General features: G+C 49.0%; 1 protein-coding gene across 1 annotated transcript; it reads right to left on the bottom strand.

Annotated features, from left to right (window-relative positions):
* Positions 1-14,128: 14,128 nt before the first annotated feature.
* Positions 14,129-57,255, bottom strand: LOC120842590 (UPF0462 protein C4orf33 homolog). Its single transcript, XM_042290033.1, has 7 exons — positions 57,179-57,255; positions 42,205-42,264; positions 24,215-24,399; positions 22,059-22,116; positions 20,140-20,191; positions 18,309-18,499; positions 14,129-14,312 (listed from the first exon to the last, which is right to left on the bottom strand). Exons 2-7 carry the CDS (start codon positions 42,261-42,263, stop codon positions 14,204-14,206), a joined length of 654 nt encoding a protein of 217 aa, XP_042145967.1. The 5' UTR covers position 42,264; positions 57,179-57,255; the 3' UTR covers positions 14,129-14,203.
* Between the last annotated feature and the right edge of the window lie 6,665 nt (positions 57,256-63,920).

The raw sequence follows: 63,920 nt of genomic DNA, 5'->3' as shown, positions 1-63,920 counted from the left end.
TGAGCACTTACCGACAACACCGCTGAATTCGCATCGCTGAACTTCTTGGTCGTCGTCTTTCCGTCTTCACTTGGCGCGCGAAGCCCACCCACCTTCAGCCCCGGGTTATCGATTATCGCCTCTGTAGCATCCAAAGAATGCGACTCGCAGCACACCGACGCACGGTGACGTCTTCGTCGCAGCAAAACGTGCCGCCAGCAACGCTCAAAGAGAGCACTTGCTGCTCGGCGGTCACCATATGGGGCCCCTCGCGACGCCGCCAAAGCTTCCACGGCAAATGTCAGCACCAGCGAGTGTCGGGCAGTATTCCCCGATTACGTCCCTGACGAACCTCGAACGGCGAACACATAAAAACGTAGCGATAGTCCGCTTTGGTCCGCCCCGTCCGCGGGCATGAACGTCGCCATCTTCATTGACTTTGGCAACTTTTGCTGCCCGACTACTACAAAGTTATCTCCATCGCCAAACTCAATCGTGACGACATTTTGACGTCACCGCGAACTTCATTATTTCAACAGCATAGCTCGAACTTCATCGGAATCCGTAGGGAAAAACTCAATCGCAACGTCACATCACGTGACCAAAAGGGCGGCCAATCAGCGACCGATTGAGTTAACTTCATCGTTGAGTTTGCGATCTAGCATAGACAGACTGCTATCGCCGTCTGCTCTTGTCGTCTGCTTCTGCACGGACGCTGAACCGAGTCCGGAGCCGGTGCAAGATTTTGAGGAACTGGGTCTGAACTCGTTCAGAACTGGGATGAATCGAACGCGCCAGTGCAGCGGTCGTGCAACTTCCGGTTGAATCGAATGCACCAGTTCCTGAACAGCCGAACTAGTTCAGCCAGTTCAGGCGAATCGAACAGACCTAAATTGACTGATCCGATTTGGGCGAGGAGTGGGTGGGCGTACTTTAACATTGTTGGCACAGCGTCACACCTCAGCTTACAAGCCTTCTGTCCGCTGACAGCTCAGCTCGTAGCTTTCTTCTGTGAGATGATTGCTGCATAAGCAGGATATTGATCTGGACGGGAACCCAGTCCCTACGCACGACGGCGATCCACTTTGCTCGTCACTGCACGTCTCACGGAAAAGTGTGGAACGGTATGTCTTGGCTCGCATGTGCTGCCCGGTGGTTGTGGCACCCAACCGCGCAACAAAAATCTCACCCAACCACGAAACAAGTTGCGCACAACAACAAAAACGAAGCACGCTCTGGCGTTCACTCGCAGGCAAACAACGAGACAAAAATGCTCGCTTTGTGTTTTGTGACGTCAGAGCTTCAATGTTGCCTACGAAAGCTGCATTTACGCTAGAATGCGATTGGAGCAGTATAAATTCAATTACTCACGCAGAGGGGCATATAAAATTTGGATATTGCACGTGCGATGCTTCTCGAGGCAATAACAATGATATTCAATTGTTTTCTCGAATACAAAATTTGACCGGACAATCCCTTTAAAGGGACCATGAAATGACTTTTTTACTTTTTCCAGATAACTTTTACATTAAACCGTCAATGTTCACTGAATGCCGAACAGGCATCCGTTTTCGTCTCGGTTTATTAACTTCTACACAAAAAATTAATGAAATATTGACTTTTTCTTGACCGCAAAACAAGCCGTGACGTACGCTATTTCCGGAACCGGAACTTCTCTCGGCAGTAGGAGATGGGAGCATTAGCGGCGACGAGTTGGGGTGCGCCGGTAGGTTTTACTGCACCGATGTCACCGATGTATTTTCTGAATCGGCGCCTCTCATCGCCGCATCGCAGCTGAGCGAAATTCAACGAGATATGTTGCGCTACAGCGACAGCATGGGACTAGTCCCATACACCGGTATGCCTGTTGGGAAGTGCAGCGAGTCTTCCGGTGAAGACTCCAGAAGTCAACCCAACTGTCATTGTTGGCAAAAGGCGGCCAGTGTCAGTCGTTTGCAAAGCGACGTAGATGGAAACAAATTGCCTCGGCGTTTTTCGCGGTCTCGGAGATGCAGGAGCGAGCCGACGTTAAAAAAGATACGTTTGAACTACGAGTGTCAGCAAGAGCCACGTAAATACCTGTTAACACTCGGAGCGGACGCGCGCGTTTCATGGAAGTGCTGTATTCGCGCTGTTGGTAAGCGCTTCGGGACCGATCTTTTACGATTGCAACTCGATACTGACGCGACACTTGGCAAAGAAAGGTTGGACCGGTATTGCACGTATACCTCTCACGAACTGTTACAGCTCGACAGTGACGTGCAGTCTGTCAGGATAAAAATGGCATACCAATAACAAAGTGTACATACCGTGTTACGAAGGTAATCCATACAGCGTTTATTTCAGCTCTATATCACACAAAACAAGAAGAGAGAATCGACGAGGGTCCCTTTTCGACGAGTGTTCGTCAACACTGCCTCGGAAAACAAGGGGAAGAGATTGACCTCACCTCTTAACGTAAAATTGAGGTCAGCGATCAAACTATTATACGGGAAGGGTCCACAAGGGTACCCCACAAGGGTAGCGCGGGCATATTTCATTCAGCACGCCAGCCGGTCGCAGGCAGACAGACGGTCTTGCGACGAAGCAACGCTGCGCCGAGTCGGAGTGCCTGCTAGGCCTATATTCTGAGAGCTTCGTCGGAGCGCGATTCGCGGCTGTTGTCGCTCTTCTCGGGTGTTTGTGGATCCAGCGTTCTTGTTCGTCGTGGTCGGTTTTAAGTAAATTTTTTTCTTGCTGCTTGAAGGCGGCACGCGCGAGATGAACACGTAGAAAAGTAAACGTTCAGTCAGTCAGAGTTTTGAGTCGGCCCCATCGGCCCTGCCAGCCCTGCCCTACTGCGCACGCGCAGTAGTTGCTTCGTTTACCACACGATGGATGGCGCTTGGCTCTCAGCATTATCAAATTTGGCAATTTTCGCCACACATCTCTAATTATGCTACAAAATGTGGGTCTGAATATTATTTAACAAAACTTTTAGGAAACATTCGCCGGCTATTTATTGTTTACGATCGCGGTGCTGGTGAGGTAGGCTCTTACCCAATAGGCGACGTGGATTCGGCTGACGTGCTCCATTTCTGCGGATGCATCGTAGTGAAAAGGCAGAGCTTTCGAAGGAAAGAAGTCGCAAAAGAGTCCAGTTTTCTTTTAAAAGTTCTATAGCAAATAATTTTTTTTGGCTCCCTATTTTTGTGCTTTTGTGTTTCTTTTCACACCTTTTACGACGTGCGGTGGATGAAATTAGATTTTAAAATCATTTCATGGTCCCTTTAAGTACATCTGACTGGCGATTTCAGCTTTTCTTTGTTTACGGGATGCGACGACCACATAGGTCGTCTTCTCCGGGGATGCGGTGAGGCCGACCCTATTGAGATGGGTTTGCGCTTCGTCCAATCCGGCTTGAAGAGTCCGTTGTTGGGTTCGGGTGTCGCCTGTCACTGTCCATAGGGAGATATCGTCCGCATATAGACCCTTTCAGGCAACATTTCATGGGCGCCGCCATCTTGACGTCACGTGACCCTGCCGCCATAGCCGCCCTTCAGTTTCTCGCCGTTCCTTCACGTTGTGTGCTGCACCGGCCACTACCGAAGCTTTGTTTTCGCGTTCTTTTACATTCCGCGTTGAAATAGTGTGTTTTCTTTAGGTCTTTTCGATATTTTGGGCTTTCATTTAATCATTTGATATCTATATTTCAACATAGCTCTTGTATTTTCTTATTTATGAAATGGAGTCGGACAGCTAATGGATCGACGATACAAGGTTATGGCTTCAGAAACCATGTAAGTTCATCCCATGCTAACGTTGTTCTCGCTAATAAAGGGCAGCCCACACCACAACGACATATGCAAATTTCAACTGACGCAGCAAGGCTATCGCAGTCGTGCTTCTCGCTGCATGTGCGCGCTCGTTTCCGTAAAGCCGACCCGCATGTAAGCGATTTAGCGTGCGACGAGACGAGCGACGGAGACAACGACGAGAGTCAGCGACGAATATTTCTCACTGTCGCCTGTTGCATCGCTCGGTTTTTTGGGTTTCTAGAAAACGTCGCTCACCGTCTTGGTCGCTTGCTCCCGTCGCTTCCATGCGGTTCGCCTCGTCGCGCGACTGCGCGAGCGACAGCGAAGCGGGTCACCGTCGCTTGTCTCGTTGCTCGCCGAATCGCTTGCATGCGGTGTATACTTAATATCGAGGCGCCAGTTGTTCAATGGTGTGTGCATGGAAATTAATTGAGTGTAAACCGCATGTAAGTGATTTGGCAAGCGACCAGATAAGCGACGGCGACCCGCTTCGCTGTCGCTCAGTTATTCGCGCCGCGATGCAAACCGCATGGAAGCGACGGAGCAAGCGACCAAGACAGTGAGCGACGTTTTCTAGAAATCCCAAAACCGAGCGATGCGACGGGCGACAGTGAGAAATCTCCGTCGCTCGTCTCGTCGCGCGCTAAATCGCTTACATGCGGGTCGGCTTTACGGAAACGAGCGCGCACATGCAGCGGGAAGCAAGACTGTGATAGCCTTACGGCGTCAGATGCAATTTACATATGTCGCAATAGTGTTGACTCTCCTTTATTAGCGACAAAAACGTAAGAATGGGATGAACTTACATGGTCATTGAAGCCTCATAATGTTGTATCGTCGACCCATTCGCTGTCCGCTTCCATTCCATAAATAAGAAAATACAAGAGCTATGTCAAAATATAAATATCAAATGATTAAATGAAAGTCCTAAATATCGAAAAGACCTAAAGAAAATACAAGATCTCAACGCGCAACGTAAAAGAACACGAAAACGAAGCTCCGGTAGTGGCCTGTGCAGCACACAACGCGGAGCAACGGCGAGGAACTGAAGGTCGGCTATGGCGGCCCGGAAAGCGCGCGAAGGGCGCGGCGACTGGTGGCAGCTCGAGTAACTGACTCGCTGAAAGCGTCTATATGGTGAACTTGAGGCTTGGGATCCTCGATAGGCGGTGTGGGAGATCGGCCATTGCCATGTTAAACAGTAAAGGCGAGAGTACAGAGCCTTGTGGTACGCCGACCCTGTTAGGTCGTGGGTCGCTCATGTGGTCCCCTATTCTTATCGAATATGTCCGATCCCTAAGAAAAGCTTTAATAAAGTTAAGCGCCCTGCCCTGTATCCCTAAGCGTTCCGCCTCCTGAATGACAGCCCAGTGGGGGACGGAGTCGAAAGCCTTTCTAACGTCAATGGCGACAATTGAGCGGATGGTTTTGCCCCTTGGCGCCCTTTTCTTGGTGATGTCGTGTGACATCAAGAGGAGGCTTTCCTCTGTGCTTAAACAGGGGAAAGAATCCTGTCTGGGCTGGATGAAAAGCGCCGGATCTCTCTAGTGTCCAGTTAAGTCGATCTAGAACCATTCGCTCCATCAGCTTGCATACACATGAAGTGAGTGATATCGGTCTGAAGTTGATAAGCGTGTCCTTGTCCTTATAATTATAATGCAAATAAATGCAAAGGTGCAAGCGAGCTGGACAAGAATGATGAAAATAGTCCCTGGAGAAGGGGAACAAGAGGGACAAAGGACAAACATAAATCTCCAAAGACAGCTAGGTGACTGGTGAGCAACCGAAAAAATCCGCCTGGTCCGGGTATCGAACCCGGGACCTCTCCATTACAAGTGGAGCGCTCTACCAACTGAGCTAACCAGGGGTTAGACGTCAGTAGAGCAAACGGGTTTTATCAGCTGCCACCAGTCGGTGAAGCTTGCAATTTAAGGTTATAATTATAATGCAAAAAAAATTATAATTATAACCTTAAATTGTAAGCTTCACCCTTGTTGGTGTTCGACTGGTGGCAGCTGATAAAACCCGTTTGCTCTACTGACGTCTAACCCCTGGTTAGCTCAGTTGGTAGAGCGCTCCACTTGTAACGGAGAGGTCCCGTGTTCGATACCCGGACCAGGCGGATTTTTTCGGTTGCTCACCAGTCACCTAGCTGTCTTTGGAGATTTATGTTTGTCCTTTGTCCCTCTTGTTCCCCTTCTCCAGGGATTATTTTCATCATCATCCTTGTCCTTGTCAGGTTTGGGGATTGGGACGACGGTCGAATGCTTCCATATTGGTGGTAACTGTCCTTGTTCCCATACCGCGTTAATTCCTTCGATGAGCTGGTGTTTAGCATCTTGTGGGAGGTTGCGCAGCATGGGAATGGTAATTTTGTCCGGGCCCGGAGCGCTGTGTGCCTTCCCGTTGTGGAGTGCCGTTTCCAATTCGCCCAGGGTAAAGGGTTGGTCCATTGGATCCGCTGAGTTAGCCAGCACTGGAGTATACGGGTTCGGTATTGAGTTTGTTGTCGTAGCAATGGGCTGCGGGAAGAATTGGTCTCCGGCCGCATCTGCGAGGTCTTCTACCGAAGTGTCAGTTTTTAGCGCCAGGGTTAGAGGGGCCTTCTGTTCCCTCTTTTGTCCCAGCATGGATCTGCTGGTTGCCCACAGTTTCTTTATTGAAGTTTTCTCCGACAAGGACGCACTGTAATCCAGCCATCGTTTCCTGTCCAAATATATCGCGTGTTTGCGTGCCGCGATGGTGTGTCTGGTGACCTCTCTGAGTTCCGCTAATTTCTTTGGGCCCCTCCTATATCGCTGCAGCGCTCGGAGTCTCCTAGCCGAGAGATTCAAGAGGTGAATATCCGGGGTAGGTGCATCGGCAGGTATGTTGGATCTTGTTGTAGCCGCTTTCAATGCATCGAGCATTGCTGTCGCAAAGGATTCCTCTTGGTTGTTTTCCAGGTGTCTTCTATAAAGGTCCCAATTGACTGTATGAGCAAAGCGCCGGTTCTTTTCGGACTTCTTGGAGTTCACCTCGATGTTTATTGGGAGGTGGTCACTCCCCCATGTGTCGATGTTTACATTCCAAAAGAGGTTTTCAGTCTTTCCGTATATCCATGTAAGATCTGGACTGGTATGCTGTTGTCTGCTTGTCAAGCCGAGTCTCGTTGTTGAGCCCGGCGTGTTTAGTAGTGTGTACTTGAACCGTGTCATGTCCTCCAGGAGTTTCTGGCCATTTATGGTGTCTACTTTGTAGCGCCAGCTGGTATGAGGCAAGTTGAAGTCTCCTCCTATAATCTTTCGTTCTTTTGGGTAAAGGATGTGTAGTTGTTCTATCCACCCGTTGTCTCTTGGTGATTTGCTGCTAACCCCTGGCCTGTAGTATACAGATGCGATGATTACGGGTGTTCCTTGATGCGTTGCACGGACTGCGACGACTTCGTGTCTGTCTGTGCACCATCGCATCAAGTCAAATTGATGTTGTGGCCAGTCCGATCGCAAATACACCATGGCTTGCCCCTTGGGCACGTCTTGATTGGGCTTGCGGCCTGATGGGATCGACGGGCTGGAGTATGAAGTGTAACTTGTTAGGTTGATGGAGGTTGTCTTTACTACTTGTAATAGAATTGCATCTGGACGTTTTGATGGTCTGTTCAAGTGTCTTGCGTTGAGTTCTGCGGCCCGTAGCCCCAGTCCTCTGCAGTTCCATTGAACAATGCTAATCCCTATTTTTATCGACCAAGGTTGAAAGCGATAACAGTGAGCTGTTGGCTTAGCGCTGAGAGTTGTTTTTCCAGCCTTGTAAACCGGACTTCGTAGCTGTCTCTCTCAAAAGTGGGGGTACCCCGGACTAAATCAGCGTAAGTCCTTTCGTGCATCGGTGGGGGTTGGATCGGATTAAATGGAGGTGGCGGCGGCGGCGGTGGTGGTGGTACGTGCCCCCTTCTTACTCCGGGACTCTTGATTGGATTTCGCGTGCTTCCTTTCCCTTTCCCTCGGTAGCTTTCCGATCTCTGTCTTCTTCGGGCAGACATTGCTTGTCGCCAAGTGTCCATTTTTTTTCAGATCTGGCAGTACAGGGTCGGATTTGGGCACGGGTTGGTATTACCTTGGTCATCTTGCGTTTCCTCGTGGTGTTTGCCGCACAAAGAGCAGACCGTCTCTTTGTGGCAGATGCCTTTCTTGTGACCCGCGCCGTGGCAGTTTGTGCATGTCACCGCCTTGGCTCTATATGGGTACACTTAAAGTCCCTAGATAAGACCTTCCTACAAGTAGCGACATTCTTTGAAGCGCCGACTGCGTGACGGTGCAGGTTTTAGGAAGCGAATGGCGACGCACAGCAGAGGTTTGAACTGAATGCCGCCATTCGCTTCCAGTGGAATCTGCTTTGTCATTTGTATGGGTTGTCGTTACTTGTATAAGAAGTATCAAGGGACTTTAGGTACACTGGGGTGATGCAAAGTGCGTATCTAACGAACCTTGGCAATCGATTACCCTCGAACGTTATCATCGCAGTGCGTCCTTCCCTTCCCAGAAGTCGGGCCGTGACGATGTCGTGGGTGTCACATCGGAGCCTGTCCCGGAGAGAGCTGTTGTCCTCACCCTCGTCTACTTCATATATGACCCCTCGAATTTGGTTATCCTGCAGTGTTTTGTAAGCTTGTACGGGAATCTCTTCTTTGTTAGCGACTGGAATTCCAGTGATCTCCAGTAACGCCTTGGCGATAGGCTCAGATGATGTTTGTGCGGAGATAGTATTGCTCTCCTTCTGTAGCTTTACTGATATCTCCTGTCATTGTGTGCCTAGCGTTTTTGTGAAGGCTTCCTCCAGGGTTCTTCTCGGTATGGTGGTAAGATCTGTCTTCGTTCGTGGTCGAAGTATGACAGTGAAGCGCTGGCGTGGGGCTTGTGCCTTGCCTTCGCTTTCAGTGGTCTTCTTGCGAGTGTATCGTGCCCGCTTGGTGGTCGTTTTGGATTGGACCAAAGACCATGCTGGGCCGTCGTCCTCCTCTGTGATTAAGCTTTGCGTTGCGGCGGTGCTGACGAGAGTGTCCGCTGTCGCCGCCTGTGTTGAGAGTGACGTCCCAGGCGCCATGGCCGCATGCCGCTTGCGGCTTTCGCTGTCGTCTTGTCGGGAGTTTTTCTCCGGTGTACTCGCCGACGAGGTGGCCGACTCTTTTTCATTAGATTTAGAAATCGGCGTATTCTTGAACCGTGGCTCTAAGGTAGTCTGCTTGTTTCCTGGCGCTTCTGGCCGAGAAAGGTTGTCTAGAGCTTGCAGGAACATTTCCGTGATTTCCTCTTTTGAGGCCTTCCCTAGCAGAGCGACTAGGAGCGATTTGATTTCGTTCGCGGTACTTTGAGTTACCGGAGCTGGATTTGGTAGGCCCGGTGGTGGTTCCGAGTTGATGGCCGGCAGGGATGGCCAGTTGATCGTTGTTTCCGGTTTCGGAGGATTCAGAGTTGGCGTCGTAAATCGGAACACCGCATTGGGGTTGGCGGTCACAGCTGCGGTGTCCATCGTCTCCATCGCAGCGGTTAGGTCTAGCAATGCACCGGCTCAGATCGCTTTAGTGCTGGCTCTTTGGGTGCGGAAATTCGGCATGTTGGCCCCCGGTATGATATACCCTGGTCACATACCCGCCGAAATCTACACTTTGAAGCAATGGTCGGTATACTTCTGTCTTAAAACGGAGTCAAGAAATTCGAAAATTTCCAGAGCGGTCGAAAGAGCAGGTCGTCTCAGTCGGGCTTCGCCAAAGTTAATTCATCAAAACTGGCTTTTCGATAACTCTGGCGCGAGGAACTCCAGCTCTTTTGACGATAACACCAGAGAAGGCTCAGAAACATTGTTCGCGGCGTATTTGATTTTAAACGCCTCAATGATTTTTCGCCCACACTTATTTCTGTGTGTTTCAAACACAGTGGTGTTTTCAAAGTTTGGGGTGCAATCGTGGTAGGTACGGGCATGCACGACTATGGCGTGAAATGAGTCCGATGATGGCTTGGTGACTTCTTAATGGTTCACCCTGAGGCGAACATTTAGGCATCTCCCAGTTTGGCCGATGTATTGGCCTCCGCAGCTCAGTAGAATTGAATAGATTGGCTTCTCTTTACATTTAACATACTTGTTGGAGTGCTTGATAACGCATTCGGGTGGTCGACTCTCGTTGTTCACCCTCTTGCACATTTGTTTTAACCTCCTTCTGCAAGTGAAGACCACCTTCGTGTCAAACCTAGCTGCAAGAGTCTTCAGGCGGTGGGCGGTGTTCTGCACGTATGGAACGCAAACCGGACGCGAATGACTATTTTGTTTCAATGGAGGACGGATGGGGCCCTTGACGAGACGCTGAAGGGTTGTACGAAGGAGGTCGGCTGGATAACTGCTTGGAGCAGGCGGTTATGCTGTCGCAGGACATTTTCAGATGAGAGGTGTGAACAGGATTTCGAGCGAGAAGAGGCAAACAAGGTTCGAATGATTCTAAGCTTTACCGACTTGGAATGGTTACTGCAAAACGGAAGAACGTTTTTTTTTTTTTTTTTTTTTTTTTGATCGTTGCTGGAAGCTTTAGCATAGACCTTGAGGATGAAGATGAAGTTTTAAATCCAGGTACTGTGTGAAGACAAGTTTTTCATCTACAGAGTGGTGTCTGGTGTGAAAGGTGAGCTATCAATTGGTCTAAAAAGCACGTAGTTTTCACTTGTAGAGTTGAAAAGCCTGTCTTTATTCTCCTTTGGCCCGAAGCCCATGCTTCACTGTCCTCTTAAGCACGAATGGAGGTCTTTGACGTCATTTTCGTTGCGTGTGCTCGCGCACACCGGGGGCTGCTGGCTCGTGGAAAGAACATGCGCCACTTATTATGGACGCTATAATCTTGGGTTCAGTATCCCTTTAAGCGCCAAGTGTTTGTTAGCACGACTACGCCCAGAGCCGCATATGTAGAGAGTTTGTCCATTCGTCGGAAAGTATAGGAGACAAATGAGGACGTGCCATTGGCCGAAAGCGGGCTGGGGTGTTCCAGGGCGTCCAGAAATTCGAGTGTGACCAACCAGAAGCCGGGAAAAATACCCTGGCGGTGGCCGCGAGAAACAAACCTGATAAGAGCATCGGAGTAACTCTCGGTGACTGAAAATATGGTACACGTGATGTTTCAATCACGGTCATCCAAAATGATGGAGGAAGAGTGCGACTAGCGGAACGATCGACATAATCCTTACGCCAAGCGCCGAGGGCCGGGAATCTGCCGTCCGAGCGGTCACACTCTGTCTGAGCAAAACAGAGCTGAGCGTCGCATTCGTTTCTTACATCTTTCTGCATGATTATGATCGAAACATCACGTGCACCCTATTTTCAGCAACAAAGAGTAACTACACTTCACACTTACGCGCTTATTAAAGCCATATACGAACATACACCTTTGATCAGACTGTTTCTCGCTACCACCGCTAGGGGATTCTTTTCGGCTTCTGGTTGGTCAAGAGAGCGTGCCAAGCCCTCTTTCCGAGTCTAGTGCACGCCCTGGCTCTGCCCGTGCCTCCCATTGACCAAACTCTCTCAATACACGGCTCTGAAGTTACTGGCTATATCCTTTATACTGGGTGGTAGCTTGCACCACCTAGTCGAAGAAAGAGAAATGTTTGATCATAACCTCCGAGATCCCGAAGCGCGCGAACGCTTCTCCTGCCGTCCCATTCGTGCGGAGAGGGCGTAATCGGAAAAAGAGAAGGAAGTGGCGTGTCTCTGCGGGGAGGCGCTCCCAACCCAGTCATCGATAGCAAGGCGCGAGGCAGAAGAGTTCAAGTAAAGGTCTTGTTACGTCGAGTTACTGTAAGTCCTACTTACAAATGTTTGTGTATTGTGGTAGACCGGTGAACAGCTGTTCTGGGAACGTAGATAGACCACCACTAAACAATAGCGCAAGGACGACGGAAGGAAGAACGAGGAGACAGGAAAGAGCGCTAACTGACAACTGGCGTTTTATTTACAAGGGGAAAGGAGACGAAAAGTAAATAAAACGCCAGTTGTCAGTTAGCGCTCTTCCTGCCTTTCGTTCTTCCTTCCGTCGTCCTTGCGCTATTTTTTAGTGATGTTTACCCAACTCGCCCATCAGATGATTATAATGTAGATAGACGTTAGACCAGTTGTGATGCTTACTTAATTATTTTATTTGAGATATTCATCTGGACATGTTGCGGCTAGCGCTACAAGCGCGCCTTGTGATATATTTGACTGGCACATAAAAAATTATGATTTCCCTAAATAAAAACAATCATGCTGTATTTTTTTTCAATTCTCCGCACGTTGTTTGGCGTAGCTTTTTGAACCTCAACACGAGGTTTGTTTCTTATAATATATTTTTTTAATATGTATTATGCAATTTTGCGGGACGTGTTACGGTGTTTGTTTCAACTCTGAAATGAATGACCATCTACACGCTGTATAAATATCCACACAAACCCAATTAATATTATATTTGACTATATGTGTAAATACGTGCCCTATAATAGCAGTCTGCAACGTCAACATGCATTATACTTGTGAATTGGGCTATTTTAGCCCAGTGTTCGCGCCATGAATTCTAAAGAAAAACGCTCTGACACCTATCTTTGTGCATCCGATTGTAAAACGTTCCAAACTTTTTATTCTGTGACAACACTAAGCAACATTTTGCTCTCATAATCGAGCGCGAAGAGAAAACGCACTTGCGTTTTCCAATTTGCGCATTACCGGAAGTCAAACTTGGAAGACAAAAAAATGTGTTGCCTGTATGTTTATACAGCGTAGAACTTGGTCTGCCTCAAAGGGCGAAGAGTCTCCCAGCTGTAGATGAGCAATTTAGCCAGTGCAGTGGAACCGCTAGCCTGGGGTCTTTACCTTGCACCACGCAGTAGTGATACACGACCACACGCCGGTACGATGCTCATCCGGATCGAAACGGGCAGGGGTGGGAAGTTTAGAGTAGTTGTTGTCTGCTTCAAAATGCAACAGCGCCACCTAGCACCACCTGAACTTCTAGCGTTTATCGTTAATAACTGTATGGTTGCGCCCGAAAGATGGCCGTAAAAAACGTCAACGAGCAAGGACGACGCCTTCCTTGGCGTCGTCCTCTAGGCGTCATCCTTGAGGTCGTCCCAGAGGTCATCCTTGAAGTCAAAGTCGTCGTAGACGTCGTTCTTGAGGTCGTCCGAGAGGTCGTCCTCGGCGTCGTTCTAGACGCCTTTCTTGACGTTGTCCTCGTCCTAGAGATCATCCTAGAAGCCGTACTTGGCGTCGTCCTCTAGGCGTCATCCTTGAGGTCGTCCCAGAGGTCATCCTTGAAGTCAAAGTCGTCGTAGACGTCGTTCTTGAGGTCGTCCGAGAGGTCGTCCTCGGCGTCGTTCTAGACGCCTTTCTTGACGTTGTCCTCGTCCTAGAGATCATCCTAGAAGCCGTACTTGGCGTCGTCCTCTAAGGACGTCGTCCTCGACGTTTTCCTAGACGTCGTCCTGAACTTTAATACATGTAAAAATATTTTTCGAAAACACTTCTCCCTCGGCACTATAATGTGTTCGCCTTCCAATACGTAAGGAGTCTTGAGTGTCCTCCTGTAATTTTTTACTGGAGCATTTGTTTAATGAATTCGACGTGCAAATACCGTTTACTAAGCCAACCCATTACCAGCTTCGAGCCAAAACCTTCATACACCTAGAAGTTAAAAAATAATTACATTTCGATGTTTCAAAACTTTCTGAGTGCGAAGTTTGTCTTTGTTTGCTTTAATAGGAGCGTGTATTCGTCGGCACCTGAAAAAAGCTTAATCTCGTTGGTTAACCTACATGCTGCTTTGCCCGAATCGGCAGCGGTTGACCGACAAGCCACTTGAAAAACTCCTCCTCTTTAAATGTAATTAAATGTGGCAACCAAATCATGTTCTTTTTTTTTTGTTACCTTATAAAAGCTAGAATACCATTTTAAACTAAAATGATCCGATGGGCGAGTTATTTAAACATAATACACACTGCAGCGCAAAAGGACAAGGACGCGTAGAAGACATTTTTCCTTGTCCTGTCTACGTATTTTACTTGTCCTTGTCCTCTGCGCTGCAGCATCCGCAGTTTGTACCGGAGGGCCCATCGTACGGCATCGGATGTGCAAAAAACGGTTTCCTAAAGCTTTCTAATGAGGTGATACCGTGACCGTGGGGCGCGCTTAAAAACGTGCTTCAAAGGCTCTGGTAGGAACACGGTAAAAGTTTGCTAAATATCCCTTTTGTCAGAGTATGCAGTGGAAACTTCTGTTCTATGTTGTACAGAGCTTCGGTTCGAAATCAGAATCAACCATCGGACCACCTGCGCAATGATGCGGACATTCAGGGTCTTGTATAAAGTGGGGGAAAAAAAGTAGTCCTTTTTATTTATGAGGTGCAGTACGCCGGTTCCCGCCGCGTAGAAACTTTGGAGAACTCAGTGGTCCGGAGCATCTAGAGCCTGTCTCCAGATGTCCGATACGTCGCCGACGTCCGATTTGAAGAGCGGTTCGAGGTTCACGTGGGCGAAGTACTTCAGTCGGTGGCTGAAATAGAACAGAAGTAAGTTTCGTAAGCAGACAGGATTGATGGCGGGCGTAGCCTCATTGTTCGGGATATTCAACTCTCCTATACTTCAGACCGAGTTGACACTACAAGATTCCGAGTACGGGGATTACGGTTTTGTAAAAAAAACTTGTAGATTATTCATCACATGCGCCTACAAAAGGGGAGCACCAAATAATGAGGTCTAGAAATAGCGTGTTTTCAAAAACCAGAAAACGCAAGATTATGAGAACGCGAGATGTCATGCTCAGTTTCGCACTGCAGATAACATTTTCGTGTGAAGACGTCTTCAAAGACGACAATTTGACAGGTTCCATCCGCAGTTCGTAGTGATTGGCTATTTCGTGTGTTTGGGGGAAACTAGACGTGCTAATTTTGGTCGCAAGCAATGTCTACAATGACCCAGAAAATGCGGTATATATAGCTTATACAAAACTAAAAGAGATGGGGTGTACTCACTGATCTCAATGACAATTGCTGGATCGCGCTTCCCCGCTTGTTCGCTGCAGCGCGAGTGAATCCACCGGATGGCAACCTTGCTGGGGTACTATTTGCGGTTTTGCTAGCCTTTTGCTGCGGTTTTCCAGCGTGCTCTAGGCACGTTTTCTACTCGTTCGTAGTCATTCGCCGAAGAAGCTTTTTAAGACTCAGTTCACCGTTGAGACTTGCCGTTGTGAACGCGTAGAAAATATTACGAAAGCGCAGTACCGCAGGAACAAGGCACAACTCGTCGAAAGCAAGTTTCGCCGGTCTGGCGGCGTGTTTAAAGCTTCCTTGGCACGCCGAAGTGCCGTGTCTCTGTGCTTTCGCACGCTTGGTTACCGACCAAGAATCGGCGCCGTGTGAATCTGTTTTGCGAGTGCAATGTGCGTGAAGCCGTATGTGCCTCTGGAACAGCGTCTTACTTTACTTTGACGGCTGTACGTTGCGATGGTGCGGCGTCGATTCTTGATCGACATCCAAGCGTGCGAAGGTACAAAGATGCAGTACTCGACGTGCCAAGGAAGCTTTGATCACGCCGCGAGACCGGCGACACTTGCAAGTTTCGCCGGTCTGGAACAACTCGTCGAAAGCATGCTTTCGACGAGTTGTGCCTTTTTCCTGCGACACTGCGCTTTCGTAAAATTTTCCACGTGTTCACAACGGCAAGTCTCAACGGTACACAGAGTCTTAAAAAGCTTCTTCGGCGAATGACGACGAACGAGTAGAAGTGACGTGTACTTATCTACACCAATAACATGGCATCTAATATATCCTCAAAGATCTCATCTTTTGTGGATGATTGCGTAGTATACCGAGAAGTAACCAATTCCTTTGATCTAATCCAACTTCAGAATGACATAAACGCCGTACCTCTTTGGTGTGGTACGTGGGCAACGGAACTGAACGCTAACAAATGCAAATCTATGCGCATATCCCGAACTTCACAAAATAGCCCAGATTACAATATACAAGATGTTGCGTTCCATTCGGTTTGGAAGTACAAGTATAGATTACGTTACTCCATATAGATTACGTTACTAACAACGGAAGACGCATGCTGGGCTATTTGAAGAAACAATTTTCATTGGCCCCACAGTCATTAAAATGTATCCTTTACAAAACACTAGTTAGACCTAAGCGGCTGCTATTTAGGACCCAGGTCAGAGTGTACTAATTGTATCAGTTGAAGCCATACAAAGAAGGTGGGTTCGTTTCATTTGTTCTAATTATCATCAAACACCGAGTGTTTCCTCGAAAAAGCCAATGGTTCGCTTCCAGATTTATCACTTCACAGAAAAATCGCTCGTCTATGCTTATTCTATAAAATATATTATGTGAATGTTACACTGCGTGAAAGACTCATTGTAGTTCTTTTTTTTATGTCTCATTATGGCTTGATCATCAGCCTAAAGTTGAAATTCGTAACACTCATGTCAATGCTCTGTATCAATCGTTTATTCCATGCAAATCCCTGGGGGCACCTTCCCGCCACAATCGCTTCAATTACTGACAGTGTTCTTTTTAAGAAGGCGTTAAATGGTTGTTTGACCTGATTTCTTTTTCTGTTTCAATGTATTTTTCAAATGTGTATTTACTGCTAACATTTGTTTTTCCCACTCGCCCTCTGTAAGGCTTATGTCTTGAAGGTAAAATAACTGGAAATGAACGACTGAGTTGGAAAGGTCTCTAAAATAGGAAAATGAAGGTAATTCAGGGACAATATTTACACGTAAAAGAAAATAGTATTCTTCAGAAACACCACTTAAAAAGAAAGATCAGCTGTCTCGCCGAAACCTAGGGCTATCGATGCCGAACGTGTATACGAGCTTGTCCCCACGATGATGTCGCTTTCACTTCATAGACATCTCTAGTTCTTTGGCCACTTAACTAAGTTTCAATACATTTGTCAAAAATTCTTCATAGTTTAGATGTAAATCTTGACTGCATCTTGTAATTTATGTTAATTGGTATATTCCCGAGAAATAGTAATTCGTAAAATTTAAAGTTTTTAAATGAACAACACGCTCAGAGAATAACACTGCAGTAAATTCTACATGCCTATAATATTACTTCGTAACTTAAAATGCCCTTAACACCTTTTTTTCTCTTTATAACAACCTTACTAAACGTCAGTTGTTAGTTCACCGCTCGTCCTGTCTATGTCCTTGTCGCCTCGATGTTTATTATACATAACCAACTTGCCCAGCAGATCATTTTGGGGCATTCTCATTACTTTTGAATCAGCCCTCGTATTTACTGTCATTCCCTGCAGGTTAAGTTTTAGCCCTCTGGCAATAGCACGACATGTCAATTGTATATAAAAAAAAACTAATGCTTCGGTTCCTTGGTGGTTCCGTGTTTTCTGATAAATCCGAAAAACTCCGAAAAAGACTCGCCGATAAATTTTCCGTCATTTCGGATTTATCCAAAAGCTCCGAATTTCGAGATCATAGCGACAACCTAAACACCAAAAAAGACGGAGTTTTACAACTCATCTTTATAAGAACACAAGGTCAGTGGTCCTGAGAAAATTCCACTTTAGTTTCCTTTGAAATTTAGAACTACTGAAAAAAAAAGGGGGGGGGGGGGGGGGGCTCGCTTTTTAGCACGTCGAGGTTTTCTCGTGACAACGGGTCATGGTACCCGGACCTTATTTATTTTGTTTTTGAATTTCTAAAATTTTACGCAGTGAAATAAACTCCGAATTTCAAAGAATTAATATCTAACAAAAATAAACTCCGATAAACCCCGGATCCCCAGCGAAAAATAAACTCCGAAAAACACCCTCCGAATTACACGAGAAATAAACTCCGAAAACACGGCCGGAGTCCTAGTCATACCTAAGCAAAAATGGCCATACCTAAAATATGTCTCTGGCTCGGTAAATCTAGGTACATTCGTTGATGCACCGAGACTAAGAGACTAAGGTGTAGCAGCTCCTACACTCGTTGTCACAACAAGAAGAAATGCGAGTCTTACGATGCGCGGTGAGAAGTACAGTTCTTACGAGACTTGGCAGTCGAAGGGAAAAAACGATGCTTTTCACGTTTTAAGCGTGCACGCCTCGTTAGAATGACAAAGTTAATCGAGGATGCACCTACATATATCTTGAGTCTACGTCGCCTGCCGGAGGCCTGCACTTAAACGAAAACTAAATGGGTTCTTGAAAAACAAAGAGTTAGAGGTGAATTTTAAAGTATTTATGTTCGGCGAATCTGAATATCGCGTTCTTTTTTTTCCCCACTACTGCTGCTTTCATGGTCTCGCCTTTACGTCTCGCTTTTTGGCAAAGTTACCCTCGCCGATAGCGCATTCCAAATGTTAAAAAGACACGGCCAATGCGTGATCCCAACAAGGAGCAAGGACCATGTCAAGCTGATTTATCAGTTTTTTCTCTTCGGCCTCTCCCCATTTTTAGTTGAATGGGAAAATAAACTATTTGATTTGAACTTCGGGGCTCCGGGGAGACACCCGAGGGCGCCGACCCAACTCACAAATCGGGCTTGTCGAAGGCCCCCTGGGGCGCCGGGAAGAGAGCCTCGTACTGCCTGTTCTCGCCGCAGCCGTGGATGGCGTACGCGTTGAGCTTGTCGGGAGTCGCCGGGAAGTAGGAGACCGGCACCCGGGCCTCGCCCCGCCACCGGCCGCCCTCGACGGTCGCGTTGAATTCCAGCGGGAGCGAGTGCTGCCGGGGAAGCCACATCGAACTCTATACGGCCTGCAAGTTCGTGTGCTCTTTGCGCACTTCGTTTACCCCCCAAACGCCGCCCTCGTGATTTGATTTCCCCCGACATGCGACGATTCATTCGTTTAAAGGATCCTGCGGCACGCACGCGCGAGCCATAGCAGGTCTGGCTTTACGTATTGTACGTACAATTTGAACGGTGGAAAAAAATTACGCCCGAGGAAGCAGCGACGCGTGCTTGGCGGCTTCGTCATCGCGCGTTCCCTTCCCGTTGTTGTCATCTGATTGGCAGGCTCCTCCTTGTTTTCCGATGGGCGAAAGACGCACTTCGGAGCACTTGATCGCCGTATTCGGGTCGCGTGCAGTTTCCCCGGTGTTTGCTCCGGAGGGCGAGAACGTGTATCCTTTCTTTCGCCATTGCACACTCCTCGTTGCCAACCGTACGTTCAGAGGCGGAAGGACATTACACCTAGAGGATAGAAAATCCTGCGCACCCCGCGCACTGTTTTTTTTTTTTCTTTTCACATTTACACGAACTTAGTTAAAGCTTTCCGTAAAATAAACCCTGAAAACGCGGGTTTCTTTCTACCTCACTAGCTGGGCGCAGTGCTGCAAAAGCTACGGGCGAGAGAAAGAGGAAAGCCTCTCTTGTACGAGTCCTGAACGACGGGCCAATCTCGGGGGGAGAACAAAGCGGGTTCGCAAAGGAGAGTCCGGATAAAAAGGGCCTTCTTTCTCCCCCTCTTTTCAACCGCTCGGGTTACGCTCTCGCCCCTTTGGCAATGCTGCGCGTAACTATGCCGAGAGGAAGTCGTCTGCTTCACGCGCAGGGGTTGCGTTGACGTCAGAACGACGGCGAGTTCTCATTGGTTTGGGTTGGAAGGATCGTGGCTAAATCTCAATGCCTCAAAATCTACCCACTGTCCCTTTCTATTTCAATCAGCCAATCAGAGCTCGGCGTTCTGACGTCATTGCGACCCCTGTGCAAGAAGCAGACGAACTTGCGCTCCGCATAGGCCTGCTTCAGAAGGGCGCTGCCATCTTGAAATATCATGTTTTGTCGTCGTCACGCCCTAAGAATACATTTAGGATATAAGCGTAACCGTCACACATTTTCGTTTTGTCTCCCTTTTTCTTTTTTTTTCAGCGTATCCAGGTTGAAATGTTTTAATGTTTTTTTCGTCGCCCATACCGGATATGTCCACCAGGTGGCTGGGGGCGAAAGTGAGCGAAAACAGGCCTATAGATACCTGACGTGTCCATGCCATGCCTTCGACTATACCGCGGCGTAGGAGGACACGTAAGGGAAATTAAAATGCGCAGTAAAGCGGAGGCGTACAACACCAAAACCGGAGAGTTCGGACGATTGTTCGCAATTTCTAAAGGTGAGCCCCTAAATATGCGAATAAAATTATTAATTCCACCAATTTGCGGAAAGTTATTTTATTCCCTATTCCTCCAGCTTAAGCTTTTCTTATTCAAAGACTAGAGCAATGAGGTTTTCTGGTTCTCGCGAATTTCAATAATAATAAAAAAAAAAGAAAACAGTTTCGGGGAATAATTCTCGCTGTTTCTTGGTATGTACCAAAAATATGCAACCCTAGGGCAGACCAGATGTGTGAGACCAGTCGCACGCTTACCTTGATGGCGTTGCCTTCGCCCTTCAAGAGCAAGACAAGATGCTGCCCATGCCTGAAAGAAAATACAACTAGCTCGCACAATCCCCTTCCCTGCCCCATTTTCTTTTTATGCGAGTCCACTTTTGAAATGCAAAAGAAACAAATCGGGATCTCTGAAAACACTTGCCGCTACCGCCATGTTACTAAGTTAGGACGGTGTATAGAAGCTACTGTTGGATTAACTGCTTACAGTTACACAGGGCGTCAAACCAACGACGTAAAAAAGGGCGCTTGGAACGAAGAAATGATTTCTTTGGGATATTGTAACGACTGCACCGGACGTCAGGTATAGAACGTAAAGTGATGACATGGAAACATATTTACCTAAAATACAATAATTTCGTCCTTTTTAATTATCTGCTTCACTGTAGTTCGAAATTTGCGTGTCCCATTGTCAAAATATGCTAAAGCTGCTGCGATGTTGCAAATGCGAAATCGCAAGTAAAATTGCGCCATGCGAATCAGGCACTAGGCTGTCTAGGATGTGGCATACTAAAGCTCAGAGGAAAAAAATGAATTCGGAGAGACGAGCTTTTTTGAGGTGTGAAACCTCGTGCCACCTGGTGAAAAACAGCGCACAAAACAGCGCAGCGCTGCGCGGGTGAAAACAGCGCAGCGCATTTGTGCTCTGTCCTTTGTGCCCAAAAGAAAACATCAGGCTGCCCTGTTGTCCTGTCCTTTGCGCGCTGTTTTTCATCATGTCGTCCCAATACCATCTGGCCCACCTCACAACATTGCTCATGCCACATATCGGCTGGGAAAGCTACCAGCTGGTGGTAAAAGAGAATAAATTTGTCCTTCGTCGTGGCACTCTGGCCAACGGTAGTATAATAAAGCAATAACGTTTTTTAGTGTTTTTGTGTTTTTTTTTTAGTAGTAGTGTTTTTTCTAGTAGCGTTATAACATAAAAGTATATAAAAATAGTAGTAGTGTTGTTTTTTCTTTGCGTTCTTTAGTGGGCTGCTCGCTGGGTCGGTCTTCTGTCCAGCTGGTAGAAGTGTCTTGGCAAGGTCTCGAGGGTGATGTCCGGAGGCTTCACCGTGCGTTGGGGCTGGAGAAGCCCTGCTGGATGGGGGACGACATACATGATGAGGACGACACGTTCTTCTGAACAGCCGCACGAATCTTGGAGGTTCGGCGGCGATACAGGCGGCCAGCGAGAGATGACCTTCGGCGGGCTCTTCGTTGTCCGTTCTGGATAGCCCTGGCGGTTGATGGTGCGGTTGCTCGCTTCGGTGAAGGAAGCGGCTTCAGGAGGTCGAAGTAGACGGCTGCCACCCCCGATGCGTTGATGTCCAAGGATGGGACGTAGCGCAGCGGTCACCCTGTATGCCTTGCTGTCGTCGTCGTCCTCAAGAAGTGTCTGCTTCTTCCTCCACCGACCAGAACGCTTTCGTACGGCCATGTGACCCGATCGGCTCGCCTGACTCGCTATCCGCTGCGGAGGCTGACGTCGCTTATAGCCGATTCACACGACGGACCGAATCGCAGTTTTCGTCCGCGGACCGTGTACCACGTGACCGTCACGTCACCGATTCTTGCAGTCCGCGCCTCGTTCGCGAACACAAAAACTAATAACGTAACCTCAACGAAAAAAAAAAAAAAGTGACGCCACAATTTTGCATTAACCCAACTGCCACACACACAAAAAGAAAAATCGTCCCAATATGCAAACAAACGACCAACAACGCTCGCCGACCCAGCGAAACCAGCTTTCTTCTAGAACTAAACAGCAACGACCCTAGCGTTCCTCCGCCATGCCACTTATTCGCAGGCAAGTTCATTTCTCAGACAAATTAAACAAAAAGGTTGCGTGCTACTTGTCACTCTAACTGAACGAAGATCTAGCGGAGAACGCGTCGACAAGAACATCTACTTACGGACAGAACTCCAGTTCAAGATAGCGATCGTATTCTCCAAGAATGAAAAGCTCCACCACTGCATAAAATCAAGAAAGAGGTTCGAAATTATAGTTTCGGGTTGAATTCAACAGCTCGTTTATCATTATCATCCATTCATTCGCGACGTAAAAAGGGGGGGACTACATTGTTATTATAATCTATGCACGCCGTGAAGGGAAAGAGTGGATGTTGCTTCGACGCAGGACAGAACCCACGGTTAGTTTTCTATGCACCGAGGAAGTTATGCGGTTAAATGCAGTTATGCCGTTAAATGCAGCTAACAATTATTATTATATTTAGTAATGGACATACATTTATACAATATTTGTAAAAAGAAAGTTACGCTTCTCTTTACAATATTACTTGAAGTGTTTAGCAGCAAAGATGATCACTCCGGCGGAAAACGTAAATTCAAGTTTTCATGGTCTACGATTTTTTGTGACTTGAGATACTCTTCTTTTGGGGCGAAATGTTTTGTTTATTTATTTATTTACTACTGATAAGGTAATAAACAGATATTAGGGGAATAAAAAATTGAAAGACGTTTACAAATCTCTGTAATGCGAAATTAGAGCGCAACTCTTGAGGAGGAGGAGGGGAGGCTATGCTCTTCCTCCTCTCCTCCTTCCTTCCTCCTTTCCTGCTCCTCCGTACCTCGCCCTCCTCCTTCTCTGAACCCTCCCCTCGTCCTCCTGCGTACCCTCCCATCCTCCTCCTCCATACCCTCCCCTCCTCCCGCAGTTTCTCTGCTAAATTTAGCTGAAAAATTTACGTGACCTCAACACGAATTCAGTTACCCGGCTGAATTTAGCGGGAAATTGAATCGTTCTTGAGGCCACATGACGTCAATTTTCCCGCTAAATCTAGCGCGGTTACGCTGACGGCGACGCCGCGAGACACGGAAACGGGCGCCTAACCGCTCATTCACACTGGAAGCGGATCCGCGTTCGCAAAGCGGTTGCGAACGCGGTTGTATAAAGATCCAGTGCAATTGCAGGCGCACTCGATGACATCAAGTGCGCGTGCAATTGCACTGGATCTTTATACACCCGCGTTCGCAACCGCTTTGCGAACGCGGATCCGCTTCCAGTGTGAATGAGCGGTAAGAGCTGGGCCCTAAAAATGTCGACCAGCCTCCATTTTGGTCTAACTGAAATTACCCAGGAAAGGTGGGAGACGCTTGTCGACAATCGTCGTCACTTCCCCCACGCAGCTTGTATTGCGAACGCGGCCCTTTCACTACGTAACCCCGGTCGATCAGTTGGAAACACTATCAAACGCACACCTCAAGTGTATACACGTTTGCAAGTCCGGCTTCAGGGCGCTGCCATCTTGCCTGTCTGGGGTGCGCTTGGACCGGTCATAATCCGATTACGAAGCATTGCTAAGGCGTCGTAATCGGATTATGGCCGCTCCCGAGAGCGCACCCCACTGAGGAAGATGGCGGCGCCCTGAGACCGGACTTGCAAACGTGCAAACGTGCGCCTAAATTAGAGTGTGTCTCCAACCGGTCGTTCAGGGTCACTTGGTTTCCGGGCCGCGCTTGCAATACGAGCTGCGAGAAAGGTGCCAGAAGCGTTGATCGCCTGCAAGTGTCTCCGTCCCCCCGCCCGCTTTCCTCCTTGCGACGCAACGCATGTGCCCTCGTAATCAATCTGCACCGGAGGAGGTTAGAGAAAGCGTCCGCCATTAAATTGCAAACTCCCTCTGCGTCGACCGCGTTGCGCTGCGTTGTGTCGTGCAGCACCGTGCCTGCCCATTGGCTAGTCGCAAGTGTCGCCATAGCAACTCGTACGTCGCAAACCGTTGGAGTTGCACTCAGTCGGACTCGACGCGAGTGTGTGAATAGCCCTCGAGTGCGAACAAGTGCGACTGCAACGGCTTGCGACGTTACTCCTTTTACGGGTTGCTATGGCAACAGCTCCATCGGCTTCGACAGAACGCGGTAAAAACCGGCTTTGTTCGAGCGGACGCAGCTGTTGCCATAGCAACCCGTAAAAGGAGTAACGTCGCACTCGGTCGGGCCCACGCAAGAAGCAGACTTCAGCTGTCTACGAGTGTGCAGCGAAAACTGGCACGGCGGCCCAAATGCAAAACGAAGTACTGAATGCGCGGGATTCGAGTTGCCGGTTCACCTTCGTACTCCCAGAGACCGAACAGCGGCTGGCCCTCGGTTCCGGCGGGTGGAGCCGGGTCGTCGAAGAAATCGGCTTCTAAGGTCACCGGGATGACCCTGTCCTGCTCCTGGTGCAAATGGACCCTCGCGTGCCCGTGGGACAGGGGACGGTTGTCCCAGGTGGTGCCGATGTCCACCGTAACGCTGCGAGAGAACGGAGACGCCGATTGTCTGAAAGGGTTGCTTTGGACTCGATTGCAGGTTAAGGGGGCCGTGCAACGATATCGCCTAGGAATGTTTCTCACTTTACACACGCTTACCGGCACTAGTGGGACCCAAGTGTACTCGAACGAACGACCAAGAAGCTTCTTTGTGGCCGCGTAACTTCAAGGAGAAACGCGGACGTTTTCTTTCAGTCTCTCCTTTGCAAAACTCAATGACGAAGTCGACGTTGCCAACAATGCGATTCCCAGAATTGCGTCACCAAGCATTGCGATCCTCGCAGGGACGACAACTAAATGCTGAACATAAATTAAACACGAGCACAGCATGAGTATTCGATTCGGGCTCGTGGCAATCAACGGCTCGACATGCCTTAGGGTATGGGCTTGGCCCTTTAACAGAAAGAGGACAATCTCCTCCCGCGTAGTTCTCCAGTCTCTCCACTTGAAGAGAGCGAATGCTGGAGAGGTGGCGAGGGCTCTCGCCTCATCTCCAGCGTTCGCTCTGCGAAAGCGGCAAGAGTGGAGGGCTATGCGGGATCAGCTCGTCCACCACCATGCACCACTAGAAGGAGGCGTTGGCTTGTCCTGCTTCTCTTAACTTGCTACAGGATACGCTTCTTTTCCGAGTAGTCGTCGCCATCTTGAATCGTAGAACTTCGGGTATTGGGAAAAACATTGTTTTGCCCTCGCCGGGCAACCGGAAGGTGTTCACGCTTTTATTACTACTGTCAATCGTTTCTGTGGAAACCGGCCCACTCGTCACAAGACCACTCGTCACTGGAAAACCTGGCACACGACAACTGGTCACAGCGGCCTTCTGGATCTAGGTCATTTCGTCCTAGGAACACACGGCATATGTGACTTTTCGTCACAGGAACACAGGTCGCGAAGCCGTCTGTCTTTTCGAAGGAGCAGTTTCAACCTTGCTTTACACAAAAGAACTGGAACGCCTGGAATTCCTCCTGCCATTTGTCGACAAACAAAAGGAATTTAAATCCGACTTAGAAATAAGTTTAGAAAGTTCGTATTTGATAACACTATGTTCAGGAGAGTTTAGAACTAACGAACACTCAATGCACGGAACTTCGATGCTGTTGTACTAAACGGGAACGCGACAGAACAGCACACGACAAAACAGCACGCGACAAAACAGCACGGTCAAAACAGCACGCGTCAAAACAGCACATCGACAAAACAGCACGGCGAAAAAACAGCACGCGTCAAAATAGCACGCGACAAAACAGCACGGCGTCAAAACGGCACAGCGACAGAAGAGCACGTGCCAAAACAGCACGGCGTCAAAACAGCACAACGGCGTTTACATTTGGATATTATAACAAACACTGCGAAATTGAGCTCCGAATTTCGGAAAATTGAGAATGAAACAAAAATAATCTCCGATAAACTCCGCGGCAAAAAATAAACTCAGAAAAACACCCTCCGAGCTTGACGAAAACTAAACTCCGAAAACACGGAACCCTACTCATTACTGACAATATAACCACTTCCTTTCGCAGTTTTCAGCTTGTCTGCAAGATCGGTTCAACTTTCAACGAAAGCTCCGGGGGCGCAGGGGTCTTCAGGACGAAATCTGGGTTTTTCACCTGATAGGGTTTTGTGCTGAATTCTTAGTTAAAAGAAGAGAGTTTAATCGTGAAATCAAACAACGGAAATCAAGAGCGTACGTAAATGCCGCGCATTGTTTAACACCCCTAGCTTCCGTCTACTACAGGAGGACATAAATACGAGTGTTTTTTGTCATTCGTGCCGTCAGCGCGAATTTATCACCTCTCGCAGTCGTGAAAATGGGCGAAAACCCACCGAGTACAATGCTTGCTAATTTCTCCATTTTGATATTTGCCTCTCCAACCGAAGTGGTACTGAAGCTCATGGTTGTCGTGTGTACAAATGCGAGCACACGACGATAATGTCAGATCACGATAAGGCCCCAGTGCGTCTCACAGAACAGGTCGCGTCGGCTGCCAAAGACGGCAACAAACACCACCAGTGCCTGGTACTCAATATACATTTTGCACAAACGCTTTTAATTATTGCATTTTTGTTAGTATACTGGTTTTCGGCAATAAACCTAATATAACTGAGAAGTTTATGAGTCTACAAATATTCACCGCGATAAACCGAAAACTTTTGTTTGGAATAAAAACCGAAAAAAAGTGCGCGGAATTTTAAAAAAATACAAACCGAAAATGCCGAACACTAGTTATATTGTGAATGTCATGTTTTGACGCTGTACTGTTTTGATGCTGTGCTGTTTTGACGTCGTGCTGTTTTGACGCCGTGCTGTTTTGGCACGTGCTCTTCTGTGGCTGTGCCGTTTCGACGCTGTGCTGTTTTGTCGCGTGCTATTTTGACGCCTGCTGTTTTGTCGCCGTGCTGTTTCGACGCTATGCTGTTTTGACGCGTGCTGTTTTTGACCGTGCTGTTTCGTCGCGTGCGGTTATGTCGTGTGCTGTTCTGTCATGGTGCCGTACTAAACGTTTTCATGCCATTGCACCAAGAAATCTTGTACGGAGCTAGCATAAAATGCGGTTCTGGAATTTATTGGGTATACAGCGATACGAACTACTGCGAGACAACCGAAGGCAGCAGCTTCGGCTATGGACTCTCAGGATATTGGTCAACGCAGCCGAAGCGAAAGCTCGGGAGAACCTAATGGGGCACTTTTAATGAAGCACATTCTGGAAATGAGTAGCAAACTGACACAAGTTCTAGATCGAATGAATAACATCGAGAAGTCAATGGATGAACAGTCAGGAAAACATGACGCTGTAATGGTGAAGTTGACTAACCAAGAAAAAACAGTGGAAGGAATAGAACATTCTTTAGAAATAATGCGAAAAGACGATCATGAACTTCTGGAGAAGGTTAACATGCAGGAAAGAGAGTTAAAAGAGCTAAAGAAAAAAATCCACAGAACTTGAAAGACAATTCGCAAGAAATAAGTTGGAGATCCAGGAGCTCAAAACCGCAATAAACCCTTTTGAGCAATACTCCAGAAGGAATAATGTGGAAATTCATGGTATTACTAAAAAACATAACGAAACTCTTTTGGAAGTCGTCCAGCACTTGTCTGCTAAACTGCAGCAACTGTTTCTAACACCTGAAAGCATAGAAGCAGTCCACTGATTGGGCCAAAAAGGGGGTAAAATAGCACCCATCATTGTTCGTTTCAAAGACAAAACGATTAGGGACCTCTGCATCTCTAAAAGAAAACTGCTGAAAGATGAACACGTGTTCATTAATGAAAATCTGACCAAGTTTCTAAGACAACTTTTGTGGAAAACAAAGCTGTGTGCAAAGGAGAAGGAATAGAAGTTTGTGTGGGTTAGTAATGGAAAAATCTTTGTCCGTGAAAAAGAAAGCTCGGCTGAGATCCACGTGGAAAATGAACATGACTTCTCTAAACTGCGTGAAACATGGCGAATTCATATTCATCATTTGATGACTGGGACCCTAGTACCCAGAGCATGTTAGCAGATACAGACGGTGATAACTTGCTGCACATAAATGTCAGAAGTGTACAAAAGCACGGGGGCCAACTAAATGTATATTTACAAAATAGAGTAGCATGCTTGGATATATTCGTTTTAACGTAAGTAAATATTGACTCAACGTTTGCAAGTGCTTTCAATTTGACCGGACTTTAATCGTTTTCGGAGTGCAGGGAAGGAAGAAGTATATAGTATTTATAAAACATTCCTGGATGTCCGATCAACTGGCAGTTTCTTGTAACCACGCGGAGGTTTTGGTAATTTGTGTGTCAAAACGGTAGCTACTTTTTGTCATTTGTGCAGTGTATAGACCGCCCAGTGCAAATATACCTTGCTTTCTTGATGAATTAAATGAAATCTTTAAAAGTTCAGTAACAACAAATACATGGATGTTGCTGGCGATTCAAACATAGTGCTAAGCACGGCGTGTCTGATTACCTGAATTTATTAGCAGTTTTTAAAATTAGAAAATATAATTAATGAATATACTAGGGAAGAATACTTGTGATAGCGCATAACAAAGTCATATGTATTGACTATATCATTGTTACAGAAAGTAATCTTACGATGGTTTCAGGTGTAATTAGACAAAAAGTTGCTGATCATTATTTTATAGCTCTGGCAATAATAGTGGTGAGTCCTTAGGAAACCGAACGTATTCTCGATAACAATTAGATTGACAGAATGATAAGAGAAAATACCTTGCTTTTGATCATATTACTACTTGCCAGATGCTTGGGAATAATTTGAGGTCGATATACGAACAGTGGGAAAATCGTAAAACTGAGACAAAGAAATCCACAAAATGCCTGGATAAACGACAAAATCTTGACACTATGCCGTGAAAAAGATAGGTTGTGGAACACTTGTAAAGCAAGACCACATGATCTTATAATTAAGGGAAAGTTTAGAAAACTACGTAATAAGGTAACTGCCAAAATAAAACTGGCAAAAAATATCATTATACAGCTAAATTTCAACAATTCGAGGGAAACACGAAGAAAACTTGGGATTGGATAAAGGAAATTACGGGCAGTAGAAGGAAACAAAATCTAGTTGAAACAATTCAAAAAGCTTTTGGTAGTAACAATCTCACTTCTTTATGCAACCGATTTAACGATTTTTTTTCTCAAAAGATTGCGGATCTGAGAAAAGTACTACAACATCAAGAAGAAGAATCAAATAGCTATGAGAGTAGTGTGTACTCAGTTTACTTGCCTCATATGATAGAGATATATCTTAGATGCATAATAAACAACATGAAAGCGTCAAAACCTTCGGGGAATGATTCCATTCGATTAACAGACATTCAGACAAATTTGAGGTATTAAAAGACGTTCTAATCAAAATAATAAACGAATCACTCTCGTCAGGGAAAGTTTCAATAGATTTAAAACCAGCTGTTGTGAGACCATTATATAAAAATGGCAGTAAAAATAGATTATGCATTATAAACCCATTTCAATATTGCCAATTATAGCGCAGATGATGGAAACATTTTTTTTAATGCAGTGACATCGTATTGCGAGTTCTGTTTAATAAATAAGTCTCAGTACGGATTCCGTAAAAATAGCAGCACTGAACTTTTGCTGGAAGATCGTTTAGATCAGTGGTCGGCAACCTTTTGGCGAGGCGGGCCAAGTCACCGCGAAGCCTAGGCGGAACGGGCCGGACGGCAAGCAGCGGGGAGGGGGGGGGGGGGGGGGGGGGGGGGGAGAGAGAGAGAGAGAGAGAGAGAGAGAGAGAGAGAGAATGAGTTAAAAAAAAAAGCACTTGCACGAACTTACATTGACGTACATAAATCGAAAATGAACAGTTTCTTTATTTCACGATAAACAACATGAGATACAGCATTTCCAGGAAAACGTAGAGACTCATCTCAGTGAAACTTTTAGTGTTGAACTGCGCTCGTCAAACTACAAACATCCACATTCAAGCTGCTAACTGCGAGTCGCAAAACATTATGGAGGTTCTCGTCAGTCATTCGTGAGCGCAAGCTGGATTTTATGCACTTCAATCGTGAAAAAGTCTGCTCGCAGACGGGCAGCAAATTAGTCAACTTTATTTTTTTGCTTCTTTACCTGACTGCGTAGGGGGGAGGGGGGTTACCCGGAGGCTGAGGGCCGTATGATACTACCTCGTGGGCCGGATCCGGCCCGCGGGCCGCTGGTTGCCGACCACTGGTTTAGATTATGTCAACTCTAGTCTTGTTTTAGCCCTATTTTTAGATGCTTTTGAAACTATCGATCATGAGCGGCTATTAATAAAACTAAGGAAAACGGGTTTTAGAGGTCCCTTCAATGCATTCTTGAAAGACTATAATACAGACAGATATCAGTTGGTTAAAATTGGCAAGTTTAAAAGTAGATAAACATCACTTAACTCGGGAGTACCTCAGGGGTCAATACTAGGACCCCTTTTATTTAACATTTATGTGAACCCAATTGGAACTCTACCCTGTACGTCCCGATTGTATCAGTATGCGGAATCTGCCTTGATATTGGGACACAGTGACGAAAAATGTGCATTGTCCATTTTTCAAAAAAAGATATTGAAGTAATATTGAGCTGGTTTTCTGCTGATCACATCTTTGTTAATTCCAGTAAAACAAAACCGATGTGTTTCCGTAGTCCGTATAAAGATTTAAATTTTAGCACTCCGTTATTTCTCCACTCACAGAAATGCACACGTTGCAGTTGTGTAGCATTAAATTATGTTACAACATCTAAATATTTAAGAATACATCTAGATCAAAGTCTCCTGTGAAACGAGCATATAGAATATCTTATCAAAAAAGAATGCGTGCGGTCTCGGTTTATTTGTCTATACTCCGATGTGGTATCTCTTTATATGGTCTGTGTTCTAATTATAAAAAAGAAAAACTTTACAAAATACTACATAAAATTGCGAGTGATATTACTTATGGTACAACCTACGCAGAGTTGGAAATGCATCAGAAAATGGAAAAACTGCACTGCTATGTTATTTTAGTAAATCACTATTATAAGAGCAACTTCAAAATAGCCTTATAAAGGAACGAACGCTTTGGCGCATAGAAAGTTTTGTTATTCCGAAGATTTGTACAAAATATGGGGAAAAACAGGCATATTAAGTCTTATTTTATTTTAGTAAGCTTCCAGAAACTTACTATAACATGGAGTCACTGAAACAAGTAAAATATGAACCAAAAGATTGGTATTTGAATTCGGAAATGTAACCTGGCTTTATTGCTTTAGTATGCCACTTAGTGTTGTCTCTTTTTTTCTTGTCTGCTTTCGTTGTGTGCTAGTAATGCACACAGGAGGATTTCAGTGTGAGCATACAGGCACATATCAGTGCTTTCGCCGGCCTGCGTATGTAATATGTTTATGATCTGAAAGAAAACTCTTCTTCTTATTCTTAACATTTCACGAGTCTGTTAGTACTCTGGCGGTTAGGGGCACACATACCTATCTCGGATACCAAACAGGCCACTTTACAATAGTACGTCAAAGCAAAAAAAAAAAAAAAAAAAAAGATTAATGTTTTTTTGTTTTTGTTTTTTTTTTTAGGTTGGAGAGTAAAAGTGTGCACCTCGTTTACTTGTCGTTTTCCCACTTGTTTCTTCAACTAATTTCTTACTCTGTTGCTGTTTCTTTTTTTTTTCTTATTGAATAAAATAGAGCGATTTTTCGCATCAAATTTTACTTGATGTCGGATGTTTCTTGGTATTCGAAATTGTTTCCATACTCAATGGACCGTTGGACGATACACGTAGCAGAGCCCGTTGGATAGAGTACAGATCACACGGAAAGAATAAAAACACAGAATATACGCGAGGGACAGACACACACAGTTCTGTGCGTGTCTGTCCCTCTTGTATTTTCTGCGTTTTTATTCTTTCCGTGTGATCCGTTGGAAGAAACGGGCAGTTATCTATCTGAGGCATTTGTATAATCAGAATAAAATTAAGAAGAAAAAAATATTTTCATGGTTTACTATACTTCGTTTCAGCTTCGGTCCGAGCGCGGCCGATGTTATGAGCCGAAGGGCCAATCAAACAGCGCAAAAAGCGCAGCGTCATGGCGTGCTCTCTGCGCTTGATAGGACTAGGCGGCGGAGGAGCGCGCACAGAGAGACGGCGCATACCGGCTTGTCCTATGAACTGCAGAGAGCACGCCATGACGTTGTGCGTCTTTCGCTTTTTGATTGGCCCTTCGGCTCATAACATCGGCCGCGCTCGGACCGAAGCTGAAACGAAGTATAGTTTATCTTCAGATCCTTAATGACGCTACTGGCTGATTCGACGTACAAAATTACCTGTCCATGTACACAAACGTCAAATATACAAAAAAATAACGGTATTTTTTTCTTCTTTTTGTTCAATCTAGTGGTAATGTACGGGTAAGCTCAGAATGCGAGAGGCAGAAATGAACCTCGGAGAACACAAGAAAAACAACCAACTACGGCGCCCATTTCTACTACAACTTTTATTGCCCCCAATAGCGTCTTCCTCGTTAGTATAGTGGTCAGTATCCCCGCCTGTCACGCGGGAGACCGGGGTTCGATTCCCCGACGGGGAGATCTTTTTTTTTTTTTTTGTTTTTTTTCAATCTTTTTTTTTTTTGTAAAAATTAGTTGTTCACTGCATTACCGGATTTTTTTTTTCTTTTTTTTTCAATCTTGTTTTTTCACGATGTTCGGGATTTTTTTAAAGTTTGCGACGGATATCACTTGCCATGTTTTCTCGGTCTGTTGCTTGTTCCCCGCGTCGACAAGAGCCACAAATCCACGTGAATTTCAATGCCACCCTTTCAAAGAATGGCTATTCGACGTAGACAACTACCTGTTCACGTCGCACAGGCATAAGAGATCCGTAGAAACGTTCGTGTTTTTTTCTTTTTTATCCACTGGTAACGACTGGGGTAAACTATGCAGAAAGAAAATAACGGGTCTTCGGCGCCCATTGCTACTACAACTTTTATTGCCTCCATTACCATCTTCCTCGTTAGTATAGGGATTCTGTTCCTGCGCTCGCACGAGGCGGTCGCAGAATGAGTAGCTCCGATGGAGTGGCGATAGCGGCCCTTGCCGGCCGTGGTTCTTTTGTTGATAGCGCGGCTGTTGCCGATGACTACAAAGTGGTGTTACCGCCGATCCCAACCGGGATGGCGGTCATGAACTCTGTTCTGCTGCACGGCGATTTGAAGGGGCGTGCCTACCGCATCGAGGACTTCAAGACCGAGCTGAAAAGGTGTGGCGTTTTAAACGAGATACTGTCATTTGGAGCATTCCAAATGAACCATGTGTGGATGGCAACGCTGAAATCACCGGAGGCGAAGCAACGCCTCGTTGAGGCCAAACAGCTCAATGTCAAGAACTTGCGCTGCATCCTCATCGACCCGAGCTGCTCCGAGGTACGCCTTCGTGTCCATTGGGTGCCCTTCCATGTACCAGACGACACGGTGCGAAAAATGTTGGAGCCCTTCGGCAAGGTCGTCGAGGTGAGCCGAGAGAAGTGGCGAGTCGAAGGATTCGAAGGAATCGAGTCGACCACACGCACCGTCCGCATGACGCTTAGGAGCGGTGTCACACCAGACGGGATGCCCCACCAGCTTCGCTTCCAGGGCTTCAATGCACTTATTGTAATCCCAGGACGCGCGCCGGTCTGCTTGCGCTGTAAAATGACCGGGCACATCAGGCGCGACTGCCGCACCCCGAAGTGCTCAAAGTGTTTCCGCTTCGGGCATGACAAAGAAGAATGCGTGAAGACCTACGCAGGCGCGACGGCGGCACCGCCAGCACGAGAGGTCTCACCGCACATCATGGATGCGGATGAGGCGGAGACTGCAATAAGTGGATTGGAGCTCAAGGCACCCGCCGGGCCCGATGGCAGGACAACGGTCTTCGGCGCCAAGGGTGGAAACGAGTCGGCGCCCGTGATCACAGTTCCGGACGGCGCGCAACCTTCTCGAGTGGTGGTGACTCCCGAGAGCTTCAAAGCCCCAACCGTCGTCCACTCCCCGCCAAGCGAGGACGCGTCGTCCAAGGATCCCATTGACATGGATGAAACTGGCGAGTCCATCAAGCGCGTCCTCGACGACCCCGAACCCTCCCTGGGGGGTGCGGTTCCTAAGCCTACCCAGGGCAAGGAAAGGAACAAAAAGGGGCGGTTCCTGCCCCTGCACACCACCCCTTCCGACGTTCGGACCCGGCACGACTCCAAGTAAGGCGGTTATCGCCTGGTCTCGAGAACTTCTGCGCAATTGCTAAGGCAAGTGCCCCATTTTAACACGGCATGATTTGTACGTTCCCACCAGCATTGAAGGTAGCATCGCTAAATGTTCGAGGTTTCGGAGCACGGAAAAAACAATACCAAGTACAGCGTTTGCTGAGTAACGAGAAACCCGATTTCTTAGCGGTGCAAGAAACTAAGATGTCTGAAGAGGAACAGGTAGCTAGCGCACTAAGACCTTTTCTTCTTACGTACGAAGTTTGTGTTACCCACGCTGTCGGGATTTCGGCAGGCTGTTTTTTGTTCATTAGAAAGTCATTGCCTTTGTCGGAATTAGCCGTGACCACCGATATGGAAGGGCGTTTTATTTTGTGTGATTTCTTATTTTCAGCAGTTCACTGGCGGCTTATTTGCATATATGCCCCCAGTACGGTGAAAGACCGGGTTTCCTTTTTTTATGGCTTACGCCGCTTTCTGGATTGTGATAGGACAATCGTACTGCTTGGCGATTTCAACTGTGTTGTAAGAGCAATAGACAGGACGCCATGCAGACCATGCAGCGACAGGAGCGAGACAGAGCTAGGCGAATTGATTGAAGATTTCGATCTGATAGACGCCGGAACCGTGAAGAATGACACGAGCGAGATTCGGTTTACGCATTTTCAGGCGTCATCGCACGCGCGCTTAGATAGGATTTACGTTTCAGCCTCCGTGGCAACTACACTAAAGAGCTATCGTGTCGCTCCAGTTTTCTTTTCTGACCATTGTTTCATTTCGACGTCGATTGGCGAAAAAGCGCCAATAAAAGCGAAGTTTGACTGGAGGCTGTGGAAGCTGAACTTGAAGGTCCTCGCTGACGAAATATTTGTGAGCGCGGTGGAGGAAGGTTTTAGATCGCATTTTGAAAGCACGGGCGGCGATATTTTTGACGAGTGGGAGACTTTCAAGCAGAAGGTTAAGATGCTGGCGATAGAAAGGTCGTCTGTTTTAGCATACCAGGCACGCCGTGCCGAAAGAAACTTAAATGCCGATTTACAAGCGCTATCAAGAACAGAGTGTCAGTCGCCCGGGGCGGCTACTAAAGATTTAGAAAGTGTTAAGGAGAGGCTGGAAGAGCTGAATGAGGAGCGCTATCGCGGAGCCGTTGTACGCGCTCGATCCGAAAAGTATCTGATGGGTGAGCAGCCGACAAAACGGGCGTTAGCAGACGAGAAGAGATACGCTCTCCGGAACGAAATAGGTGAGATCCAGTATCAGGGTGTGACCAGCACAAACCCAAAATTTATCCAGAGAGCATTTGAGGCGCATTACAGGCGGATCTTCGAAAGCCAAGATCTCGGAAGGAGAGATCCCGTGTGTGGGGAGCTGTTAGAATCCTTACCGCAACTAACGGAAGAAGAGCAGGAAAGTATTGCTCAACCAATCACCATTCAGGAGATCGAGAAGGCCATAGATGAGATGCCAAACTCAAAGGCTCCCGGACCTGATGGGTTATGTGCTGAATTTTACAAGAGGTTTAAGAGCGTAGTCTCTAGCGTTTTGTTCCGAGTTGTTTCAGCATCGTACGAACGGAAAGAACTGCCTCCGTCATTTGGGCGTACTTTCACTGTTTTACTTCCTAAAAGCGACGACGTCGGAAAATTATGTCAAGTCACTGGGTACCGCCCAATAACACTGTGCAACGCAGATTATAAGGTTTTCGCGAAAATCCTAGCTCGCCGACTCCAGAGTGTTGCTTGTCAGCTTATCGGAGATCACCAAACCTGCGGCATACAGGGTAGATCGATTTTGACAAACGTTCATGTTGCTCGTAGCGTTCTGGAGGCTTGTGACAATGGCACGCGACAAGTTGCTATGCTCCAGATCGACCTAGACAAGGCCTTTGATCGTGTAAAGCACGATGTTCTTTTTGATGTTTTACACCGCATAAATGCGGGTGAAGTTATTTTGGAAGGGGCAAAAATGGCATATAAAGGCTGCACCACGAGGCTTATTGTCAACAAGGAACTGACAGAGCCGATCCACGTGAGAACGTCCGTGCGACAGGGATGTCCTATGTCGCCTTTACTGTTTAATGTGTACTTAGAGTTGTTTTGTTTAAGTGTTATTAATAGTAAGCAATGTCAGGGATTCCAGCTGGAAAATGCTGAGATCAAAGTCATGAGCTATGCGGACGACATTGCAGTGTTTTGCTGCGACAAGCGAAGTGTTAGCGCCGCTGTTTTATTGGCAAAATCTTTCTGCGAGGCGACGGGTGCAGCAATAAACTGGAGTAAATGCCGCGGGTTTTGGCACGGTGCGTGGGCTACAACGCCTTCAGTTTTTGAAGGGGTGTGTTGGGATTGCGTGCCCTGCACATACCTCGGAGTGCCCTTACAATGTTACAGAGTGAACAAAAACTATTGGTCGGAAGTCGCCACCGACTTGGGCAGGCGCGCCTCCCGCTGGAGGCAGCGTGATCTGTCTATCTTTGCCAAAGCGACTGTTTGTAATGTTTTTCTAATCTCAAAGCTTTGGTATGTTTTGCAAGTCATACATTGTGCGCGCATCAATGTGCAGAAATTTCACCGCATTTTTGCCGTATTCATTTGGGGAACGAGCTGGGAGCGTATGAGACGGGACAACCTCTTCCATAGGGTACGTAACGGGGGTCTCGGACTATCTCACTTGTTCGTTAAACAACTCGTTTCTCGGTTTATTTTCCTACGAGATCAAGAGCACCCATTCATACGCACGTTCATCCAGACCAATTTGTCCCCTCACCTGCCGTCATTCCTTGTCTCGTCACATGGTGGGGAGCCAAATAGGCTTGTTGGATACCAGAAAGAGGTTGTTGACACAGTTTATTTCTTAACTGCCCGTTTTTCTTTAGACTACCTGTCTGTTGTGAGTAAAAAAAACGCTAGCACGTGATTTGGTGATGAGCCTGTTCCCGACACCACTTTATAGAGCTGTCATTTGTCCCGGTGGCCACGATGTGTTAAAGCGGGTCAAGGGAATGTGTGTCCCTCCTTCCGTTAAATCTTTCTTTTTTAAACTGCACACCAACACTCTACCCGTTAAGGCATGGCTCAGGGAAAAAGGAATCTATGTGCCATGGTCGGTTGACTGTCTCGTATGTAAACAACCAGAAACCATTGAACACGTTTTTATTTTTTGCTGGGATGCAGTTTTTTTTTGGGACGTCCTTCAACGCACTCTGAAGAAGCAGTTGTGCATTAGCCCATCCGGCATTCGCTTCTTGAACGTAACGAATGACAATGGTGTTCCTTTTGATTTGATTATGTTGCTTGGGTTGTGTAGTATATGGAGGTCGCGCATGGCGGTCCGCCACGCCGACCCCAATGCTAAAGAAGTGAGATATTACTTTTTCAGCCTCATTAGGCGAGTAGAAAGTGTTCTTTGAAACCGTGAGCCGAAGCCCGACTGGCTAGGCATTTGTGAGCCTCTCCTTAAGATGAGAGGTTTTTAATGTGCTCTACAAAAAGTGTTGTAGACCATTTTAACGTTTTGACTGTTTATGTTTTGCCTTTGCAATAAAGAAAAAAAAAAAAATTCCTCGTTAGTATAGTGGTCAGTATCCCCGCCTGTCACGCGGGAGACCGGGGTTCGATTCCCCGACGGGGAGATCTTTTTTTTTTTTTTTTTCTTTTTTTAATTGCATTACAGGACTTTTTTTCTAATTTTTTTTTTTTTTTTTTTTACGAGGTTTTACAGCAATTTGAAAAGTTTGCGACGGAAATCGCTCGACATTTTTTATGGCCTCCCCGTCGACAAGATACCACGCGACAGCGTGCAAACTTCGAAGTTCGCTGCAAAATGAACGGTCGACGATGCAGTCACTGACCGAGTAGGCTAGCACACACCAGCTCGGAGCACGTGGAGCAAACGCTCACACTGCAGAACCTATGGATCATGGGTTCAGTCCCCACCCCAGCCCGTTCTGGATAAGCATAGTACTGGCGTGAGGTCGAGTATCAGCACTAACTTCTGTCTGTTTAGACATACACACGACATTACCATTTACGAAGTATGGCAGTATTCAACCTAGTTGAGTTCAGCCTTTACAAGAAACCGGTTTTTAGTGAGTTTCGGAGCTCAACTCGCCGTCTGCAGCAAGGAGCCAGACAACGCACATTTGGAGAAGAATGAAGACGCCCCAATGACAACCACTAGCAAGCACAGTACCTGAGATCCGCCATGTTGTTTCTAGTGCACCCACTCACAGATAGATGGCGCCACAATACCGCTCATCTGGTGAACTTCCCCCGCCGCTGCTGGCTGATAGAAGCGCGGAACTTCGCGCACTGGATTTCAAAGGAAGCTGTAATTTCTACAGAATTTCCCACACGTAGTGCACACACCGTGCGGGCCGCTGTGATTGTTTTAAATGCATCCCAACATTTGAAAAAAAAAAAAGATATATATATATATATATATATATATATATATATATATATATATATATATATATATATATATATATAACTGGTCGTTTTTAATCGAATTGAATGACAGTGATGCCTGCGCCAGCGCACCGTCAATGCCATTGCTAGACAGAGTTTGGCTGCCTAAGGAACATATGAGCCAGTCATCTTTTTATTGTATTTTCATATCTTCAGTATGTTCCGCAAGCATGTGGCCTTTCCATTGAGTTATCACAATAAATGCAAGAGGCTCAGCTGGCGCTAGTGTGCTGTTGCATCTTGGAGCAGACAGCAAGCAGTCTAAATTTGACTTCCGGTAATGTATTCCTATGGGAAAACGCAAATGCGTTTTCTCTTCGCGCTCGATTATAAGAGCAAATATTGCTTAGTGTTGTGACAGAATAAGAAGTTTGGAACATTTTACAATCGGATGTGCAAAAATATGTGACAGAGCGTTTTTTCTTTTTTTGTTGTTGTTGGAATTCGAGGCGTTGAAAGCTGCGCTAAAATAGCCCTGTGCACACGTATAATACGTGTTGACGTTACAGACTGCTATTATGGGCACGTATTTACGCATATAGTCAATGCTTTGAAGCCCGCAGAGTGAATCAGCGTGACAAAACACCAAAAGGATGCTAATATATGTAAAATCAAACAATCAAAACAGACAACAAGAACGAAGCATGGAGTTACGGAATGAAGAATACGTACTGGATTATTAACGAACTGTGCATTAGTAAGAGACTGCGTTTCCGTCATCTGAATGATTTTATAGCTTGAATGAATTCTACGCACTTTTTAATTGTTCTTTTAGAGCGCAGCCCTTAGGCGCCTGTTTTGCCGGTTGAGCGGCGTCGCCGTCGGCGCCGGTGTCGGCGTAACCGCGCTTGCATTATGGGACGTGTGACGTCACACGTGACGTCACGAGGCTTATATCCTCGTGAGGGTTACCCCCCGTAAGGGTAACGTGTTCCCCGTGAGGGTAACCCTCTCGCCGTGAGGGCAACCCTCACGGGGTTGAGGGTAACCCTCGTGAGGGTAACCCCGTGAAGGTTACCCTCACGGGGTTTACGTTACCCCCACGAAAGGGAAACCCCCGTGATGGTTACTCCCTTGAGGGTAACTCCCGTTAGGCTAGCCTTCGTAAAGTTTACCCTCATGGGGGTTACGTTACCCTCACGGGGTAACCCTCACGAGGGTTTCCCTCACGAGGATTACCCTTACGAGGGTAACCCTCACGAGGGTAGCCCCCGTGAGGGTAACCCTTGTGAGGGTAATCCCCGTGAGGGTAACGTCAAAACGTTGCCCTCGTGACGCCACCTGTGTCGTCATTATGGGAAACACCGGACGTCACGTGACGTATGACGTTCGCGCGTCTAACGTTTCCAATATTCCCGCTAAATCTAGCGGGGAAGGAGGACGCGCATATCCTTCCCCTCTCCCTCTTCCTTCTCAAGAGCTGCGCTCCAATTCGTCGTTACAGAGAATTGTAAACGTCTTTCGTGTTAATAAATGACACTTTTATAATGTGAATAAAACTACACAGTACCCGTTACGAGTAAAGAACCTACGCTGATTTCTCTGATTCCCTGGCGAAGAGAGAAATATCACGTACGTTTTCCCATAGGAATACACAGGGAGGCTGGAAATATAGACTGCATGCTGTCTGCTTCAAATTGCAACCGGAAGTCCCGTAGACACTAGCGCCAGCCGAGCCTCCAGCGTTTATTGTAAAAACTCTATGGGATACTTCAACGAAATTTGAAATATTCCCGTTGTGTTCAAAAATGGGTTGAATATGATCCACAATATCCGTAAATGACAATCGCACGTTTGTATTTTGAGCCTGGTGGCTGGATTTTTTGTTATGAACGGCCCACTCTGGCAAGCGCTCGGAGAAGGCCCGGCGGAGACCACGTGACATCCAACGCAATCGTGACGTAGGTCGTTTCAGGACGAGCAAAGCTACGGCGAGGCTGGCGTCGAAAGGATGGCCTAGTCGTTCCAACCACCGAAGCGGCTGCTTTTGTACGAATTTTGAGTGACGGGTTAATCTTCTGTAATCTTGTAGGGGGACAATAGCGACTTCTGCGACACACAAAAGGCATTCTCGGGAAGAGGGGAGTTCCTCCTGCCCCTCTTCTCTCGTCGTGGCCGGAGGCGAGACAACCTCCGTCACTAGCTGTCAAGGTTCCTAGACGGGCATTACAAGTGAGGCGTTAGCGACATCCACCAGGTGCTCTTTGCTAATCGTTTGATTCGTTTTAAAATTCCTTTTCGTGACTTTTTTAACAAGATATTGGTATGTTCGATGTGATGCTGCTTTTTTGAACACATATCGACCAAAAAATGAGCGCCGAAATTTCGTTGTAGTATCCCTTTAAGGAGCTCGTGTCGCAGAAAAGTCGGCGTCGGTGTCGGCGTCGGTGGGACGAGATACTCCTGATTGGTCGATAGGGTCATGACGTCACAGTCACATGACCTAACGGGGAATTTCAATCAACCCACAACGCTCACGTGAAACGTGACGACAAGCGTGGAATGATGACACGTAATGCGAATTAAAGGTCAAGGCACCACTTTTCCTTGAGGAACAAACAAGTGGTGTTTCTTTTCAACCAACGGACCAGGAAGGGATGTCGATCCCGTATAAGTAAATTTCAGGAGATGAGACGTTCAAAATGTGCGCTACTAGCACTCACTGAGGGTCCACAAGAACAAGCAAAAACAACAGTCAACCGGAAGATACTCCCTCCGGAAATTCGGCCATTATTTGCTTTTTGTTTACGTCCGCACGCCCTGCATAATTTTGCTATGTGGTGCTGTCTCATAATGATTTTATTCCATCTTGAGTCTATTACTGATACTATATTTGTTTACTGCCTGGGACGCGAGGTCTTTTTGAAGAATTTGTTTTGCTTCTTGTCGGCTTACCAGAAGTCATGCAGTTATTATAATATACGCTAGAGGTTCAACTAGCGATAGTGTGCTGTCGCAAATTGAAGCAGACTGCAACGAGTCGAAGATTGACTTCTGTAATGCATATCTATGGAAAGAAGTGAGTGCATTTTCTCCCTGCGCTCGATTATAAGAGAAAATATCCCGAATAGCAGACAGATTAAATAATTGGTCAGTTATGGCGTTTCCCTTTCCAAATCATCGCATTTAAAACGGTGCTAAAACGGCTTCATACGTGTGTTTGCGCGCACCTTTTGGACACTGTTACACCAACACGACGTCGGCGCTTTTCAGCATGCGGGATATACGTGCCAAACGAACGAAGGACATCTGGAAAACCAAGAGAGGCGGCAAGAACTACCCAGAAACACTGGATCACTAACTCCCCCCCCCCCCCCCCCCCCCCCAGAAAAAAAATATAATTGTGCGCCGCTGGTTGTGCTAAAAGCAAGCCTCCTAAACCGCATCCTTCAACAATGCAACAGCAGTCGTTGTCAATCACGACACAATTTGTGCGGTATTTTTTTTTTTAAGATTTGCTACTCCCTGGTGGCTGCTGCTTCCTTCTGGTGCTAGGTAATTTAAATATTACCGTATTTCTTATAGGTTTTTCTGCGAGACTGTTTACTTCATCGCTGGTAAAAAAGACAGCTTCAGTCTCTCTGCATACGCACCTTCCAGTGGAGACAACTGCGAGGAACGCGGACACTCCGACAAGCTCCGCCAACTCCATTCTGCAAACAGACAATAATTATCGCTAGATAACATTGCTAGTTTTCCCAGCGTGAGCAACTGCGACATGAGTTCCATTTAATTGCTAAATTCTGCTGGGAGTCTATGGGGCAAAGGGTCGTTTTGTTTCCTAACTCAGGTCATAGGAGCCCATTAAGGTGCTGGAATAATTTTCACAAGGTATAAATGATTACTTTCCCATAGCCACCAGTTTTGTTGCGATAGGTTAAGTATTTTTTTAACGCGAAAAATGGTAAATTACGCCATCTTGGACGTTGCTGCTTGTCTGGCGACCCTGCTTCTCGACGTTTGCAATTCTCGGAGCGAGAAGGAAGCGAGAGAGGCTGCGCCAAGGCCCTCGTTGCTTGCAATGGGAGGCGAGAGGAGGAAAGGCGCATGGAGCAACAGAGTTGCAACAGAGCGGGCGTCTGCTCTCGTGCAGGCAACATTGGCGCAACTCCTCTCCCTCAGGCGCCGCCATTAAATTGCAAACGCTCTCCAGGTTTTGAGTTGCACCCACCCTCACTAGGGCCTCCCTAAACGCGCGCGGCATGTGACGAAATCACGACGTCCTTGGTCCTGGCCCGCTCCTGCCTTACGACTGGTCAGAGCCGCTAAAAGCTTTTTTTTAGTCGAAATACAAAATATAAGTGGCCCGAACCGTTTCGAGTATTTATGAAAGTAGTTTCTGCCTAGTATTTGAGATAAGAAAAGAAACAAATGCAGTTTAGAAAGTACGGAAACAAGAAATGACTCGTTGACATACCCGCCACCAAGCGGTGGAAGAGGCGGCGCAGGCGCCCCTCGTATGATTCCACTGGATGGTGCATCCCCGCTCCGCGAGTGCGGCCACCGGACGGCCATCTTGAATGCCGTTTTCTTTTTGTTTTGCTAGCGTTGCAGAGGCCGGCGGCAGCGTCGTAAAGACACGTTTCCTACTTGTTCGTCATCATTCGCCGAAATTTTTTTTTAAAACCATGTGTCGGGTGTGATACTTGCCGTTGAGAACAGGCGGAAAGTTTTACGAAAGCGCAGTGCCGCAGGAAAAAGGCACAACTCGTCGAGAGCATGTTTCGCCGGTCTCGCGGCGTGTTCAAAGCTTCCTTGGTAGGGTGACCACCCGTCCCGCGACTCGCGGGTCTGTCCCGCATTGAGGGCTGGTGTCCCGCGTCCCGCGAGAAATTCCCAAATCTTCAAAATGTCCCGCATTTCACACTGTCGTAAAATTTACTCTGCAACTCATGGTACTGCCCATCAAGGGGCCACGGGGAAGCGCCGAGGTCACTGGTAATCGTGTGAATTGCACTGGTGCGCCATTTTCTATCCAAGCATTGCGGGAAGCGACCGTGGTTCTTGCAGGAGAACCGACAAGCATGCGCCGTTGTGCCTCTCCCTTTGGTGGAAAAATATCTCGCCAAAAGTTTAAATACAAAATAATATAATTATTTTCAAATTGCTACGTCAATACGAAAGGGTTGCTGTGGATTTTGTTTTTAGTAAAAACAGCAACACTCGCAACGATAAAAAAAACATAATGTTAAAAACAAATTTGGTGTAGGACCATGTTGGTAAAAGTAAGCGTTGACAGGAAACAATGACCCGAGAAAGATTTCCCGTTTATTATTTCCATTTGATGCATTGAGTTATGATACAGTCAATTTCTTTGTCCTAAACTTCGACACATTTATAACATGTTTGGCATTAAAAATATCACTGGTAGTTGAAATTATTTGTGCTTAATTGCTGCAATGCAATTAGCAGGTGTATAAGCAGTACGAGATAATCAATGGGTTAACAGAGCCTCGGTTCGTTGTGCTCATAACTTTCCTCTACCCCCACGCGGAATGAATCGCCGCATGGTACAGTATTCACGCCAAGCTTCGCGGTGTAACGAGCCTCGTTAATTTCGCCGAGGCCGCTCAAGTAGTCGGACCAGGCACGTAGCCAGGATATTATATCGGGGGTGGGGGCCGCCCATGACAAAATGCTGTATGAGGGGGGCGGGGGGGGGGGGGGGGGAGGCCCGGGCCCCATGCCCCCCCCCCCCCCCCCCCTGTCTACGTGCCTGAGTCGGGCATTGCCAGGAAGACGTAGAATCAACAATTCCAACGCGAAAAAGAGCACGGGGACTCACACCGACGCCGACAACATCCAATTCCAATGGTTTGTTTATGGGCGACGGCGATCTTCTTGCCCACACCCCCATCGCGCATGCGCGGTGTCGGTGGCGTCCGCTAGGGGCGCTCCGGTTTGTTTGTAAACATCCTGCCTGATCCAAAGGGCTCAGCCGGATTCATCCATCCAACCATCCAAACATGAGTTGGTGTATAATCTTGTAGAGGGACAATAGCGACGTCTGGGACAGAAAAAAAAGTCCCACGGAAGGGGGTGCTCCTTTTTCCCTCTTCCCTCGTGGTGGTACTGAAAGAGGGCGAGAGAGAAGAGGGCAAAGGGCAACCGGCGCTTTGCCCCTTGCTGGTGCGTTAGAAGAGTGAAAGTCCCGGATGAGAGGCTTCGCCGGTGCTGGGTGTATGCATTGCCCGAACTTCGTTCGCGCTTTCTTTTCTGTTTTAAACTCCCAAACTTAATTAGAGCCACGGGCTTCGATGGCGACAGTCCCCCCGGTCATCCGGACACCGTTGCTAGGTTATAGGGTGCACGAATAACGAAAGAAAGCGTCGAATACTGTCTGATGACCTATGTAGTTTGCACGGAATCTGGCAAGGCGAGTGCGCCTTCAATATCTTTAAGCTACATCGCTTTCCACATAACTCCGATCTCCGGCGACAGTGGATTGCGTCCGTAAACCTTTTCCCCAACACCATCCTCTCGGCTGTCCTCGGAACATTTTGTGAATGGTGCGCGCACCGAACGCTGTGCCGCCGATGAACACTGGGTACGTTGACAAGGTGGGTGAAAGTTTTCTCGTGATAACGCTGTGTCAGCTTATAACTTTTTGTAACTTAATTCATCTTAATATTAATATTGCCGCGCGCAAGGCTGAGAAAGCAACGCTCGGTCACGGTCCTCCAGAAAGTTCCCGTTTATTCATGTACCGCACGTAACTTCTATCATTTATCCCTGCTTTTGTTTTCTAGAAAGTGCGTGTTCATTCTCGCCCCGATCACGCGACGCTCGAACCGCTTTCGCCGAATCTTCGAGATAGCGGCGCACTCTAGATAAGAGGCCGCCCGCGACCTTGTCGAGTCAGTCTCGCCCTAGCGCTCGATTCTGCTGACACGCCGACTTCGACGCCCGCGACGCTCTGCTTTCTTCTGTTTCCTTCTTTATTTTTTTGGTACAAGTTCGCCACATTAAACGTTTATTTCTTTCTGTTTATTTCCTGTTTTTTTGTTTGGTCACCACCCGTGACATTTGGTGGAGGTGCGGGGTACCGCATGCCCCTGCCGCGTACCCCTCCGAGGGCCCACAGTGCAAGTCCGACGCCTAGCCCACGAAGAACCGACGAAAGCACTTCCGAGATCCGGTGCAGTCGTCGCACCCAAGGTCTACACCCGGAATTCGGACCTCTACCGCCCAAGACTAAGCAGCCAACGAGGCCAACGATGGACAGCCAGTCGTCCCAGAACCCGTCCACCGCCAGCGTCGTATACCTGCCCGTCGCACCCAAAACTCCGACGCCTTTCCACGGAGACACCCACGAGGACATCGAGGACTGGCTGCAACATTATGAACGTGTGGCCCGACATAACGGGTGGTCAGCTGAGCACTGCTTGCAGAACCTTTACTTCTCGCTGGAAGGTACTGCAAGGTACTGGCTGGAGAACCACGAGGCTTCTTTAACCTCGTGGGAGGTGTGCAAGCAAGAGCTAGTGAAGACGTTTACCAGCCAACACCGACGCGAGAGGGCCGAAGACATCCTTCGAACAAGGACCCAAGGTCTGAATGAAAGCATCACCAGCTTCGTTGAGGATGTTCTTCGCCTGAGCGCCCGCGCCGATCCTCAGGCTACAGAGGAGAAGAAGCTGCGACACCTGATGAGGGGTGTCAAAAGCGAGATATTCGGAGGTCTCATTCGCAATCCTCCGACAACTGTCGACGGGTTCGTCACGGAGGCGACGAATATGGAGCGTGCGCTACTAGCACGCGCCAGACACTACGAGCGGCACCCTGGCGTGACTACTCTGGCGACATCCGGATACGACCTTGGTACCGACCTCCCAGGCATCCGTGACATCATCCGTGAAGTCGTCCGGGAAGAAATCCGCAAGATGCTCCCCGCTACGGATCGCTCGTCCTCCCTGTCGCTCGCCGAGGTCGTCCGAGAGGAAGTCCACCGAGCCTTCCAACCTGAGATTCCGATCAAAACGACGACGCCAGAGGAGCCTACTTTGAGCTACGCCGCCATGGCCCGAAGATCGTCGCAAGCTAACCGCCAGACCACGGCGCCACCCCGACGAGACCCTCCGATGCCACAGTATCCTCGACGCCAGGAAGGACAAGTCCACGACGTTCGCCCGGAGCAACCCTCGTCGAGGAAGACCGACGTGTGGCGAACGGCCGACCGACGCCCGCTCTGCTACCACTGCGGGGAAGCCGACCATGTGTACCGCCGATGCCCATACCGACGACTCGGGCTGCGCGGATTCCACCCAAACGACCCGCGCCCCCGGTGTGGTGAACGCCCTCGGGAGATCGACGAGTACCTGCGACGACCCCAGTCCCCCGAGCCTGCGTCCCGCCGAGAGTTCCGGTCGCCATCGCCACGACGTCCAGCTTCGCCGATGCACCGACCCCGACGTGAAAACCTGTCGCCCCTCGCTCCTCGCCGGGGAAACTAGGCGCGGCAACCCCTGGAGGTGGAGTTGCCGAAGACGACCGACGTAAAGAGCCTCCAAGAACGCCGGAGCGCTCCCACTCTCCCGACGCCACGCATCGCTACGACGCCCCTGCAACGGTGTCCAACAACCTAAACGTCGTCATCGACGGTCACGACGCAATGGCACTCGTGGACACCGGAGCAGACTACTCAGTCTTGAGTGGGAGGCTCTCCCGCCGCCTTCGAAAAGTCATGATGCCGTGGGAAGGACCCCAAATACGAACCGCCGGAGGACATCTCATCACACCAGTCGGGAGATGCACTGCTCGCGTCGAGATCCACGGTGAAACGTGCCCTGTCAAGTTCGTCGTTCTGCAAGACTGTTCGAGGGACGTTATCCTCGGAATGGACTTTCTCTGCGAGTATGGCGCCGTCATCGACCTCGGAACAAACCGGCTGACGCTACGAAAACCTGCTCCACCAGCGGAGGAACCCGAAGCGACGTCACCCACGGTCCGAGTCCTCGCAAACCACGTAAACCTACCACCGCGGTCGAGTGTTTTCGTACTTGTCGGGATCGATGAAGCTTCCTGTGGCGAAGTTCTTCTCGAGGGAAGCCTCCAATTGCTCCTGGGAAGAGGCATAGGCGTCGCAAGGGGAGTAGCTGAACTTCAGGATGGGCGGACTGTGGCCCTCGTGACGAACTTCCGAAACGAAACGCAACACCTCACGAAAGGTGCAGCCGTGGGCCACGTCGAGAAACTCCGAAACCCCGCCGAAATCACTGCGATCACTGACGAATCCTCGCCGCCCCAGCAAGACAGTACGTCGCCAGCGCAGCTCGACATTGACCCTAAGCTTCCGGACCCTGAACGGCGTCAGCTGGTTAACCTCCTCGCCGAATACCGCGACTGCTTTGCGACGTCGTCGAAGGTGCGCCAGACCGCGGTTGCCAAGCACCGCATCGTTACTGAGGACGACGCGCGCCCTGTGCATCGATCGCCGTACAGAGTCTCCGCTAAGGAAAGGGAGGTGATCCATCAGCAAGTTCAAGAGATGCTGAATGACGACATAATCCAACCTTCAAGCAGTCCATGGGCCTCTCCAGTCGTGCTGGTTAAGAAGAAGGACGGAACTCTTCGGTTCTGCGTGGACTACCGGCAGCTCAACACGGTTACGAAGAAAGACGTCTACCCACTCCCCCGCATCGACGACACTCTAGACCGGCTGCGCCACTCTCGATACTTTTCATCGATGGACCTGAAGAGCGGCTACTGGCAAATCGAGGTCGACGAACGGGACCGAGAGAAGACAGCCTTCGTCACGCCGGATGGACTGTACGAGTTCAAGGTGATGCCCTTCGGACTATGCACAGCGCCAGCAACTTTCCAGCGTGTCATGGACACCGTACTGGCAGGGCTGAAGTGGCAGAGTTGTCTCGTCTACCTTGACGACGTCGTAGTATTTTCAGCTGACTTCGACGAGCACTTGAGACGACTCCGAGCTGTTCTTCAAGCCATTCAGACCGCCGGACTCACACTTAAGCCGTCAAAGTGCCGGTTCGCCTATGACGAACTGAAGTTCCTTGGCCACGTGGTTAGTAACGAAGGCGTCCGCCCAGACCCCGAGAAGACTCGTTCCGTCGCGGCATTTCCAGCGCCGACAGATAAGAAGGCCGTGCGAAGATTCCTTGGACTTTGTGCCTATTGTCGACGCTTCGTTCGGGATTTCGCAAGGATTTCCGCACCACTTACGAATCTCACGAAGGACGCCAAGAAGTTCGAATGGGCCGAGGAGCAACAGCAGGCATTCGACGAACTGAAACGACGACTCCAGACTCCTCCTGTGCTTGGACATTTCGACCAGGATGCGGAAACAGAAATTCACACGGACGCAAGTAACGCGGGACTGGGCGCAGTACTAGTCCAAGTGCAAGAAGGCATCGAGCGAGTCATCGCCTACGCAAGTCGGACATTGTCCAAGGCGGAGAAAAATTACTCCACAACTGAGAAAGAATGCCTTGCGGTCGTCTGGGCAATAACGAAGTTTCGTCCGTACTTGTACGGCAGCCCGTTCCGTGTAGTCACGGACCACCACTCGCTCTGCTGGTTTGCGAAGCTGAAGGACCCGTCAGGACGCCTTGCTCGATGGAGTCTTCGACTACAAGAGTTCAACATGGCAGTGGTCTATAAGTCAGGACGCAAGCACAGCGACGCCGACTGCCTGTCCAGAGCCCCCGTCGAAACCCCTTCCGGCTGCAGCGACGACAATGACGACGAGTGCTTTCTAGGAGCAGTGAACACCGACGATATGGCACGACGTCAACGGGACGATCCTGAGCTGCGCGCATTAATCGAGCACCTGGAAGGGGGCAGGAGTACCGTGCCACGTGTCTTCTCACGAGTACTGCCGACCTTCGCCATCCGACAAGGTGTACTCTACAAAGAGAACTTCGGCAACAACAACACACCTTGGTTGCTGGTAATCCCGAGTGACCTTCGAGAGGAGATCTTCCAAGCCTGCCACGACGACCCGACATCCGGACACCTTGGTTACAGCCGGACACTGGCCCGTATTCGTGAAAAGTATTACTGGCCGAAGCTCCCCAAGACCGTCCACCTATACACACGATCATGCCACGAGTGCCAGCGACGCAAGAAACCGCCGACGAGGCCGGCCGGACTTCTGCAGCCCATTTCTCCTCCAACTACACCCTTCCAGCAGATCGGAATGGATCTACTTGGTCCTTTTCCGCCTTCGACGTCGGGGAACCGCTGGATCATCGTCGCCACAGATTATCTCACGCGGTACGCCGAAACGAAAGCTCTTCCTTCAGGGACTGCTGTGGAAGTCGCCAAGTTTTTCATCGAGTCCATCGTCCTCCGGCACGGCGCTCCCGAGGTTCTGATTACAGATCGCGGATCTTCGTTCATGGCCCAGCTGACGCAAGAGATCCTTCGTCTCAGTGGCACCGGCCATCGTCGAACCACTGCATACCACCCGCAGACCAACGGACTGACCGAGCGACTCAACAAGACAATCGCCGATATGATCTCTATGTACGTCGACGTAGAGCACAAGACGTGGGACGAGGTGCTGCCCTACGTCACGTTCGCCTACAATACGGCGGTTCAAGAGACCACTGGATTCACCCCTTTCCAGCTGGTACATGGTCGGAAGGTAACGACCATGCTGGACGCCATGCTGCCCCATGAGCCATCTGACAACGAGAGCGACGACGCCCAGGCGGTTGCTCAACGCGCCGAAGAAGTTCGCCAGCTCGCCCGACTCCTGATTCAAGACCAGCAACGCGTCGACGCCGGCCGCTACAACCTTCGTCGCAGGGACGTCCACTTCCAGCCCGGAGATAGGGTGTGGGTATGGACGCCCATCCGTCGCCGCGGCCTCAGTGAGAAACTGCTGAAACGGTACTTTGGACCATACAAGGTACTTCGTCGCCTCGGCGAGCTGAACTACGAGGTGATGCCCGACGGAACACGAACATCGTCACGCCGCCCACCACGACCTGAGGTCGTCCACGTCGTGCGCCTGAAGCCGTACTACGCTCGATAGGACTGTGGACCTTTTGTGCTCCAAAAGACTCTTTAGTTTATCGTTCTTTTTTATTTTGATTTGTTTTACACTGCATCGGGGCGATGCACTTTTAAAGGGGGGAGTAATGCCGCGCGCAAGGCTGAGAAAGCAACGCTCGGTCACGGTCCTCCAGAAAGTTCCCGTTTATTCATGTACCGCACGTAACTTCTATCATTTATCCCTGCTTTTGTTTTCTAGAAAGTGCGTGTTCATTCTCGCCCCGATCACGCGACGCTCGAACGCTTTCGCCGAATCTTCGAGATAGCGGCGCACTCTAGATAAGAGGCCGCCCGCGACCTTGTCGAGTCAGTCTCGCCCTAGCGCTCGATTCTGCTGACACGCCGACTTCGACGCCCGCGACGCTCTGCTTTCTTCTGTTTCCTTCTTTATTTTTTTGGCACAAGTTCGCCACATTAAACGTTTATTTCTTTCTGTTTATTTCCTGTTTTTTGTTTGGTCACCACCCGTGACAATATCCTGAGGTGGTGACACTGACTCCATTTTATCGTCTACAACACTTAGTTGAAGGCTCATTTCCGGCGCCGGGTGGGGCAGGAAATTGTCGAAAAGTTACTTCGATCGGTTTTCCTCAATCGCGATCTCCTGCGCGATACCAGAGAACCGTGAACCTATGTTGACCATCACAACGCGACTAGATTTTTCCTTTTTTTTTTTTCAAAATTAGTTTATAATGTAGATGGAAAGAAAGCTTCAATTCCTGTTTCTGGAAGTTGAAACCAGCTCATGTATCGATTTCGAATCGTTGAATCATCGATCGACTCGCTCCGGCAATAGGCCTATCTCGAATTTGCTGTTTTCAGTTCTCGACAAAAGACACCCTCGTCGACACGGGATCCTCAAAGAAAACGTTTTTCATATTGGAGAAGAGCACCTTAAGGAAACAATGGAATACACATACCTGGGCATCAAAATCCAAAACACTCCTGACTATTTGTCCGAGCATGAAGAAGCAATAGTATCGAAATCCAGTAAACTAAAGGGGAAAATATGGCACCTAGCGGGACGTTACAACAAAAACGCTGTTGGACGAACACTGTCGGAAACTATGGCGGACCCAGCGATAACATACGCGAATGACGCAGCGGTAGTTGGGCCAGACCACCTGAAACTCATCGAGAGAAAATGAAATTAGAAGGTGGCACCTGGGCACAACCTGCTGTACAGCCAACGCAGCAGTGGCAGGCGAGATGGGCTGGTCAACCGCCGAAATCCGGGCGGCAAGAGCGAAATCGCACTACCTGGGGCGGTTGGCAGTCCTTCCCAGGACAAGATACGCAGGCGAATCTACCAACACATTCGGTTCGGAGGAATCAAATCCAGGTGGATAAAGAAAATTACGGCCATATATTCGAAATTCTGTGCGGAAACGCAAAGACACTTCAGGCCAGTGGCGAAAGGGAGTGGACAAATATTGCGAAATCCGAGATCACGGCGCGCGGTACGTGTTTCCGGCAGGGGACTGTCAAAACGAACACCTGGGGGCGCCATGATCGCTGTGAGCCTAAAAAGAGACTCAACGAGCGTACCGACGGCGTGCAAGAAGACTGGCAGATGGACACGTGCACTTCGCTGTCGGCTTTCATCGGCTCACTTCCACTCCCATTTTTATTTTTATTCTCTCTTTTTTTTTTCGGTATCGGTTAGGAGTGCTTTTGTGCACTTTGGCCGCGTCCTACTGGCAACAGACTTCGATTTTTCTTTTTTTTAATTTCTACATATTTCTAAATCGCGTAAAGGTGGCGATGTGGGTTAGTTGGTTCATACTGACGAAAAGGCAAACCGCGCACAGTAAACGGGGACTAAAGGAAGGGCAAACAGGACAAGCGCTGACTTTTAACTGAACTTTAATCACATGAAAACAAAACAAAGAAAATAGCTATCCCGCTAATGTCACATAATACATTCACCAGGTGTCAAAAACACACACACACACACACACACACACACGTGGTGAATGTATGGACACGTGGTGAATGTATCATATGTGACGTGGGCGAAGTAGCTGTTTTCTTTGTTTTGTTTTTATGTGATTAAAGTTCAGTTGAGAGTCAGCGCTTGTCCTGCTTGCACTTCCTTTAGTTCCCGTTTAGTGTGCGCTGTTTGAACAGCCCCCATGGCGGGTAGTCGCATGTTCGCGCTGCTCCGGGTATGCTGTATCTGCTTTGTAAGCTCCGACTTGACAACTCTTTAGCTCTCGACCATCATGCCAAGCAGCAGATCTCAGTGTACGTCGCCAGCCCCTTTCCCCCGAGCTTTTCCGCATGGGCGGCCGTCGGTCCATTTACACCTACTAGGCCTAGCTCGACAACGGCGACGGAACACCGGCGCATCTCCCAGCCGCACCGCCGACTGTCTCTGTCCGGCATCACGGGACACCGCCTCGACCTTCGCACCGTCTGTGTTCTTCTGCTGGCCGGCGACATCGCAACAAACCCTGGGCCGCAGCATCCTTCCTGTGCGAGCTGCACGAAGCGAGTGCGAGACAATCAAGCGGCCATCTGCTGCGACTCGTGCGATGGTTGGATTCATCGGGGTTGCGTTTATATGTCACTAGGAGAATACCGCAAGCTAGGTAAAGGAGGCGACCCATGGTTTTGCCTAGTCTGCTCGCTGCCACCGCTCGCAGACGACTTCTTCGAGGTGCTGGCTGCCCCTGACTCTTCATCTCCCTCCGCGCCGGGCGTCCCTGACACATCACCGTCCCCCAAGCCGAGCAATCCGTTCAACAAGACTGTCACCTTCTGGTACACTAACTGCCGGAGTGTGAAGAATAAGTTGTCAGACCTCAAGCTCGCCTCCTCAGCCCTCCCCGGCAGCACTGTCATTCTCCTTACGGAAACGTGACTGGACGCTGGCGTTTGTGACGCCGAGCTCTTCGGCCAGGCCTCCTTTAACGTCCATCGTCGTGACCGTCCATCCCACGGTGGTGGTGTGCTCATTGCCGTGCCGTCCAGCCTCCCGGCAGTCAGGAGGTATGACCTGGAGCACCCGGAGTTGGAGGCCGTCTTTCTTGAACTCCGCCACCCAAAAGGCAGCTCCCTCCTAGTTCTAGCTTATTGCCCGCCGTCCACCAGGGCTACTGCCTATGACCTCCTCGACGTATCGCTGACTAAAGCGCTGGCGAAGCCTTATCGCGAAGTACTGCTGTTCGGTGACTTCAACAGCCATATCGACTGGTGGGGTACTGATACTCCCATCCCTTCTGATGCGGCTGACGACACTCTTCTGGGCCTGGTGTCGACACTGGGGCTTTCCCAGATCTGCCGCTCCCCCACCTATATCCCATCCTCCAGTTTCCTCGATCTTGTATTCGTGTCCCATCCAACTCAAAGCCTTTCCTGCGATGTTTAACCTGGCCTCTCCGGAAGTGACCACCTGGCCATCGAACTCGCATACGCCATGGCGCTTCCCCGCAAGGGCCACTTCGCTCGCGCAGTATGGAAGTTTCACCGGACTGATAGAGAGCACATGGCTAGGTTGTCTCATCTCACCCCATGGTGCATGACGACTATGGGCGACGACTGCCTGGAGAACATGGACCTTTGGTGCGACTATGTGTGTGCGATCCAGAAGGAGTGCGTACCCTGTGTTGTTTCTCGCCGGGGACGCTCTCGAGCCCCGTGGATCACAAAAGAACATATCCGCTCTGCTCAGAAGAAGCGGGCACTCTTCAAGCGTGCGGCCCGCCTGCAGTGCGCTGAGACACTTTCGCGAGCAAAGGCACTCCAGCGCTCCCTGAAGGCCGACCTAAACGCTGCTGAGACTGCATTTGCTAACACGATTGCTTTCCGAGCGCGGAAGGAACCAAAGGTGTTCTGGTCCTACGTCAGCCAGTCACAGACTACGCGACAGGAGCCGATTTTCACGTCCAATGGCAGGATAGTCTCCTCACCTGGGGAGATTGCCGACATGTTTGGTAGCCAGTTCGCTTCAGCGTTCACACCTGTTTCTACCCCTTCCCTACCTTCCCGCCATGACGCGGACATTAACTTGTCGTCCAACCCTGATACCCTCTCCTCTCTCTCTCTCACTTCCTCAGACCTCGAGGAGGCCCTCCGCTGCATCAAACCTTCCTCTTCTACTGGTCCCGACGGTATCCCTCCCACCTTCCTCAAGATGATCCAGCCCTACGTTCTTCCATCCCTTCTGGCTATCTACCAATCTCTTTTGGACAACTCTGTCCTGCCCGATTGTTGGCGACAGGCCCTGGTCACCGAGCGACCCATCCAGTTACCGTCCAGTTTCCATCACATCTATCCTGTGCCGCACCCTGGAGCGAATCATCAACAGGCATCTTCTCAACCACTTGGAGCGCCTCCAGCTCCTTCCACCATCCCAGCATGGGTTCCGACGTTCTCACTCTTGTGAGACCGCCCTAGCAACTGTGTCTCACTACGTTAGTGACAACATGGACGGCCTCCTTCCCACCGACGTGGTCCAACTGGACTACAGCAGCGCTTTTGACACGCTGGACCACGACTGCCTTAGTAGGAAGTTGTCGGATTGCGGGGTAGGAGGCAGCTTGTTGCATTGGATTGATGCCTTCCTCGCTGATCGCAGTTTTCGTGTAAGGCACAAGGGTGCTGTATCGCATACCCTTTCAGCCCCCTCGGGTGTCCCTCAAGGGTCCGTCCTTGGCCCAACACTCTTCAATGTGTATGTTCGTGACATTCCGCACTCCGACAGGCTCCTCACCATCCAATACGCCGACGACACTACTTTGGCGATGTGCATACGCTCCCCCGTTGATCTTGCCGCCATGCAAGCTCACCTGGACAAGTTGGCTGTCTGGTCGGCCACTAACCACCTCCGTGTCAGCCTCGACAAGTGTGCCGTGATGCGGTTCAGTTCGGCCAGTAAGGTCCAGACTCCACACTACACGCTTGGAGGGCTCCTTCTCCCACCTGTACAGGAGCTCAACATCTTGGGTGTATCATTCACGCCCTCACTCGATTTCAGCTGCCATGTGGCTAAGGTGGTGAGCAGGTCTCGCAGGGTACTGGGATTCGCGTCTCGATTTTCACGGCGTTTTGGACGGGAGACCCTGAAAACACTGTACACGGCTCTGGTACTTCCTCGACTGGAGTACTGTTCTTCAATATGGAGCCCTCATCAGATACACCTCACTGAGCGCCTAGAAAGTGTGCAGCGCCGCGCGACTCGAACCTTGGCCCGCCACGACCATTCCTCTGACTACGATGAACGCCTGCAGTCTCTTGGCTCGCACCGCCTGAGCCACCGACGAACAGTGGCGCGTGTCCGACTCGTTGCTGTTGCCGCTGGCCCTTCGCTGGCCGGCTCCTACCCAGCATCAGTTCCCCGTATCTCTAGCCGGACAGGCTGCCCTATCCCTCTCCGCGCCCGCACCCGGCGACACGAAGCTTCGCTGTTCCCCGCCGCGGTGAGCACGTACCTGTCCTTACCTGAGCGCACACGCCCACCCCTGCCGGGGACTGGGGACGAACTCCGCGACTTCAGCAGGACTGTGTCGCGTGCTCTCCGAGCTCAGTAACTCTGTGTACCTATCATTTTTTCCTCCCTTTCATTTGTATATTCATCATCATCATTTCACCTGTTAACACACAGCCGAGGAGGCAGCCAGCACTTGGCTGTACGGGCTTCTGCCTTTTGGCTGCCTCAGGCACTCGGCTGTGTGAAAGTTGTGCCATTAAACACCTTGAACCTTGAACCTTGACGCCCACTCCGGGGCGACCACCCCGAAATACTAAATACTAAGGCCTCACGGAGAGCGCGCCGCATTTGCCACTACAGGCCTTCTAGAACACTGTACACTCGTCAAACACGCACAGGACAGCGACGTGGCGAACTTTTGTCAAACGTCAAGGTTTGACCGGATCGCCGAACCATCAGCCCTGTTGTGTGGTAAATGGATGGATGGATGCTAACAGCTGTACCCTTTATAACGGGCGGTAGCTGGCGCCATCTACCCTAGAATCGAAACAAATTCGACTTTTCAACAGTGTTGTCCGACTTCTACACAGAGAAAAAAAATCTAAATTTAGGAAAATAATTTTGCAGCAGAATGTATGTCTTAAATTTTATATAATAATTATTACGCCAATGTTTACGGAATATAAAAGCGAGCGTATAATATTGTATTGATGAACAGTCAATCTGTGAGTCTCCTCCACCAGGTGGCGTGAGCTCGTACTCGATTTCTGCATCTCTTGTTGGGAGGATTAGTGGGGAGGCTCAAACCTAGCTGCCTTCATCTCTCCTCAGTGTTCGAACGCGTTCGAACAACAAACGCCAGCGTCCAACGTTCCGCGTTCGAACGCGTTCGCACATTGAGTAGAGACAAGGGTATCCCTTCGCGTCAATCCCCCGGGCCCCTAATCATTCCAACTAGAGATCAGTGTTGTGACCGAGCGCTGTCATCTCCCCCTCTCCCTCAGTTTCTATAGCAGGCACTAGAGAGAGGCTCAGAGAACAACGTCCCAAGCAGTCGCGCAACAAAGGCCAAAGCCCGACGCTATTGAGACGACTGAGCGAGCGTATACCTTGCAGCGGGGTTCCCTCCTGAAAGTTGTCCGATGCGCCAAGGAGTCCCAGCCGAAGTGAGCCCGGTGCGAGTGACCAGACGACGGCGTCGTCCGGCCCTCACCGGTCTGACCGGTGTCCTCCTGCTTCCGATACGGAACCCGATAGGGTCGGAATCTCCGCACATGGGGACAGTGCCCACAGCTGGTTTGGCTCATCACGTTTCCGAACCTGACCCCCCCCTCCTTCTCGTCCTTCGTCGGTTGTTTTTACGAAATATTTCGCTTACGTTTGTGTCGATTGCGTCCACAGCAGCCAAATGACAGTACATACAAAGACTGCGGATCAGGATTGCTTCGGGCAGCTACTTTTTCCACTGTGTGTCACGCTGAGCACGGCGAATTCTGTGCCCGTGACTCTGTCGTAGCTTTCGTGTCTGGACTCGTTCCCACACTCGCGACTGCCTACGACCGAGCGTTTTACGGCCAGAGGGGCACGGTCCCTGGGCGCCACATGAGGGGCTATCGCCGGGAGTCCCCGAAGAGGAAGCCCAGAGTTTGGGTCGGACAACCACAAAATGCTCGTGCCGGAATACGGCGGCCGCTCGGGCGTCAAAGCCTCGGTATGCCAGGGCGCGCAGCATAAACGACAGCCAGCGCAAGGGGCGCTCTAACCTCTCCCTCTCTTCTTTTTTCTAGTTTTCTCTGTTCCGTGGGCGCCACTATGTTTGTCTATGTGGCGCCACCACGCAGTACACTCTTAAGAAAAAAAAAGCTCGTAGTATTTACTATAGTGAGTTACAGATTAAGAAAAGTTTTCGAGGGAAAAGAAGGCTGAGGAGGAGGAAGCAGACGGAACGCTGGAGAGAGGAGGTGGTTTCCTTCTCTCCAGCATTCAGTTTGCTCCCTCCTCCCCAGCCCTCCTTTCCCTAGAATACTTTTCTTAACCACATGTGTTATTAGATACGTAGTAACAGTAGGTAGCAACGGTCAAGCTAGCAACGCTGACTAGGTCAAGAAGCTATACTCCGCGACAACTTTTCTTGGCAATGCAGTGGAAGGTACAGGCCCGCGTCCCCTCTCCCATTTTGAGTGTGCGCGGGCTCTTCTCCTCCCCCCGGAAATGGGGGAGGAGGAGAGCCTGCGTACACTCAAAATGGGAGAGGGGACGCGGTCCTGTACCTTCCACTGCATTGCCAAGAAAAGTTGTCGCGGAGTATAGCAACTGTTTTCGTCTCACCTTAGCATGGACTATTGTTAGCCGCGCGCTCCTTGCACGAGCGCTCGGCCAGCGAGCGCTCCAGTCAAGGCAGTAAAGGCTAGCCGCTCGCGCTTGCACAGCCTTCGCAGTTATACTCGGTTTCACCTTATGATGTACCGCAGGAAAGGCTACAAGCGCGAGCTCCTTGCTCTAGGGCATATCCGGGCGGCACAAGCTCTCGTGCGTTAAGACCAGCTCCCAACACTATGAGCTCGCGCTTCTAGCCTTCTCTGCGGTACAACATAAGGTGAAACGGAGTATAGTCGCTGCTGGTAAGACGAAGTATAGTCCGGAAACGCAACGAGTCACGTGATTTCCGGTGAAAAAGGGCGTGTGTTGAAGCCACTTTCCGCCAGATGGCAGGCGCAACAAAAATAAAGAAAAAAGAAAGAGTCACTGACAGTTGTTTTTTTCCGCGAGGAGGAGAGTATTGGACCATTCATCCTACAGGGTGCGATGACCCCTTTTTGCACCAAGTACAGGTACCTTGGCGGGAAACTATCAGCTACGGAAAACCACCTCGCCGAGTATCACCAAAACCTCAGGACGTCCTCTGTGCGTAAGCGAAACATACTGCGAAGACGGTGCTTCTGGAGCTGCGACCAATCCGTCGTTACCAGGGAACTTTGGAAAGGCGTCGCGGTACCCGGCCTGACTTTAGGAAACTCTGTCATTGGCATACCCTGCGAGCTTCGTGAACATCTTGAACGACGCCAAAGAGGTGTCGGATGTCAAGCGCCGGGATGCCATGGACAATTAGCCAACGAGCTTGTTGAAGGTGACGTCGGATGGTCATCTTTCGTGGCACGAGAGGCCAGCAGCAAGCTACTACGCGCAACTCCGGCATATGCACGAGGACCGCTGGGCACGGCGACTTTTCATCTACATTCACCTCAGGAACATCCATTCGACGTGGAGGAATCGTGTCACCCGCCTGGGCACAAAGTTTGGAGCCTTTTGCATAAATGATGAGTCTCAAGCTGAAAAATATTAGGTGCGTAAAGTGCGAACGCAGATAAAGGCTGTCGAAAGGGAGCGCTGGACATTGGGAATGCAACGGCATACTAGCGTGCACTATTAGTATGCATCTTTCAAGACCGAGATCGCTCCCATAACGTTCTGCAGGAACACGCTGGGAAATCGCCTACTCATCGAGGCCCGTGGCGGTGCCCTGCGCACCAGACAGTACAGTCGACAGTTCGACAGTAGCGTGACGGACATGACATGCAGTGCCTGTGGAGAAGACGAAGAGACCGCATTTGCTGCTCTCGTGCCAGAGGCTCCTGCCAGCGCCCACCGGGGACGCCCGCATCGAGCAGGCACTCGGCTTCACGAATGAACATGACCACGTGGCCTGTTCTAGGCAAAGACTGGAGGCGTGGTGGAAAGTGCGACGGTGATTTGCGCACCGAGAAGTCAGCGCGTACCGATGGAACCTCCGTGCTCGTGTAGCTGTTACCCTCCGCCCACCAGGGGTCGCCGACGGCAGATGCTGGGTCCTGACCCTGACGACCTCTCCCCCCTCTCCCCCCTTTTTTTTCCCTTTCCTTTTTATTTTTTAACTTTTTTTTGGCGTGTCCAACTTCGAGTCTCGTTTCAAAGAGATTGTGCCGCAGAATACAATACAATACAAAACGAAATGAGTTATCCAGGTGGCGCAAGTCATCGTCCAATTTAAAGATAAAAAAAAAAGAAACTGATTCAAATTTATTTTGACGCTCCCACATTCGCAACTGGATACACATCTTGCACGCAAACATTTTCAGCACACGATTTATACAATGCATGTAACACGGATCACATGGCAATACGGCGATCCATGCTAACGCTAACTCCCTTGACTGCCCTTTAATTTTTTTACTCCGACCATTTGAGTGCGCAAACCCCTCGTCGTGTACCACCACGTCGGTGAATAATGTTGCAAATAGAGTGTATGCACTTTATTCGCATCGAGGCTTCTATCACCTAGTAGAAAACAAAGGTAAACACGGCAAATATGTGCGACAGTCGATAAAACGACGTCCCCCAACGGTTCTCAGCATCCATGTCTTCGCTTCCCGGCAGCCGCGAACCAGCTTTCTTTTCCTTAGTCGAGAATTCAAATGAATGCGGTCGCCGTCGGCGAGAGATTGCTTTGTTGTCGTCTACCGCGGCGAACCAAGGCTGTAATTGACAGTGAGTACGACGGCAGCTTCACTCCTTTCGCGCGTTGCGCGACGGAAATGCACGCTAAATTAATACCGCACGCAGCTCGCACACTATTAGAAAAGAAACAAAAAGTGTATTTTTATAACCCTTATACGATATTCCAAAACTTCAGTTGGACGTACAGCGCGCTGACGTCTGTCGCAGGTTCGGGTGTAAAAGATCCCATAAGCAAACACATATCGGTAATTCGAATTCGAGCACTGTCCAGGTGATATGGCCGCACCTCGGCGATGTACTTCCTGAGAGGTGGTGGCAATTAAGAGCGAGTCGTGCCTGGCGTTACGAACACTATTTAATAGCGACAAAATTCAATAGTAATGAAAACGTGCACAGGGCACGCACATAGTCGGCAAAAAAAAGAGAGAAAGAAATAAAGGAACAGAACATATCTTACGAGCGTTCCGCTCTTCGTCACCGCGACACGAAAACAAAAAAAGTCGAAAGCGTACAAAAAGAACAACAGCCAAATCGAGGAGACTATTAGGGGAGAGATGTTTGGGTGGCGCCCTCCTATGGTTACCTCTCGTGGCGTCATTACCTTCTGAACAACAAGTTCCATGGTGTTTGTAATGAGCATGCTGGAAGCTTGAAATCATTACGCTTTCAAACCAACGCTGACAACACCGTCAAAATCGAAGTTCGAAGTGGTTTGTCGTATGAACGGTCTGATTTGTTGACAGGACAGCTGTCCGTCTTGAAATGGGCCATTTGTGTATTCGCTGTTGAGAGGCTATTTTCCAAACAACCTCAAACGCTGCGACGAAACAGCGTCCTTCGGAGTGCAGTTTATCACACTAGTCGCTTGTAATATTGTAACTTATGAGTTATCCGTGATCCCACTAAATTCCCTCCAATATTGACCAGCAGTGGCTGCAAAGCGCTCTCCCACGTGTCTCGTCAGTGCCAATACCAAACAAATGGCAAGAAACAAGTTAGTAGCTCAGTGGCACTACATCTGTCGTAAATGATTATTTACAATTAACGCGTTGTTTCTAGTCGTAATTCTACGGGGCAGGAAGGTTGAAGTGTTGAAAATGTACTGAAATAGGGCAAATGGTCCATATCACATGAGCGAATTACGTTTTAGCGAACAGCGACATTTGAGCGAATCGACGTTTTAGCGAATAACGGGGGCGCGCGTTAACCCGTGCAACCCGTTCGCCGCACTGCGCTCACGCCGCTTCGCGGCGACAGTCTGCGGCGGCTCATTACAAAAATGTGAACCCATTTGGCCCACCCGAAAACGCCGCTTCGCGGCGTCCGACTGTTCGCTAAAGTGTCATTCGGTGAAACGTGGGCGTTCGCTAAAACGTCATTCGATCAAGTGAGCGCCTCCCGCAAATGATAAAGGCATGAGATGAAGTATCATAGTAAAAGCTCGCATCATACGCACATTGATTGCGTACGCCCAACCACGATGCGCCCAACTAACTAATACTAGTGGCTTAGGCGTACTCTTAAATCACTAGCTCGAAGAAAAAAAAAAAAAAAAGAGGTTGCGGTGAGGAGATTTACCCGACCCAGAAAACAAACAACTCAAAGCGCCTCGCGAAGAATTGGTCGGTGACTCGCGCCACCTACTCGCCGAGTTCCCGAACATTCGCGGAAACAGGTTTCGTTTTGGCAGGCGCCGCGGCGACCCGAACCGGCGCCACCGTCGCGTCCGACGGCGGCGCACGCACGCACACACACAGACACGCAGAAGCGCGGCGGCACAGCGCAGCGGAGAATCGTTGGCAGCGCGTCGTTGCCGAGGCCGTTGCGTGGCGAACAACGCCGACGGCTGCAGTGTTCTTCTCGTTCTGCGGATGCTTCCAAGACAGCGGGCTCGTCATGTGCAGTGTGTTCTCCGACGACGCTTGCCACGGCACGCTGATTGTGGAATAAGCGACCCGCCATCGCGGCAAGTTTGATCCCAGCGACCGCCTGTTGTGCGCGCTTCTCTCGCTCGGCGAAGTGCATCAACCCCTGCTCGCTTCACGGATTAACGGCGACGGTCGATCCAGCCCCTGCTTCGTCTCGCGTCGGGTGAGTCTGTCAAAGCGAACGACGCGTCTCGTGGATTGAGATCGTCTTACTCGCGGGGTTCGGTTGTTTGTTGTTGCTACTGTCGACGAGGGAGACAACGCCAACAGGCGGGGTCGGGGAAACGATGCTCGGATCAATTCCTCGCCTGTGGCGCGGTGAGTCATCCGCGGGGCAACCCCTGTGCAGGGATTGTGGCTGGGTCGCCGTTTCCGCAAAACCCTATCTTTTTACTGTGGCCCTTTTAAGTATGTAGTATTTTTAACTTTTTTTTTTAACCGTCAGTCAATTTTTTTTTTTTTTTTAAGATCGGTTTTTGCATTATGAATTTTGAAAAAAAAGGAGGATCTATGTTTTCCAATCAGATCTTGTTGATCGCGGCTTCATGGGGCATTTACCACGTAAATAAGACGAATATACTCGATGAAAAAAACGGTTAAAGTGCAGGCGTGCTGGTGTACGTTGTACATGATGATTGAAAGCTGAGACTGTGGTCTGAAAAACATAAACTCGCGAAGGAAGAAGAAAAACGTTGTCTGTTTTTGAGACGTTGTCTGTCCCCTTTTCTTTCTCCTACACGAGTTTCCGTTTTTCAAACCAGAGTCTCAGGTTTCAATCATGTATAACGGAATATACTGTCTTTCTGTAGCGCGAATACACGATTGAAAAGGTGTAATTGGTCAAAAAAACATACCCGTACCGATACGGCTTTTATAGCACACATATATCAGGGCTTATTTCATCTTATACATTCTTATATCTAATGTAAATTTTTGTTCGCTGGGGTCGGCATTATTCGAAATGCCAGTACTGGGATGCCAATGTGCTTACCAATTAGGGAAACAACATTATAAGCTGTGTAAATCGTATAATATATACATATAAAACCATCTGAATCGGCGACAATTTTGCGAAGAATCGGACTGGAGGTAGTGCACTCCGCGGCGGTACTGTTAGCGGGAACAAGCCTATAGCCGGTCTTTGTTTTTCACTCAGTACTGCAGGACTGTCATGAAAACTACTCAAGTGTAGGAGAGTGTTTAGTTGTGGCACTAACTCAAGTAGCAAAGTCTGATTCTCGCCTGTGTCCTTTCCAAGTAAAATAAGGAGAAAAAAAAATACCCCGCTGTGTTGGCGCCAGCAGTGTCGCCCAGTGGAGGCGGAGCGGCTCGGTTGCAAATTCGGTTAGCCTTAATGACCGCGATGCATTCATAAGGCGAACGACGGACGTTCTTTTCGAAGCGCAACATCTATTCAGGACGCCCCCGG

The sequence above is a fragment of the Ixodes scapularis genome, unplaced genomic scaffold (genome assembly GCF_016920785.2).
Source record: "Ixodes scapularis isolate PalLabHiFi unplaced genomic scaffold, ASM1692078v2 PGA_scaffold13__105_contigs__length_92229423, whole genome shotgun sequence".
NCBI lineage: Eukaryota > Metazoa > Arthropoda > Arachnida > Ixodida > Ixodidae > Ixodes > Ixodes scapularis.
Note: the sequence above shows the minus strand (reverse complement) of the source record. Positions and strands in the feature narration are given on the sequence as shown.

What these genes read in the sequence shown, in the direction of transcription:
- LOC120842590 (XM_042290033.1), bottom strand. Translation starts at nt 42,263, where the DNA reads ATGGAGTTGGCGGAGCTTGTCGGAGTGTCCGCGTTCCTCGCAGTTGTC. An exon ending in GCAGTTGTCTCCACTGGAAG is followed by an intron (nt 24,400 to 42,204) that starts GTGCGTATGCAG and finishes GTTCTCTCGCAG; the next exon opens with CGTTACGGTGGACATCGGCA. An exon ending in CGGTCTCTGGGAGTACGAAG is followed by an intron (nt 22,117 to 24,214) that starts GTGAACCGGCAA and finishes GATTTTATGCAG; the next exon opens with TGGTGGAGCTTTTCATTCTT.